The following is a 60,948-nucleotide window of genomic DNA, read 5'->3' on the forward strand; positions in this document are numbered from 1 at the left end:
TGGCATTTTTCCTTTTTTTTTGTTTCGGAGCAGATTGTTTTGTCTGTTTTTTAATGAGTCTTTCTTGCTTCCGTTTTGCTATTGCTTCAATTTTGTCTTTCTTTTCCTTTGCTTTTTTCGCTTCAATTTCTCGCCATTCAGTAGATAAAATTGCAAAAGGTGCTTTTACGCCTTTTCTTAATTTGCTTTTTTTTATTTGAAAAAAGTTAACTTCGGATAAAACGTATAGGCAGATATGGAAGGTCTTGAAGTTGGCGTATTTTCGATACCAGATGGTCTTGGAGATACAATTGCTGAAGTGCTCGGTGTAACCGTGGATTCCATCAAATTATCAATTTCCGTAAGATGTGTTCCGGACAAAATTTCAGGGGGTTTATTCGAATTTTCTTGTTGCGGGGTATTTGTCGGTACAGGCTCGGGTTCAATTGTGCTTAAGCCCTCCGCTTCTGAAGTTTATTTTTCTAGAATACCCTCTTCATTGAGATTATACGCTCCAACGCTTAGGTCCCCTAATCCTCCAGGGATGCCTAAGGTATCTGGGTCGATGATTATATCCTCCGGTGAATCATTTTGTGCAATTTTTGATTTTGCAGTTTCAAAACTATGTTTTGATTTTGCAGTTTCAAAACTATGTGCAGTTTCAAAACTATCTCCTGAAGCATTATTGAGGGATGAAATATCTAAAGGTTGGTCTTCGTCTGACAGTTGAGGAACTTGAGCAATTAACAAGTTTTCAGTGTTGTTTTTAAAACATTTTGTGAAGTCAACTGCTTGCGGATTTAATGGAAATAATCCACATTTTCTAAAGCCGTTTTTAATAGTGTCCACCATGTTTTTATTCCTCATTATTGCTTCATTCAAAAGAGGACAGAAGTTTTGTTTGGTGAGTTGCTGCCCTAAATTTGTTGACTGCCAATCGCGGACTCTTATTTTCCAGTCTGATTTTAGTGGTTTAAAGACACTTACGTCGGCTGGTTGCATGATATGTGTGGCGTTGGGTGGTAACTTACTTACTTACTTAAGGTGGCGCTACAGTCCTGTGTGAACTAGGGCCTCACCCAACAAACTTCTCCATCTAGCTCGGTCCCTAGCTAGATGTCTCCAGTTTCGCGCTCCAAGTTGGGTGAGGTCACCTTCCACTTGTGCGCGCCACCTGATCCGCGGTCTTCCTCTACTCCGCTGTCCTGTGGGTGCGGATTCGAAGACTTTCCGGGCCGGAGCATTGGTTTCCATGCGCTCTACGTGACCCAGCCATCTTAGTCGTTGGACTTTTACTCTTCTTGCTAAGTCTACGTCGCTGTACAGCCCGTACAGTTCGTCGTTCCATCTTCTCCTCCACTCCCCTTCGATGCATACGGGACCGTAGATCACACGAAGAACTTTTCTCTCGAAGCGACCCAAGGTGCTTTCATCCGCTTTTGTCATGGTCCATGCTTCTGCACCGTATAGCAGGACGGGGATGATAAGGGTCTTATATAGCAACACTTTGGTCCCTCGAGAGAGGACATTACTACTCAATTGCTTTCTTAGTCCAAAGAAACAGCGGTTAGCAAGAGTTATTCTGCGTTTGATCTCAGCGCTGGTGTTGTTTTCTGCGTTTACAGCGGAGCCTAGGTAGACGAAGTCCTTGACTACCTCAAAGGTACGTCTTACGATTGTGACGTTTTGACCAAAACGTCGGTGTTGTATGTCCTTTCTAGACGACAGCATGTACTTTGTTTTGCCCTCATTAACCGTTAAACCCATTTTTGCCGCCTCTGCCTCAATACTCACAAAAGCCCCATTGACATCACGCTGAGTTCTTCCGATTATGTCAATGTCATCAGCATATGCCAGTAATTGGACAGACTTTTGAAAGATAGTGCCTCTAGTGTTGACGTGTGAGCTCTGCACTATTCTTTCAAGCACGATGTTAAAAAAATCGCATGACAGCGCATCACCTTGTCTAAAACCTTTTTTGACATCAAAAGGTTCTGTTAAGTTGTTTCCAACCTTTATGGAGCAGCGTGAATTCTCCATGGTCATCCTGCACAAACGGACGAGTTTGGCAGGGATGCCAAAACTAGACATGGCTCTATACAGCTCGTCCCTGTAGATGCTGTCATATGCGGCCTTGAAATCGATGAAAAGATGGTGGGTGTCAATTTGGTGCTCTTGAGTTTTTTCCAGGATCTGCCGTAATGTGAATATTTGATCGACTGTGGACTTTCCTGGTCTAAAACCACACTGATAAGGACCTATCAGGTTGTTGACGATGGGCTTTAGACGTTCACATATTATGGCAGAGAAGATTTTATAGCAGTTCTTCGTCGCCGTTATACAGTCTGCAGAAGTGGTCCTTCCATATCCTCAGCATTGACTGCGGTTCCACTATGATGTTTCCACTTTCGTCTTTGCAGCCTTCGGTTCTAGGTTTATGTAACTGTGAATTTCGTTTCACCTGTTCATAAAACTTTCGAACCTCATTCCTGCTTTTATACCTCTCAACATCTTCGACCGCACGCTTCTCATGCCCTCTCTTTTTCCTTCTGAAAAGTCGGCGTTCCTCTCGCCTCTTCTGCTCATAGAGATCACGAGCAGCTCTCGTCCTTTTATGCAGCGCCGCTTTGCGTGCCTGTTGTTTGGCTGCATTTGCCTGCCGACATTCCTCATCAAACCAGGGGTTCTTTGTTGGTGGCTGTTTGAAACCCAGCACATCAGAGGCGGCTTCTCTGATTGCATCTTGGCAATGTTGCCACTGGTTTTCGATACATTGTGTTGGCGGCAGAGAACTTTCGAGAGAGGTTACTTGTCACTCGGTCGGAAAAGGATTTGGGGATCTCTGGCGATTGTAGCCGTTCGACGTTGTATCTTCTCCCAGCACCTCCCTGTTTTGCCTTGGGTCTGGAAATCCGAAGTGCTACCCTGGCTACAACGAGGTAGTGGTCCGAGTCGATGTTAGCTCCTCGGAAAGTTCGTACATCCATAATGCTGGAAGCGTGTCTGGCGTCGATCGCAATATGGTCAATCTGGTTGACGGTAGATTGATCTGGAGAAGTCCAAGTTCCTTTGTGGATGTTGAGGTGTGGAAAACGCGTACTGGCTACCATGACGTTTCGCCCCGCAGCAAAATCTATGAGCCTGAATCCATTGTCGGAAGTGTTGTCGTGCAGGCTGTTCTTCCCGATTATTCCACCAAAGATGTCTTCCCTTCCTAGCTTGGCATTAAAATCGCCCAGGACTATTTTAATATCGTAGCTAGGGCACTGCTCATATGTTTTGTCTAAGAGCTCGAAGAACATATCTTTGGTGTTGTCGTCTTCCTCTTCTGTGGGGGCGTGCGCGCATATCAGGCTAATGTTGCCGAATTTAGCCTTGATGCGTATGGTCATGAGGCGCTCATTGATGCACCTATAGCTCAAGACTTCTTGCCTAAGTCTGGCTCCAATGACGAATCCGCATCCAAATAAGCGCTGTTGGTTTTCGTGGTAGCAGTCACCATAGTAAATATCGCAGTTTTTCATCCTCTTTTTGCCCGGCCCATCCCATCGTATTTCCTGGATGGCGGTGATATCTGCTTTATATCGTTCTAGGGCCTCCGCTAATTCTTCGGCCGCACGTGGTCTGTTAAGGGACCTAACATTCCACGTGCATATCCGAAGTTCGTTGTCCTTTATTCGTTTGCGTTGGTTGTCAACAGTAAATCCGTCCGTATCCGAGGCTTGTTGGTGCTTCGCAACTTTGAAAGCTTTTACGTGGCCAGGAAGTCACCCCGACGCACAACCCCCAACCTGGAGGGCCAGATCCTAAGTATAACTCCAAGGATGGAAAGCCGGATAAAACCGCTCCTTACAGGCCTGGGCTCCGAATAAGTCGAAGAAGCCCTCTCCCCACCTCTCTCGTTTGCTGCCCCCAACAACTTTCCACTGGGGTTGGAACCCAATCTCCAGTTGAGGTACTAGGCACCCGATGTTCACCACGTGGAGGTGAGAGTAGGAGTTGATAGACAGAGGTTGGTTTTAAGAAAAAAAACCTGTGGACGCTTGTGTCCTCTTGAATGCACATGTCTACCATTTGAACATCGTTGGGTGGTAACGCATACAAAATTATTCCATTCTGGCTGCAGAACTCACTGAGCTCTTAAGTCAAATACGATTTGTGCCCATCTACAAACAATACAACGGGTAGCTCGACGCTGCACTGTTGGCAAGTAATCGTTTGTGGACACAGTTGGCAACATATTCAAAAAAGGTTTCGCTCCTCATCCATCCACTCTCATTTCTTCCTAAAAACCAAGATTCTGGCATACTTTCGACGATATCTTTCGGTGGGCGCAAATATGGAAACACGACCATGAGCTCAAAAAGGGTTCCATCAGCAGAAAAAACGATCACCACAGTCAGTGCTTCTTTTTCTTTTCCAGCTGAAATTTGGTATTTATCTTTATAGCCTTTTGGAGCAATAACTTTACCAGTTTTTGAACAGAGGCAAAGGCTACTCTCATTTCCATTGAAAATTCTTCTTGGGTGTTCCATAATTTGTGCTTGCCCAATGCTTTCCAGGTAATCTTCAAATTGTCTGAACCATTTAAAATAGCCTCTTTGGTAACTACGGCTCTACCCTTACTGATGGTCTTCCTTTTAAAAAAGGCTAGCATCCATGCCTTTCCTGGACGATCGTTTTTGAACGGAGTTTTTCTCTTCGAGTCTGTTATAATTTTCTGGACCGTGTTCAATAAATCATCCATTTTTAAGGGGAAGCCACACTTGCACAAATCCGCACCATTGCGCTATTTTTTCCTCTTCGTCGGCTTTCAAATATGGTTCTGGGCCCATTTTTGTAGCCCTTTCGACGATTAGTCTCTTTCCCTTTAATTGGTCGTGCAAAGTTGAGCGGCATATTCCGTACTTGATCTCTGCTTGCCTTGTGCTGGGGTTGTTCGTCCTTATATCATTTAAGGCTTGGGCTAAATTGTCTGCATTCATCCTATAAAAAAATAAGGCTGGTAGGTTAACTACTTAAATGAATGAAAATATGTACCTCTAACTTCTAACTTAACTGAGACTATTTTTTCAGTTCCCGGACAAATATACTCTTCCCGAGTAAACCCTGTCCGAATACTGAAAATCTGTATGAAAATGACATTTCTCTTTCTTTATATTATAAATAATATAGCAAACTACCACATAAAAACATAAGAGAGAGGATTTGGGTTTTTTCTCATTTTTTCAGTATCCGGTCCGGACACTCTGTTCGGAAACTAAAAACATTCTTTAATTTTGGTTCCAGTATCCGGAAACTGAAAACTGCGGCAAAAAATAAGTAAATTTACTTTTTTTTTGATTTATTGAAGTTTATTCAATTTTAATAAAAGCTAAAGCTTAGTGTACACGATTGCCAGGTCTGACAATCATTGCCAGATCTGCAAACGTCTGACAATGAGATGACAATGAGCTGAAAATTTTAATTTGTGTGTACACGGTTTGCATATATCTACAAACATCTGCAAATCTATTGCCAAATATTTGTCTGACAATCTCGACAAACTAATTTGGCCAAATAGCTACCAATAGATCTGCAAACATTTGTAGATTTTCTTCCAACCGTGTACACACCAAATCAAATTTTGGATCTGCAAATTTATTTTCAGCTCATTGTCACTAGGGATTCAAACGATACATCGATGTTTTGATGGCGACCTCTTGCCATAACAAGTTTTCAGGCGACGGTGACCGTGTAAATGCCTCAACCGTAATGGGCTGTACATGTTCAGCACTCTCATTTTCAATATAAGCATCCATATCTGAAAATAAATGTTAACGTTTTTATACATTTTCTTTGAAATGAAAAAAAAAAACTTAAAATTTACCTTGTAGTTTTCTCCAAATTTGTCTGCCAATGAATAAATTTGCAAATGTTCCTCTAACGGCATCTGCAAATTTATTCATTGTCAGACGTTTGCAAAAACGTCAGAAAATGAAAAAAATTTGGTGGTCTCCCAATGAATTTTGTGTACACACGATTGCCACATCGTCAAATTCATTTGTCTTCAAAATGATTGATGAACAAATTTTTCTGCAAATCAATTTGGTGTGTACACGGTTGTCAGCTTGCGTGTACACGATTGCCAGAAATCTACAAATTAATTGGCAGATATTTGTCTGCAAATTAGGAGCCAAACCATTTGTCTGCAAATTAATTTGGTGTGTTCACGATTGTCAGCCATTCGAGACAAATTTTTCAGTGGCAGATCTGGCAATCGTGTACACTAAGCTTTAGTAATTCTTATAACAATAAAATTATAAATTCTTCTTTAATTACTTACGTTTCGCAAATGCTCTCACTATTTTTTTTTACACAAAACGAAAACACAACCGCACTTGCAGACTTGTAACTCTTTCAGTATCCCGCCGATCGACTTTAAACTTTGGATGTATGTGTGAGACATATAACGGATCATATTTTCGATGGTATTTTGCGATATTTATGGATGGTTTGCTTATTATTCTCGAAAAAATGAATGTGTGTCCGGAGTCCGGACACTAAGACCAGAGAGAAAAAAACTAAACGAGAGAACCAACTTCGACGGTTGCTCTCTTTTTGCCTACAAGCTGCAATTTGCACATAAACTTGCATATGTATTAACTCCATATAAAGAAAATGTGGGGAACGAATACTTATGCAAGAAGATGTGCATACTCCCCACATTAAAAAAAAATGGCGTCCACCTTCGAAAAATGGCGGATGCCATGCTGTTCAGAGGTGTTCAAAGAAAATTCAAAATTGTGGATGAACAATTTTTTGGTATTCTCATTGTGTTACTTTGGGAGTAATATCATTCGAATATGAAGTGAAATTAATTACTCTTGTTAGGTGCCAGAACAATGAAGATTTAGCAACAATTGTTAATTACGCATTTAGAGAAATATTAGTTACTTATTTGAAGCCAGTTTTAATTATTAAGTAAGTAAAATAAATTAGGTGGTGCAACGGTGCAATGAGAATTAGGACCTAGAAACATAAAACTCTGAAAGCACTACAACTATTATTTGTTTTATTATTAGCTGCGTTTAATTTTCGCTTAAACCGTTGAAAAATGCAAAAAAAAAAACTCAGATTTAGTTCAATTTTCAGAGTTCATCGACTTAATTTTGGCTGCGAGAGTTGCTGGAACATTGACAACGAGAGTTAAAGAATGTAAACATGGATCATTAAAATTAAACAACGCAGAAACATTGAAAACATTTTTATATACTCATCTCTTTTTTACATTCCTATTGTATTTGTGTGTACTCGTTGTTTATTTTCTTTATGTTACCGACATTTCCAAAATGCTGAAAATAAGTGATTTAAGTAGAGACTAAATAAAAACCGTAAACTTCTGTTCATAACAAATAAAGTCTAGTCTAAAAACCTTAACCTTGTTATACACTCTTTCTGAACACATCTTTTCTGGTTTTGGTTGCTAATGCCATCTATCTGTAACTCAAAGAAAGAGAAACGAAAAACAAATTCACCACAATCTTCCGTTTTAACGTTTACCGTAATTCATTGACAAGCGAAAATTGTTTGCTAGAATTTATTTGTGAAAACCAGAGAGAGAAAGAAATATTAAATGTCTCGATTCTCTCTGCTCTTCGAGGTGAAAACATGTATACACCGATACGAATTCAACGCGCTATAAAAAATGAGAGTAAGAGGTTCCAAAGGGACGGAGACGAGGAAATTTGGCTCTCTCATTTAGTTTTTTCTCTCTGACTAAGACTGTCCGGATACTGGTGCATTTATTAATATAATAATTCTTTTACAAACTAAAACAAGTACAAGCATGTTAATATTATATTTATTTATGAAATTTAATGAGCTTTAATTTTGTAGAAGATTTTTTTTTGATACGACAAATAGTTTTGAAGATAAACCCGAAAAAACCTTGTGTTTCTCTTCACTGCCGCTAGAGTTATTTTATAAACTATAACAGATACGAAAAAAATCATAAAAGCTTTTCTTATAAAATTTAATGAGCTTTAATTTTGTGGACCAACATTTTTTGATATGACAAATAGTTTTCAAGATAAACGTGAAAAACTGAAACAATCTCCAGTTTCTCTTAACTGCCGCTAGAGCTAACGTCGGATTCTTGGGGACTTCTTTTTGGGTTATCACTAGACATCCCTTAGTGTGTCATCCAGTTTCAAAACTGTTGGATTTTTTTTTTGAGGTGAAAACCTTTATTAACTGGACAAATGATTTCATTTTTACTATGATTTCAAAAATCACAAATTGGTCGGGCATTCGTTCAGCTACTGTCAAACGAGCTGCACGCGTTTTCATAGTGTTTACCAAAAATTAATCTCAAACGTGTACGAAGTGTTGCGGAGGATGAGGATTTCATCCTCCACAAAAATCATAAACCATCCAAGACTCTTAAAATGTCCAATATGGACAGTAAAACTATAAACAATATAAACTATTACCAGCCCCTACAGGCATTGTGCCCAGATGAGTGCATGGATAGTGGAGATAGTGAACCTGGTGAAATTGTGAATGCAAAAGTGTCCATTCCCCCAATCATTGTCTTAAAAACTAAGAGTGAAATTCTCCGAGGCTTAATTGAAAACCTTAAAATTAGTGACTATGTTATTAAAAACATTTCCTTGGGTCAAAAGGTTATGTGCTCAAGCATGGCATCCTACGAACTTATTGCAAAAGCTTTAAAAGCAGAATCATGTGAGTTTTATTCCCACGAAAGGAAATCATCTAGACCTTTCAAAGTTGTATTATCCGGCTTAGATCTCTATGATAATACAAAACTAAAGAACGAATTATGTACTCTAGGTATAAAATGTATTGAAGTTAAGTCTATAACAATTAAAACCAAATCGCAGCATTTGCATTATAAATATATTGTATTGATCGAACGTGGTTCAATCAAAATGAACGAACTTCGTGCCAATTATAGAACTGTGTTTAAAACTCTTATTAGATGGGACTACAAAAAACACCAACCCAATAAAATAACACAGTGCTATAACTGCCAAATGTATGGTCACGGCGACATGCATTGTCAAGTCAACAGCTTCTGCTCTTCTTGCGCTGGGCCCCACAAAACATCTGAGTGCAAGGAACTCCCTACATCAGTAAAATGTGCAAATTGCAATGGGCCGCACAAATCAAACGATCCAACCTGTATCAGTCGTAAACAATATATTGAAATACGACAAAGAATCTCTTCACGCATGCGCGGTAACAACAATTCAACCACAAAACCGGTTTTTGCAAACCAACTGAGAGCCAAAGTTAATCATGTTAACTTCACCATGGAAGATTTTCCCCAGCTGCCTCACTCCAATAAGAAGAGCCAGACTGCTCACCAACACGCTACGTCATCATCTTCTGCAAGCACGAGTTTCAACTACAACCATGTGCATCCCGCCAGTGTTCGCTCTGATAATACCCGCTCTGATAATGTTGTAACTGAAAAAAATAAAAACTCTCTATTCTCTTTTGATGAAATTTCTAATCTTCTCACAGATGTTATGTCTAAATTACGCTCTTGTCGAACAAGAGAAGAGCAATTTACTATTATTACCACTCTTGCAGTGAAATATGTTTATGCAATATGACGAACATAAACCCAAAAATTATTACTTGGAATGCTTCAAGCATTCAAAATAAAAAAATTGAATTTTTTAATTTTATGAAATATAATAAATTTGACATTGCTTTACTAACGGAGACATGGTTGACCAACGAAAGTAGTTTTTCCAATCCAAATTATGTATGCCATAGACTTGATAGACGACATTCAAAAGGGGGTGGCGTAGCTCTAGTAGTTAATAAAAATCTGAGACATAGGGTGCTTCCAATTGTTCGTTTAGAGGTTGTGGAAGCTATTGGTATAGATATCACGCTCCAAGACTCAACAGATTTAAGTATTTTTTCTCTTTATTTCCCTGGTGGAAATGCTAGTTACGAGAAAAAAACTAAATTCAAAAGAGACATACTGAAGATTATAAGGACAAGGCCTAATTTCATTATAGGAGGTGATTTTAATTGTAGGCACCAATTATGGGGTTGCTTGAGAGCTAACTGTTTTGGAAATATACTTCACGATATTATTGCATATAACAGGTCGCTTTCAATTTTATATCCACTTACACCAACATATATACCGAGTTCCTCGTCAAAAAATCCTTCAACGCTTGACATATTTATCACAAATAACCCTGCGCGCTTCACTCAACCCTTAACTATTCATGCTCTGAGCTCAAACCATTTGCCTGTGTGCACAGAGTTATTAGCGAACTGTTTATTAAACAATACACATGTTCGTTTCAAATTTTCTGCTGCAAACTGGGTAAGATATCAATCCTACATATCCAGCAACATGTACAACGGAAGATTGTCGATTGAAGATGTTCAATCTCCTGAAGATGTTGACCGCGCTATTGAAAAGTTTGAGCAAACCATCAATAACGCTGCTCAAATATCTATACCAAAAACCAGAAATCCTAGTTCCATTTCAAACCTTCAACCTTTGCCGGGTAACATATTGTCTTTGATCCGTTTACGAAACACTGAAAGAAGAAAGTGGATTCGTTACAAATTAGACTCTTTTAAAACTAATGTTAACATCCTAAATCGTAAAATTCAAAACGAAATTTTAGTGTTTCGTAATCAAAAGTGGAACAACTTACTATCGAGTTTTGATAAGGGTTCAAAACCTTTTTGGAATGCAACGAAAATATCTAAGAAGAAAGGTTCAGCTATTCCTCCTCTTAGGGAACAAAATAATGTTTATATTACGCAGGAAGAAAAGGCAAATATTTTCGCTCAAACTTTCAACCGCAATCACTCAGTGTCCGCTCATTTAAGTGATAACGTAACCGAAAATATTGTTCGCGAAAAACTCTTAGAGTTCGAAGATTCTGTAATTTTTCAACCCAGTACACTTATTCCTAACAACAGTTTAGTAAAAGGCTTGCTTAAAGATCTGAAAATAAAGAAATCTCCGGGAGATGATAGAATTAGCAACCAATTATTAAAAGCACTGCCTAAAAAAGGTATAACTTTTTTAACATTTATCTTCAATGTTTGTATCAAACACTGTTATTTTCCTGAAAAATGGAAAGTAGCAAAGGTTATACCTATTGCCAAGGCTGGAAAACCTAAAGATAGACCATCAAGTTATAGGCCTATAAGTCTTTTAAGCAATATTAGTAAACTTTTTGAAAAGGTGTTAAAGGACCGGCTCCTGCAACATATTGATGAAAGAAGCATATATCCAATTGAACAATTCGGATTTAGAGCAGGTCACTCGACCTCCCACCAAGTCCTTAGAATTAAAAAATATGTCCAAAACAATCTTGTTTTAAAAAATTCGACGGGTCTAGTTTTGCTAGACATAGAAAAAGCCTTTGACACTGTTTGGCACGATGGACTCATCTTTAAGCTAATTTTGTTGAATTTTCCACGATATCTTATCCAAATTATTAGGAATTTTTTGAAAAACCGAATGTTTTTTGTTAGTACTGGACTTGCGAAATCTTCTTTATTTAATATTCCATTTGGTGTTCCTCAAGGATCTGTTTTGGGTCCCATTCTCTTTAACGTTTTCTTATCCGATCTTCCTAGGCTTGAAAATACTGAAATTGCCATGTTCGCTGACGACACTGCCCTTTTTGCATCAAGTGTTTTTGCTCAAGACGCGCTTAACAACTTACAGTGTTCCCTTGATAAAGTTCTTAGTTACTTAAATAAGTGGAAAATTAAAGTTAACGCCGAAAAATGCCAGGCCATTTGGTTCACACGGCGCAGAAAACAATGTTTTCTTCCACAAACCACACTCAATATTAATGCAACTAATATAGTATGGTCCGAACATTGTAAATATCTTGGCATTATACTTGATAAAAAACTCACTTTTCAAGGTCACATATCAAACTCAATCCATAAAACGAATTTATTAATTAAAATCCTGTATCCGTTTATCAATAGGAAGTCTCGTCTAAGCATACATAATAAAATACTAATTTATAAAAGTATATTTCAGCCAGTCCTCACTTATGGAGCACCAGCGTGGTTCGATTGTGCTGAGGCTCACATTAAAAAATTACAGATATGTCAAAATAAAGTCCTTAAACTAATACTTAATTTGCCTCGTTGCTATTCTACTATAAGACTCCACAAAAGAGCTAATGTCAACCTTATTAAATCCACTCTTTACAAATTACAAGACAATTTTTTCAAGAGATGTTCTTTTTCAGATAATGATCTCATTCAAAACTTACAATAAAAAGTGATTTCCTAATTTTTTGGGTTTATGTGCAATACTAGTTTTCTAAGTTTAATATGAGGGTTTTTTTTCTTGTAGTGTTTTCCCTTAAATTAATTTATTTATCATTTTTTCTTATCTTAAAATCTTGTTATAAATTTGTTATTTATGTTAAAGTTGTAAAGAAATTTTGTTTTTCTAAATCTCTTAAATTGTTTGTTAAATTTAAAATAATGTAAAAATTGTGCTACAAAATAAAACGAAACTAACTAAACTAACAAATTGGTCGGGCAACTAATCTTTACAAGCTTAGAGATTCTTTTAAGTCGAAAAACCACAAAAAAAATAATATCTTGAGATAAGAAATTATCGTTGAGGAAAAGTTTTAGAGATACTATTATTTTGTCTTTAAAAATAATTAACAAAACAAAAAATTAATATACAAATAGTGTACATTTTAATTAAATTCAAATAAAATTCTGAAACAAAAGTACACTTTCTATTTTTTCTTTTTTTGTCTGCTGAGTTCATTGAGCTCTCCTTGTTGAACTGAAGCTTCCATGTATATCCGTTTAACCTTCTCCTTTCGCTCGCGATCACTAAAACATGTATGTTTGTAAAAAAACCATTTCAGATTAGTATAATTATATTATTTACCTTTGTATCTGTTGATTGATACGTATTGTTTGCAAGAACTCAGTATCTCGGCGAATTTCTCGTACTGCACCTTTAGTTTCCCGCCGAATTTTATGTATTAATTTCACCTTTTCTTCCTTTGCTTTAGATATTTTCGGTCGACGCTTATCGTCGTAGACCTTTTCTATGCGAGGTTCAAGTAGACGAAGAGCTTTAGGTTTCTTCTCAGGCGGCATAAGTTTTTTCAATGGTTTACCAGCCACGGCTGAAAGAGTGCCCATTGTTTTTTCAAAACTAGATTTGATGTATTGTGGATACGAGTCTAGATTTATTCGTTCCATCATGGGAACAAATGTCTCAGCTAAATAGTTTGAACCAATATTTTCTGAAACTCCTTCGATCGCATCTTTGGTTAGTATTAGAGCTGCGTTAAGTGCACGAATTTTAAAATCTAGAGAAATTGTTACCGTTACGAAATCTTCTGCTTTAAGGAGACTTTCATCTTCCGCTTCCATCAATTTCTCGTTCGTGTCATTATTCATAGCCAAGATTTTATTGAAAGGTCCCGTCGACATAAAAGGTGGTACTGTTTTTAACTTTTCAATTGCTCTCTTTGGAATGGACAGATATATAACACCTAGGAGAAAATTTAAGGCTGCTGGAAGAAAGCGTTGTGATGAATGAGAATATTCTAACACCAACGTCACTAAGAACAGCCCCATTGCAATATCCTGCCTTGTTCGTACTCGAGCTTTGGACAATATGTGGCTCATAAAAATGTAGCAAGGAGTTACTACATAATGCCGATAGTCAGAAGTTGTGTACATATTTGATACAATTTTGAAAAATACCAGGGTGTCCAAAGATGGGTATAGTTTTTCGTGCTTTTTATACTCTGAGTATTTTTGCTGAATGACATCAACTATGCAAGTTGAAGTCATTTCTGGATCCAAGTGCATTAAGTCGTATAAAAAAGGATTAAGTTTATTTATGACTAGAAATGAGTTGTTTACGTCCTTAATGGATGCACTGGCAAAAAGATCATGTACATATTGAAGAAGGAACGAAAAAAGTTTACTTATTTTGTCCTTATTTTTGGGTTCTATTTTGGGATGGTTGTACTTTATAATACGTTCGACTAAAATACCTTGTTCGTCGGCACTGTATTTGCTAAGAAGTTTTTTAAGCTCTTCGTAACTTGAAGGCATTTCTATTGTAAAGGGAAGTTTAATTACTTTGTTGCGTGGTTCGGAACCGACTGCATTGCTCACTGTTTTAGCTTGTTGACATTCATTTGAGGAAAGTTCTTCACTTTCAGATTCGATATCTGGATCTTTAAGATCACTTAAATCATCTTCGTCATCATCATTTTCAGTTTCAGAATCATTTTCACTTATTTCCTCATCACTTTCTCTATTGTCCAGTGCATCAGTTTTGTTTTCATCTTCAGGAGTAGGTTCGCTGTGATTATTTGTTAGTGATTCACCTATGAAAACGTGTTTTGAGTTTTTAATAACTTGATTCTAATAGCACAAAACTTAAAGTTAAAGACCAACCGTTTAAATCGTAAGCTAGTATCCCATTTTCCTCGCCATCAGATCCCACTAAGTATCCGTCATCCAGATCATCTGCAGACCGATGATTCTGTTTCTCGTTCGTGTTTTCAACTCCCCGCATTCTCGCTAGCCTTGCATTTTCCAGTTTAATTAAACGTTCTTTTTCGAGCTTTGCTAGTTCTTCTTCAGATACCAGCCTATCACTCACTGCACCCCTGGGTTCGAAAACCATTTCACGCAGAGCTCTATCGTAGTCATCAGGTTTGTTTTTTACAATATCTTCGGATTTATTAAATTTACCGACAAGTGGAATAAGATCCTTGTAATTACTATCAAGTTTTTTAGTCAATTCAAAGATTTCATCTTTTTCCTTAGCAGATTGGGCTTTGCGAAGTTTGGTTTCCGCAATCATTTCTTCTATGGCTGCTTTGCGATCTTGCTGCGAATCTTCGCCACCGAAATGGGCAGCTTTTGTGAAGTTTGCTGAAATTTAAGATACTTAGTTTTTCAGTTTAAACGATAAAATCTGGGACATACCATCTAAAACATCTTCATCCTCCATATCATCATCAGATCTGTTGTCATGGAACTGTTCGATTTCCTCCAAAGTCTGGCCACGATGGGTTAGAACTTCATCGTCGTTTAAATTGAATCGACTTGATTTCTTAAACATTGACATCTTCTCGGCAACGAAACGAGCATTAAGTAGCTCATCGTTTATGACTTCTGAATTGCTTCCAATGCGTCTGTCTTTAAATTCATTACTTTTATTTTTTTGCATAAATTCTTCGCCAAGTGTTCGTTTTCTCTTCTGCACCGCCTTGGCTCTTGATATTCCTGGTAAGCCTTTGTCATGCTTGCAAGTTCGGCCTAGGATATTAAACTTTTCTTTATTTATGTGCACCTCGAAAGGATTTATCTTCTTTGCAGGTCGGGATGAAGAGAAGGCATTGAATTTTGCCTTTTTGGAATATACATTTTCAGAATTTCCTTTTCTTTCTTTTTTAGCTTTGGCCATTTTTTGAGTGGTATCGAAGTGTATTCGGTTAATTGATTGCAAAAATAACAAATAAGTCTACAAGGAACTTTCTAAGGCAATAAAAACATTGCTTCAAAGTCTCACGTGGGATAGAATACAACCCGATGATACATAATTATAAAGATATTAAGGCTCGGCTGTCAGTCGCATTCCGATGAGCCTACTAAAACAAAATACACAATTACCCAGCTGCTCAGACAGCCATTTCAGTTTGAAGGATGAATAAATGTGAGAAAGTGTGCGTAAAATAGTGAAAGAATCCAAACTTTAATACTAAGCCCAATCAAATTGCTTCATTTTGAGAGTTTCTGTGGAGCGTTCGAAAACAAAGTAAACAATAGAATCTTAAGTGTTGACGTGGTCTTAAATTGAAAGATTTCTAGGCTGAAAATGTTAATGACGGGCCTTAGGTCAATGAAAAAACAATAGGGGTATTCACGATCCGATGAAACAAAAAATGTTAAATTGCGAAATTTGTGTTTTTTTTTTACATCGTGAACACACCTTTTCTAAACATAGCAATACCATAGTAAAAACGTCAAATCATGACGTTTCTCATGACAAAAAAAGAACTTTTGCTAATAAGAAATAAACACAAAATTGTTAGGAACGTACACAAAATTGTATCTAAATCTCAATTGTTGTCTCACCTTGAACAGTACCAAGTCCCTTTTCTGTTTCCATGAGACCAGCACCAGTTGATTTTTGCCACTCTGTAGCTTTAGAAAATGAAGTTTTCAGGCTTCTCATTTTCCACCTGATCAACTCCCAAGTGGCATCTAATGGCTTCTGTTCTAACAGTTTTCTGTAAAATATTTGTGCTGTTGGCTTCTAAAATAAAATGTTTTTTGAGCAAAAAACATTTTGATTATATCTTGCCTCGAAGTTTCCAGGTTCTTGAATGTAATCTAATATAATTAAAATTTCTTTTTCCGTCCATTTTTTTACCGCTTTGTCACGTCGACGGCACTTCTTTATATTCCTTAGATCTGATTCTTTTTTTTCCATTCTTTTTTCTGATTTTTGTCGTTGGCATAAATGCGGCAATAACTTCAAATTCAATTTAAACTTAAAGCCCACCAAAATTTCTGATAAAATGACAGCTGCCAAACTGTCAACTACAACAGACAAATTTTGCACCGTTGTATTTTTGTGTTGCAATAGGGTTCGGGTATAGCAAAAGTGCAAAAGTGTAACAAAATTGTAGTCTCTATATTTTGTTGTTTTAGTGCAAGAAAATGTTACACTTTTGCACTTTCGCAACGATACAAGACCACTTGCATCGAATCGTGAATACCCCTAATTATTTATGTTGTCTAGGCTGGACAAACTCGATCGAGCCAATTGGCTCAGAGCTATTTGGATACTTTTCAATTGGACACGTTTCAAATTTGCTGGGCCTATAGGGCTGATACAGAGTTAATTTTACCGATTGAAAATGTTTTATACATATATATTTGGATAATAAACAAAAAAGAAACACTTTTTTTCAAATAAATACTAAATTTCCAGACTTTTGTTTAGAAAAATATTTGGAAATAACGGGGTGACATTCTGTATCGCACGTACGAATGCAGCTTAGTCATATAGAAATTGAAAACACGACATGTGAACCACACCTAAACGTCAATTTTCGTTTGCATTTCATTTGACAGAGAATAATTCAATTTGATCCATGGAAAGATACTCGTACAAGTGTGTTCAATAGTCAAAAGAGGGGCAAAAAATGGCGAATGATAATTCAAGTATGTTGACTGTTTGGTGCGATTTAGTGATGTTTAGATTGTAGGCTATATATTATGTTTTTATAGCTATGTAAATATTGAATTTCAATACAATGCATTGATTTTGTACAATCAATAAGTTTATGTAGGCTTGTCGGCGTTCTGTACGTATACAATTGGACAGGAGTTCTTTTATCAGTACTCTTTGGAGAAACAAGTTGTTTATGGGTGCAGTCAATAGCTCCAATAGTCAACTTGATGTTGAATTTGTTATTAAAAAAACAATACTTTGCATTGCACTCCCAATCTTTATGGCAACACATTCTGCATTCCTTTTTTTAGAGCAAACTTTGTTTCATTTCACCTTTATCGGCTGCTCTTAAAAAACTTAAAATCTCAACACGCTGTGGTAAGTTGTATTTTAATTGGTGATTTGTTGTGGAATAACAAAATGTCATCGGAATAGTCACGCAGTAGCTACCCAATAATGTGAGAATCGTATTGCTACATGTGCAAAATTTAGAAAAGTTAAATTAGTTAAACATATATCTAAGCCTGTAAGTGAGATCGAATACACCAGTGGTGACTATTTTTTTGCATCCTATAAACTCCTATAACTCATTTTTTTTATAGGAATATGAATCAAAAGGCAGCCTAGATCTAGTATGTCTATTGCAGATATATGTTAGTTTTGTAAATAAAATCTATAGTATAATTATGGATCGTGACATTAAAAGTTTTGGATAAAAACGTTTAACTAAACTAACTTAAAACAAATTTGAACTAAAATTTGTACTAGCTAAAGTCGCCGTAGCCACTAGGTGCCGCCCTCGTATAATTATGATGATAGTACTACAGAATTTATGTAACAAAGATATAATAAATTCCATCTTAATGGCTGAATCACAAACACGCTTCAGCTTCGGCTTCATCTAACATTTACGAGTTCAACCATTGGAATTCAATGCATGCTATCACAATGAATCTTCGACATCACGATTGATTTGACAATCGTAAGGAAATAACGTAAAGTAACGTAATGTGACTCCAAACGGAAGCTCTAGTTCAATTATCTAAACATTTGGTTTGTCTGACAGCTCAACAGCTGTAAAAAAATGTCAACAAACAGAATATTTGCTCTTTAGAGGGATGGAATAATAGAAAAGTCATTCAAAGCAACTTAGAAGAAGGCCCAACGCAACTCAGACGAATTCGAAGTTGAAGCGTGTATATGATTCAGCATGAAATGATAATTGATATAAAACAGGAAGCTAAAACCCAATCCTCATCTAACTCGATTTTTCTTATAAACATATGAACGCTGTGTATGTGTTCACGTACTAGAACACAAGTTCTGAATGCATTCATTTCGTCTTTCCAATAACATTTTCAAATTCTGAACGCAGTCATCGAATAATTTATGTCAAATTTCTGTAATTTGAAGACATTTCATCTTTTCAGTCAGCCATTTTCTTAAGAAAAAAAAAATTGAATTTTGTAGAACTGCAGAAAGTTCCAAAGAGTTGCTTAAGATATTTAACAAAAGTTATTAGAAATTATTGTTAAACTTAAAAATGAGTGATACAAAAGACGTAGATTACGAACCTAAGGCAAATATAAAATCGACTTCACGCTCGAAATCTAAAGACCGTGAAAGAGAACGAGGAAGAGATAAAGACAAAAAGAATAGGTTAGTGGTAAATATTATGTGAAATAATAAACAAATTAATATAAAAATTAAATTTTCTTAGAGAGCGGAGCCGTAGTCGTGATAAGGAACGGGAACGGGATCGTGATAGGGATCTTGATCGTGATCGACATCGCAGTGGTGATGCAGCGCGTGAGCGCCACCGGGAAAGCCGGGACCGTGATGGTGATCGTGAACGGCGAAGGAAACAAGAAAAAGACAAAGAAAGAGAAAGGGAACGTCATCATAATCGTGATCGCGATAGGGATCGAAGCGAACGTGATCGGGATAGGGAGCGAGAAAGGGAACGTGATCGCGAACGGGAAAAGGAACGTGAACAAGAACGCGAGCGCGAGCGCGAAAGGCGAAGAAGTCGATCTCGAACATACGACCGTGAATATGGTCGTAAGAGAAGTCGCAGTCGTAACCAAAGACGCTCTACCAAGTCAAGGAGTCGTAGTCGTGATCGGGGAAGCAGTAGACGTTTTGACATAGAGCGCGATGATAGAAGTCACCGTGATCGTCGTGATCGTGGCAGTACTGCGGATAGAGACCGTGAACGCTATGAAAGAGGCTCTAAAATGAGTACCATAAAAGAGGAAACCAGAGACTCTAAGTTTGACTTAACTCAGACTATTCAAGATTTAATGAATAGCACAACTTCAACCAAACATTTTGCAGCTTTATTCAGTTGCACAAATAGTAATGACTCTTTGAGTAATGGGCCTTCTGAAAGTTCGTCAAGTAAGTACCTAGACGCCAAAACATTTAAAACACTTAAACTTATTTAAAAACCTCGTAGAAATTATACTAATTATGATATATAAAGTTTTATTAATGCAGTTAATGAATACTGAATTGTTTCCACAGTGCGAAGCTTTACTGCTTGAACAGAATGGTGTAGCTGTAGCTGTAGCCTGTAGCACTGTCAAAGTTAAAAGATACGAAAATAGTATGCATCGACACAATGAGAAGCTGTAGCTGTAGCAGTAGCTGCAGCGCAAGTTGACTCAACTTTAACTTTTGGCGACGCTGCAAGCTACATTTGAGATGACAGATGGGGGAAACCCATTTCATTCTTTGACTTTTCACTTTTTTTTGGGAGCGTTCAATGCATTTGAGAATTTTTTCTGGTTTTGTAACTTTTTTATAGTATGCTACCATACAAATTCAGTTCAAATATAAATTTCATATGCGTTGAACATGCCCGAATAAATTTCCTGCGCTACACCATTGTGGGCGACCTTTGCTACATTAGTGAGCGTTTTTATTGACAGCTTATACTACAGCGATTTTCTTAGCTACAGCTGCATCTCATTCTGTTCAAGCAGTTAGTGTTTTTGAAGCATAAAAGACTGCAATAAATATTTTATTATTTTATTATTCGGTACTCAAACATAAATCGAAACATTTTACTGGCCAACCTAGCATTGACCCCTCTTACTATAATAATTTCTTTGATTTTACTTTTGACTACAAATTTGAAAGCAATATCCTTAGTGGCATCCTAGCAAGGTGTCTCAAGTTTCACGCTCCACTCGTAGTTCGAGACCGTATATCACACTAAGAATTTTTTTCTTTCATCCGCTGTTGTCATATTTCAAGTTTCTGCACCGTATAGCAGGACAGGGATGATGAGGGTCTTAGTTTAGTTTAGTTTATTTTATTCATCAAACAAAGTTACAATAGGTACTTTAGTGATTACTAGATAATATAATACATACAATTTAAAATTTTAAACATTAGCACCAGCAAAGTTATTTAGAATTAACAATAAATTTGATGTAAATAAAAATCTACTAACATTAAAATCAATCATGTTGCAAACAGTATTTGTTTCTCTTAAACACCTGGATATTGGTTCATTTGAAGCATACACAGTTCTATGACATGGAACATTAAAAAATGGTTGGTTTCGAAGCAATCTCGCAGGAACATTAATCCCAATTAGAGCTAAAATTTTTGAACAATCAATATGATTTTTTTACCATGTCACGAATGAACATAACCTCTGTATACTTTCTACGAATGTTAAGAGGCAAAATACCGAGTAGTTTACACCTCGTTTCATAGGTAGGAAACTCTATGTCCCATTGAAGTCTTTTCACTACAACTCTCGTAAATCGTTTTTGGATCTTTTCGATTCTAAATGTATGAAGGATTCCAGATTACACTGCAGTATTCAAGATAAGACCTTACAAACTCAAAATTTAAACACTTTAAGGTGTGTGGATCGGAAAACTCCTTTGAGTTTCGCAATATGAAACCTAACATTGAACTGCCTTTAGCAACTAAAAAATCTATATGCTTTACAAAGTCAAGTTTTTTTATTAAAAATCACACCAAGAATTTTTTTAAAGGTTATAACGGACAATGACATAAGATTGATTTTATAGATAAAATTAATTGGACGATGCTTTCGAGAAAACGTTAGACTTTGGCATTTGGAAATGTTCAAATGTGAAACAGTTAGCTAAACACCAGTCCGATAAAACATCAAGATCTTGTTGCAAAGAAAACAATCATGTTCAGATTTTATACAACGAAATACCTTAAGATCATCTGCGTACATCAAGCACTTTGAATTTAAAAACAAATTAGGTATGTCGTTTATAAACAACAAAAAAAGAAGAGGACCAAGATGGCTTCCTTGTGGGACACCCGACGTAGCATATACCGGTGCAGAAATAATGTTATTTATACGAACGTACTGAATACGATCCCTTAAGTATGAATTTAGCCATTTTAAAAAGTTTGAGTGAAAACCTACTTTATTTATCTTCATAAGTAAAGCATCATGATTGACTCTGTCAAAAGCTTTAGAAAGGTCAGTATAGATAACATCATACTGATAACCTTTCTCAAGTGCATTCAACACTAAATTACTAAAAATAGTGAGGTTAGTTGCAGTGGATCTACCATCTTCAAAACCATGTTGGTATGGTGAAATCATTGCTACTTTTTCAAAAAATTTGGGTATCGTAGCAATTTTACAAATTGGACGATAGTTTGAAACATCTTGCCTACCACCTGATTTGTAAATAGGTGTCAATATCACGTCGCTTATCACCCTTAATCTTAGACAACTCAAACTCAATTTCAGAAGTGGAAAAACTTAAACTGCTTTTATTAATAGGAGTATTTGAAGAGTTTATGTTTGTAGCATTAGGTAAATTAGGACAACTGTCTAAGTAAACCGACTGAAAATGTTTAGCAACAAAGTTACATACAACAGAGATGTTAGATGATGTAATGCCGTCATGGCACATACGGTTGGGAATGCCATTTGATTGTTTTTTATTATTTATAAATCTCCAAAAACTTTGTTTTTAAATCACACTCAACACAAAACAGATATTGATTGTAAAGAAATTTATTTAAAGTATCGAATTCTTTTTGTAAAATTCGATATTGTTTATAAATATAATTCACGATCATTATTAGACTTGCGAAATAGCTTGTAAAGCTTATTTTTTAAGTTATTAAGATTTATGATTCTTTTATTGAACCACACAGGTTTTTGGTTATTGATTTTCTTAATTTTGGGTATATATAAGTCCATCGCAATATTAAGATATTTATGAATAAATTATAGCACTCAATTAAATCTATATTGGTGAACAATGTTTGCCAATTTGTACCATGCAAAAAATCATATATTGCATTCAAATTAGCTTCAGCAAAATTGTAATTAAAATTTAAGTCTGAAGTCTCAGGTGAGAAAAAATTATAAAATTCTAAATGTAAGCTGAGTGCAACATGATGTATTGTATTGTTGAAAAGGGGAACAATAGAGTCGTTTATGCCTACGCACAAATCAGCATCAACGAAACATAAAAAGAGAAGAAAAGAGAAGAACTTGTTGGAGTTTGGTACGAAGTCCACCGGTGTTTTGATAGTACATCAGAAAGTCATTTGAAGAAGAGCGAGCTGAAGAGAGATTTTGTGGTTGATTTAAGTTATTATGTTGTTGTTTTGAGAGTCTTGGTTTTTTAGATGTGAAACAAAGAATTAAATCTGTTCGAAGCAAAGCCACACTGAAGCGTTCATAACGCTGTCAACTTTGTTAGACTTTTTCATACACAGGCAATAAGTTAATAGGCCTAAATTCTTCACACTTTACAGTTTTTGTTTTAATTTTTTCAATAGGTGTCACAGTTGAATTTCTCCATGTGGATGGAAACTGACCGTCTGTTAACAATGTATTGTACAAATACAATTCAATACATAGCTTGTTTTTCTATATTATGAATTTCAAGGTTGTATCCTTCTGCCAAAAATTGTCTTATAAGAATACTTGTATTTCTATATTTTGCGGAAATACAGCACAAAATATTAATTCTATTAAATTGTATCCTTGCAGTGGACGGAAATAAAAAACCAAAACGAAAATCACGTTGGGGAGGAACGGAAAATGACAAAACGTTCATTCCAGGAATGCCAACAATTTTGCCATCAACATTGGATCCTACACAACAGGAAGCATATTTAGGTAAGATAAATATCTTATATTCAACTTATATTCTAGATGCGTTTTTATATACATACATAAGTTTTAAAGTTTACGTATATGTAAGCATAAACAATAAATTAAAAACAACAAATTGAAATAAATTCATCTAAGGTCCTGCTTACCAAAAGGAAACCATCCAGAGAAATTCAGGGAAGAATCACAAAAACATACAAATATCAGAAAGGGGACAAAAGTTCCATAATTTTCTAGTTTAATTGATTTTATATAATCTAAATCAACTGCTAATCAAAATCAATTTTTTCATAGGAATGATCCGATTAAAGCCCCAAAAGTAAGGCAGTCAGATGTCCAGATTCTTTAATCTTGTGATACTTTATCTTAATCAAAAAAAAAAAAAATAACGAAACATTCTTTCTCTAGTTTATATTCAAAATTGTATTGTAAATTAATAAATATAAAATTTATTCCTCTTCCTCCTCCACTCAGATTCATAGTAGAGGTCCGCCCGAAAAAAAAAAACAAAAAAAAAAAAAACAATTTAATTAATTTCTATTAAGTTTAACTAATGACAAATATTTTCAGCGTATGTAGAGGGCACTACAATAAATTCTGCACTTGCGTTTGAGTAAATTTATCTAATTATAATTTTTTTCAATTGTTAACTATTTTTGTTGTGTTTATTTGTTTTGAAGTGAAGTATGTAAGTATGTATAATGTAGTAAAATTTGTTTTATTCTCAAACTTTGAGTCGAAATAATTTAATAATAATAGTAATCTCCAATCCCAGTTTTGAATAAATCGAAATAATAAATTTATCAAATATATTAATAAATAATAACCTAATAATAAATTGATTTGCTTCTAGAAAATAGTACTCCACTAACATCGAGGCTTGCCTCGATTTCTTTCTTTTTAATCCAAATTTCTTACAGTTCAACTTCAAATCGAGGAAATAAGTCGAAAGCTAAGGACCGGAGAATTGGGAATTCCACAAACTCCAGAAGAAAGGTTTGAATAATTTTTCATTTATTTTTCTTATTCGCAGTTGATGTGTACTTTGATTATGTGGAAGACATAGTGAAATACGGACCACTATACTTTTAACAGGAGCAAAGTTTTTGATACAGAGAAGCAAACGCCATATGTCGTAATGTTATGAAAAAAAGTATTTTTAAAGTTTCATTTTAATGTTCGTATAATTTTCTTTCAGCAAGGACTTTGAAAAGCTTGTTCATGGTTTGGACTTTACTATTTGCTAAGAATTTTATGGGGAAAACAATTTTAAATCTTTTTAATCGATCAATGTCAGAAATACTTACGAGCATTTTTTCTTTACTTTTTGCTGGGAAAGAGGTCGATATGCATCAGTCGGAAGTGATAACATTTGTTGCTTTGTGTTCTGTGCTGAAGAAATTACATAGGATCCATTCCAAATGCAAACGTCTATGATTCGTTAAAATTAATTTTTTGCCTTTTTTGACTCTTTTTTTCTTAACTTTGTGGAAATCATCCTTAGGGTTTCTTAAAATTGAACCCAGCTCGCGCTAATGCCCTGTTTTATTTATTTTTAACTTCCCATAGGAAGTTATTGTAATCGGTCAGATTTGTCAAATTGACCATTTTCGAGATAAAAGATTTTTAGATAGATGTCTGTGCTTGCGGTAGTACCCGTGGCATGATGGTTATTGCGTTGGACTGTCATGCAAGGGGTCTTGGGTTCAATCCCTGCCTGTGCCAGCTTAATTTAAAAAAAAAAAAAATTTTCGCGGGTACTGCCTCTTGCGAGGAATTGATAAATCCTTCAAGAGTAATTCTTGTCATGAAAAGTGCTTTCTCAAACTAGTCGTTCGGATTCGGCCTTAAATTGTAGGTCCCTTCCATTCCTGACAACAGTACTCGCACACAGGAATGGTTGAGAGTTGTAAGTCACTAGGCCCTGGTTCACAACGGACTGTTGCGCCACCCCATTTGATTTGTCTGTGCGTGCGTGTGTATCTTCGTACGTTTCTAAATTCGCGACGTTTTTTTCGTCGTCCATAGCTCAAGAACCAGAAGAGATATCGACTTCAAATAAATTTTGGTATACAGATAATAATGCATAAAGGGCACTCAAGAAAATTGAGTGGGTAGTCTTTTACCATAGCAATTTAAAAAACAGGCGAACATTTTGGTTTACCCAAAATATCTCAGGTACCAATAATGCTATCGACTTGGAACAAATTTTATATTATAAAGTAACTCTCAAAATTGAGCGTTCACCAGCAAAAAAAAAAATGATTGCTGTTTTAAATTATTCAAATGTTATTTTCTTGGAATTTTGTTTTCAATTTTCTTTTTTTTTTTTTAATATTTTATGTTAAATAAATTGGGTTACAACTCTGCAACCTTCGCATTTTTTCCCACAAATGCTCGATGGGATTGAGGTCCGATGACTGAGATGGGTCTTGTGCTGTTTTCTGGCATTATAAAGTAACCATTCCTTCACAACAAATGATGTGTGTTTTGGATCGTTTTCTTGTTGGAAGTGAAAGGTTGCTGATAAATTCAGTTTTTCTGCAGCTAACGCATATTTCTTCTAAGAACGTCCAAAAATGTCCACTTGTTTATGATTGTGTCAATAAATTCAAAGTTCCCAGTCTCAATTTGCTGCCGTTAACCCCCCAAAAAACATAATATTTCCTCCCCTGTGCTTAACAATGGCAAACAAATTCTCTGTCTTGAACTGAGTATTGGGCTTTCTCCAAACAATTCGCTTTCCGTCAGACCAAAATAAGTTAATTTTGGTCTCGTCCGAGAACAAAACATCGTTTCAGAAACTTTGGGATTTGTTGAGGTGCTTTTTAGCGAACTCAAGACGTTTTCGCTTATTAACTTTTTAAATAAGAGGTTTTTTCCGAGCAAATCTGCCGTTAAAATCATTCATCCGAATAACGCGATGATTCGGTTGAAACTGGTCTTTTAATAAGTGTCGCCATTTCGGCCGCCAAGTTTGGTACACTCGTTTTTGGATTTACGTTGAATTTTCTTAAAATTATTCGCTAGTCTTGTTAAGAAAAGATTTATTTTCATCTTCATGCCGATATTTGTTAAGTATTTTTTTGGACCGTTGAATGTGTTCGCCCGACGATTTCGCCAATTTCACGTAAAGATTAATTGTTTAAATGTAGTTTCAAATTGGATTCAATTTAATTTAAAAAACAAGTAAATAGCAGTAAATTTTTTGAATACTTGATTAAGAAGTCAAAAATAGAAAGTGTACGCTTAATTTTGTGCGATGAAATGTTGAGATAATGAAGTTTTCTTTTTTAAATATTACCTTTTGTTTATTGTTTTAGTAATGTTTTACTATGTATTCCTAAGAAAAAAATAAGAAACAATAGAAATTAAAAAGAATGTTCCAAAAATAATGCATGGAAAAGTAACAAATAAGTAATTCTCAATTGAGTGAACGCTCAATGTTGGGAGCAACTGTACAGTCCCTGGCCATATTATTACACGCACTTTAGATTTTATGCAAAATCTTAACTTCCAGCTATATTAATCAGGTTTTCGAATATTGTAATGCATTTAAATTACTCATATTTTGTATGCAGAATATAAACTATTTCCTAGAAATAAAGCAACAGATTTAAAGATTTAAATTAATATTTTCAGTTTTGTAATTTTGTTCAATATTTTGTTGAACCTCCTTTGGCTTTAATAAGAGCATCAATTATGCGCGGCATACTATCAATGAATGATTTGATTGTTTCCTGTATTTGTGGGTGGTGATTCCACACGTGACTTACTCTTCCAATAAGTGACCGCATCTTTAGTTACTTCCCTCTTCATCAGCTCCCACACGTTTTCAATTGGGTTCATATCAGGGCTGTTTCCCGTCGAGTCCAAAAGAGGGATGTTTTTATGGACCGGGCAGTGTTGCATGGAGCTCCATCTTGCATACAAATGTAACCATCATCCATTTTGCGTATAATCTAATAATTATAAGAATTCTGCATTGCGTTTATTATGACGTGATACCAAAAAAGTATATTGGAAAAAAATTCCATCTTACGGTTTTTCTTAAAAATAAAAAAAAACTAAATACAAATATTTGTCACCTCGAATATTTTATGAACAAAAAATGATTTTATCTCAAAAAAAAATCTTGTGCAATAAATTAAAACGTTTTTGACATCTGGAGAAAAAACAAATTGACAGTTTTTTTTACAAAAAATGAAAAAAAAATCCTACTAAAAGTTGATAATAATTGATTTTCGACTCAAATATCTTTTCAAAAAATAAAACTGTTGGTTTCAAATTAATTTTATCTCACAGAAAATATTGTTTTCGATATTCAGTAAATTTTTTATAAAAATCCAACAGGCCGTTTTTTCATAAAAAATAAAATCTAAGTTATAAAAAATAAAAATGATGTTCTTTGACATCGAATTAATTTCATTCATCCAATTTGTATTTCTTTCTATAAGATATAAAAACTTTTAAGAAATGCTACTAAAATTGGTAAAAATGGGTTTTCGACTAAGAATCTCATTAACAAAAATAAATTTTAAAATCTAACTATTTCATCCTATTGGTAATATTGTTGGTAATTTAATTTTTTTTTTTGAATAATTCAACTGACAATTTTTCTAACCAAACATGAAAACCTACAAACCATTTAAGCAAGACAATCGACATACGGGATGAGAATTTATCGGTGTGAGTGGCATCCCAGCCTCTTTTTTAAAATTTTTAATGTGAACGGTGTTATTTTTCAAAACAAATTAAAATTAAAAGCAAACAGTATCAAACGTGGTGCTGAAATTGAAAGTAAATAACATACTTTTTTCTCGTGATATTGAACTCGCTGAAACTTCCCGGCCGTAAGATGTAAAGAAGTCATATTAAAAATCACTCTTTTAAGGTTCATGATTTTGAAAAAAACGCAATGTGGCAACATGAAATACGAATTTTAAACTTTTAAGTTATTTTTACCCCTTTCTATTTATACATAGTTTTGAAGATTTATAAAAAATAAATTTATGGAAATATCCAGCTCGCAACGCTATCTCAATTTTTGAAACTTTAAGCTCTATGGACATTCTAACCACGGACATTATGACGTCATTCTTAAAAGCAAAAATTAAAAAAAAAACACCCAAATAAAAATAAGTTCAAATCGCAAATTCATCAGGCATATTACGAATTCCATCGTAATCGGAAACTTTTCCTGAGTCCACAAAACCGTATTCCGAAATCCGTTTTTAATACAAAGTTGTTAAATTGAGTAAACCCAGAGTTATTGGATCGAGTTTTAAAATAATTTTAGAACTTGATCAAGAGACTGGCACTAGGGATTATTTCCACAAAGTTTGAAACAAATCTAAAATGTGTGGACTTTTCAATGAGACGTTTTCATATGACATGACCCAAAGACTGTTTTAAATTAAAAGCCATTTTACAATGTGTAGCTACATATATTTCCATAGTTAAAGTTAAGTTTTAAACTTGATTTTTTATAAGTATTTATTTCTTATTGATTTAAATAATGTTTGTAGTTGTCCTAACACGAAATTCAAATCTAATGTTTTATACTTTGAGTATTTTAAACCTTTCTTCATATTCAAATGTAAATTGTTCTTTTGAGTTACCAGTATATTCACTTTTTCAGAGTGACTTGTTTATCTCAAACTTAAAAACTGGTTCCAATACTCAAACAAATAAAAATCAGGGACCATAAAATCTGTCTAAATGTACCCGTGACGAAATTGGAAAAAGTTTACGGAGAGGTTTACGCAAAGGTGTGAAAAAACCGACCGTTATGGTTTATTGCCAAAGTTTGTACCAATGTAGTAACAGAAGTCACCAAAGGTGTTAAAAAAATAACCCAAACCAAATCAAATCATTTGCAAAACATTAATTCTACTGCTATTCGTTTTACTTGTCTCAATTTCAAAAGACGAAAGTTTATTTCTTTATGAACTCCTGAACAAAAGACCTTAAACTTTTAACTAAAGCTGCCAAAAATTATTTTTAAAAACGAAACATTTTAGTAAAAGTATCACGTTCTGATTCTTAAACGTTTTAATAATTATAATTATAACAGTTCCTATATGAGTATTCTTCCAATTTTAAAATAGGTCTGTCGGAGTGCACTTTGGAGAATATCTGTTTATTCTTTTGCAATGTTAGTTTTTTAATGAAACTACAAAATATAGACAAATAACGTGGTCATTATATTTTGAGACCTTTATTTAAAACCCTTTACAAAACGCTAGAATTAAGTTTCTGCAAATATTCTTTTTCCATTGTCTAAACCTTACACTTTTGATGTCTTCTGTTACAACTTAAGTACAGTGATATTATGTCTGTTAGATCTTGGCATAAGCTTAAAGCGTCGATTTTTTCGCACCTTTGAGACAAATGTTTGCCATCTTCGTCACGGATACATGTAGCCAGTCTTGGTGGTTTTTGCTCTACACCCCCAGACGCATTCTTTGATATACCTTAGAAAATTTTGCAAATAACTTTTCCGCTCTCAGTCAGTGAGGTATCTAATGAAAAGCAAACTGTTCCAAAGCTTTGCCATTTTTTTGACGCAAAATCTGACACCGTAAGGTTTTTCAATGCAAGAACTTCATATGTGGTGCCTTTGTGTTATATTACTTAAAAAGCCATAACTTATGATAGATGAGTAAATTACTGTTCACTTAAGGAAAAAATCATATCGATTTAGTAAATGCAAAATTAATTTTTTAATCCATGCTAAATCTTTATAAGATTGTAATTTGCAGAGGAAAAATTGTTAGTGAAGTTTTAAATGTCTTTTCTGCATATCGTGATATATTTATTTCTTTCTGTTCTTTCCTAATTCGGCACAAAGTACAAAATTGTATATAAATTGTCATTTTAACAAGACTCAGATTTTCTGAAACCGGTATTAGCAAATCGGTCTCTTAAATAACCGATAAGCAAGATAATCAGGTCTATCATCGTATCCATGTTTGAGTCACGTGAAGAATATGGACAATTTTCGTTTTTAAATTAGCGGAAGCTTGCCCAGATTGTCTAAAGCTTAATGTTTGAAATAGCTGCAAGGATTTAGGTTGCTTAAGTTGGCCTCCTGAAGTGTTATGCTAATAAACACAGACAAAAAGTTGATATCAAAAAATAATCCTTTTCGAAGATATTTTTTGATTTCCAACAAACATCAATTCGATTCATTTGGAAAACTACACTAATTTTAATTTTTTCTTTAAAGAAACGCATCCCGCAAAACGGAAAATTTCACCCCAAATAACAAACACGAGTTCAACTGCCTCGATCGGCGCCAGATTAGTGTACACAATCCTATAAGAGTATTTTCAACAAATCTGAATACTTATGATATAATTTTTCTACAAAGCTAATACATAATTAATACAATAATTCTTTCAGTAAATCTTTATTATTAATACACAGAGCTTATGGTGTAGAAATGTGAATAAATTATTTAGATTTAAGAAGATAGAAAATTTCATATCAGTTGCCACAAATATTGGTGTTATGGGCAGATTTGACATGAAGTTTGAGAGCGTGTTAACTCGAAATTTGTTTTTTTGTTTCGTTCATAGATCTCCATCGCCCGAGCCTATATACAGTTCTGATGGGAAACGCTTGAATACCAGAGAATTTCGTTTTCGTAAACGTTTGGAAGAACAGCGTCATCAGCTTATTATGCGTATGCAAAGCGTCAATCCAGATTTTAAGCCACCAGCTGATTATAAGTATGTTTAACTTTAACAACAAAGTTCTCTTTGAAAAATAAATATTTGTTGCTTATTCTTTTTTACTTTCCAAGACCGCCAGTTATTCGTGTGAGTGACAAAGTTCTTATACCACAAGAGCAACACCCTGATATAAATTTCGTTGGCCTTTTGATTGGACCACGTGGTAATACTCTGAAAGCTATGGAAAAGGAAACAGGCGCCAAGATCATCATACGAGGAAAAGGTTCAGTTAAAGAAGGAAAAGTCGGTAGAAAGGACGGTCAACCATTGCCTGGTGAAGATGAGCCCTTGCATGCATTTATTACTGCTTCTAATCCAGAGGCAGTGAAAAGAGCAGTTGATAAAATAAAAGACGTTATTCGCCAAGGAATCGAAGTTCCAGAAGGACACAACGATTTACGTAGAATGCAATTACGTGAGTTGGCACAGCTTAATGGTACACTACGTGAAACTGATTGTCCTCGGTGCACAAACTGTGGGTCAACCGAACATAAAAGTTGGCTTTGTCCTGACAAACCGAACGTAACAAATAGCATTGTGTGTTCCTCATGCGGAGGTGCTGGTCATATTTCCAAAGATTGTCGAAGTAAGCGTCCAGGACAAGGAGGACCACCAACAGATGATTCGCAAGCGAAAATCGATGAAGAATATATGAGCCTCATGGCCGAGCTTGGTGAGGGCCCCACACCACAGAAAACAGCGTCAGACCCACTGGCACAAGCACATTTAAATCGTGGTTATAGTCTTTTCGATACTAAGGCATCACAACCAAAAGCAATTGCTGCACCTCCTTCAATGACTCAGCCACCAATGCAGTCAACACCAATGAATCCACCATCATGGATGTCAAACGGTGCAATGCCCCTTCCACCATTAATGCAGCCTCCTCCAGTTGCTCAACCACTTCCTCCAGCTCCGCCACCACCTCCACCCATGATGCCATGGATACCGCCAATACAACCTCCACCACCAGGTGGGGAATCTGGAAATCCTCCAATTCCTGGCAGCACACCACTTCCTCCACCTCCAGGTACCGGTCCAATGCCATCTCTTTTGCCTCCTCCACCTGGCACATCAAATACCCCGCTTCCATCTTGGACCGCACCACCTCCTCCTGGACTCCTACCACCATTTGGATGGGGTCAAAACGTAGGCGGTGGCTACCTGCCTCCACCACCTCCAGGCGTCGCACCCCCTCCACCACCATGTGGTCTGCTTCCAGCCTTGCCCCCAGGAGTTCCCGGAATAGTGCACCCTCCTCCACCGCCACCTCCTTCGAATTAATATTGCATTCTACAATAAATTGTCAAGAAAATTCACAGATTAAGTTAATTTAATTTGAACTACTTATGTTAGTAAAGAAAATCAAATTACAAATAAATTATTTCATTTAAAAATGTTACGTTTAAAAGTGAATAAATTGTAATTTAAACTATTTTCTTGATCGCAAAAGATTGGTTTTCGGTATTCTTATTTTCATTGTACAGTTTCAGGTGAATTAAGGGACATCATATACAGAAACTGTATTCTTTGAAGTCAATAGTAGACCAAGGCACCAAGTTAGGCTATCACTCCTGCCACTAGTTCAATATTTATTATTTGAGTTCAAAATTTCAGTTGGTCGAATATGAAGTCCTTACCAAGTAGTTAAAAGTATGTCGAAATAAGTTTTTTAGAAGATCTAGATCAAACGGTTCAACCTAAACTACATAAGAGATATATCTATACTATACTATAGGTTATCTATGAACTGATAGGTGAGTTTTAAGATAGCTTATTAAACGAGATGGATAGCTTATGGCGTTGAAAAGCTAAATTGAGCTGGCAAAAAAAAACAACTTTTAGCTGTTTAAAAAAAGCTGGCAAACATGTAGATTTCGAGGTCCATAATTATTGTAAAACAAAATTTTTAATGTGTAATTTTGATAAGTCACCTGATTTTTACCAATAACATACATTTGAAATCAATTTCCGGCTCCGTTCAAATTTAACCATGTGTTGGATCAGTTTTTTTTTTCAGACGCCCACAAATACCAGACATTGTTGGATATCTTTTGCTGTTCTTTTACTCGTTAGACGCTAATAAAATGGTATCGGGATTGGATAACCTATCCGGGGTCCTACTATGTAACTCGATTCTACAATAATATTGCTCGAATTGAAAAAATTGTTACCAAGTATCTATTTGACTGCTTTCGAACCAACGAGAATAGAATAGTTCTTACTGTCAAATAAACGAGGAACTTTGTAACTCGAAAGTGGAATTTAAGAAAATCCAAAAAATGAAATCATGATAGAATTCATGTCAAATCATCGGGACATGATTAACATAGGAGCCAGTTATAGCTATACTTGGTTTTCTTTATTGAAAATCAACATTGGAATTTTTTTGGCAGGTCTTTTATAGCCATCATTAAAAATTTCTGTCATTGAAAATAATTTCCTGATTGAAATCCACCGACAAATTTTTACTGAAATCTGTCATTGGAATTGTGTGAAATTGAAACTGTCAAACAACTCGATACTCATTCGAAAGTACAAATTTTTTTGAAAACAAGTTGGTATAAGCGGCATTCGATTCCACTTTCATGCGTAGTATGATTTGAGAGTAGAATCAGAAATGAGTTTCCAATAGAATCAAAAGTTGAATCGAGTTGCCAATGATAATGTGGAAACCAAAAACACAGATGGCCAAATGACCATTATTTATGTTTTGAAATAATAATAATTTATAACAATAATAATTTAATTAATAATTTATAACAATCAGCACTGAACAACAACCTATGGAATTCAATTCGGAAGATTGTATTAATGGTATTTTTGAAAAACTAAGGGCGAGTGCACAATTTATTAACCCTAAATGAAATGTTAGGTGAGTTTTAAAGGTTTTTAGGTGAGTAAAAAAACGCATTCCTAAATTACCACGAACATTAATGAGGTTTATAAAAACGAATAGGATTTTTTTCATATTTTGCAAATTGTGTACATATATGTATACATACAAATGTATATATATGTGTATATGAATATCCTCATATAGCTTTTAAAAGCTACCCTTAATAGAATAAGAAGAAGATTACATAATTGTTGTGGGTACAATCAAATGTCAATTTTGACATCTCTACCATAGTTAAAATGTGAAAAAATCGCTCTAAATTTATCCTCAACATGTTCATTTCTGTAATTAGGCAGGTTCAGGCACCAAAAGGAACTTCATTTGCAGCCAACTTCATTCTTTGAACGTAAATTTTGACCAAGGCAAAAGTTTTTCAAGTGTCATGAATTTCAAATCCAGAATTTTACTTCACAAACCTCAACTTTAAGTTCATAGTACAAAAAGTACCAACAAAATTATTGTCTACAAAATACTCCTCAGCCTCAGGCAAGCTTCAAGTGCATCACGATTTGTATTTTGAATTGTAATTATTTCTTTTCCAAATTGACAAGAAATCCTTTTACAGAAAGCATAAAATAAAGTTGTGCAGAAAATAAATAAATCGTAGAGTAATAAAGTTCAGCTTTTAGTTAAATAAAAAAACATGATCAACTGTCATTTTGATAAAAGCAGACTTGACTTTATAGTTAGGAAGATTTTTATTGACTAACTTTTCAGTCAACTTTCTATTTAAATTGCCTTAATGGAATGTAATTTATTGGCAGCTAGCCAATCGGATACTAAAAACTTGCCTAAATTTCAATTTCCTTGTTTCGCCTGAACCTGACCATTGATCGGTATGCATGTTAATTCATTTAAAAAAATAGGCTGGAATGAGACTAAGCAAATTACAAGTGGTGACAGAAGCTCTTCCCACTTCTCAAAAGATTCAAAGTTTTATATTGAAATTATAGATGTGAAACGTACGTTATATTAACGAAAGTGTCACTTTCGCTGTTTTTGGGACATGTATGTACATATATTCTTAAAATTCATGTTTAAGTCACATTCAAAGCACCCAAAGCAAATTCACTTCAAAAAGCTGATTTCTTCAATCTCTTAAGATCTTCAAATAGGTAATTAGTTTTGAAAAAAAAAACACTGAGACTTACACTCTATCAACGTGAAAGAAAATAAAATGGGATTAAAGACTATTTTCAGAAAATTTCAGTTTATGCTAAGAAAATAAAAATTATGGTTTCTTAGAATATAATATTAAATTGATTAAATTAAATTATTCAAGGTTTCTTCGTAGAAACTGGGGGTCATTCCGTAAAACGATTATCGTCAAACGATAGCGTCTTGACGATAGTCTCACTTCACGTAAGACGATTATCGACAAAGTGATATCGTCAAAAAGCGTTATCGTCGTTATTGATAGGTATCGTCTGTTATTGATTTCCAAATACTAACTAAGTAAATTAAAATAAAAATGTTTTGACGTAATTGAGTTTTGTTATAAAGTAAAAATGAAAACTCAGAAAATAAAAACAAAATGAATACCTACGGTTATAAAGACAATCAAGAGACTTCTATCTTTTCCGCTGACAGAGGTAAACTGGCGGTGGTAAACTGGTAGAGGTTTACCGGTGGTGGTGAACTGTCCTGCTTTGATCTTTTCCAACCCACTCGTATATGTAAGCATTTTTGTTCTTGTTTTCTCACTTTTTGTAAAATAATGTAAACCATTATAGTTTTGTTCAAAGTTTTTCAAAAGATGCCTATATAATTTCAAAAACCCCAAAACAAAATTCCCAAACCATAATCCCCAAATCTAAAATCTCCGAAACCAAAATCCCCAAAACCATAATCCCCAAATCCAGAATTCCCAAAATCAAAATCCTTAAGCACAGATTCACCATATTTTGAGCATATCTAAGAAATTATGTTTGGCGCCAATTGAATCTGGGAATAATTCAAAACAAAGTTAAGTTGTGTTTATCTTTTTATTCAACAAAAACATAAGAAATTAATACTATCTATGTTTTTCAAAAATAAGAAATACATTTTGAATTCAAGTGATGACAGTACTGAACAAAAAACAGGGAATAAATGTCAAAACCAACCATTTTGCGTATGTTGTATGTGAAAAAGTGAACTTTGAAAATTAATTTAAAATGGGAATAAATGTTTCCTCGCTCTAAAATTGCTATAATTATTATTTATTTGCACATACATATCTATAAAAAAACGCGTGTGGAAATTCGTGCTGCGCTATAGGAAAATTGAACCAACAACTTTATTGGGACACTAATTTTTTGGAAAACAAAATGGAAAAATAAACTTGTTTGAAGCCATTGATTTTGAGAAAATGATTTGGGAAACTTGACCCCCTACGATCATTTCCCTTGATAAATCTCTTATTAGTGCATTTATCCCTACAATGCACTTGAGGCGGCGATGCTAAGCTTCAACTAAAATTTATGTGCGAGGATAATTATGTTTATACAATCGGCAACTGACTTTAACTCGGGTTCATGCTTTCTTTTTGAAGCATCCAGAAAATTGGTTTTGAACCAGAAGTAAAGTTTTGAAAAGTTGTAATCTTTTGAACTTTTGCTTACCTCCGAAAAGTAAACTCAAATGATGAAAACAAACATGCATTGACGGATTTTCCAAAAAATTAGATGTGGGGATTTCGTTTCTGGATTATCGGCATGTGGATTTTGTTTTTTAGAGATTTTGTTCTTGGGGATAATGATGTTGTGGATTTTTAAAAGTGTGGGGATTTTGTTTTTGGAAATTTGAACTTGGGCATTAAGTCGGTATCCCAATTTCAATAATATTAGACACAAATAACTTAGGTGTTGAAATTATGGTGACAAAGTTACGAGCAGCAAATTATTGACGATATCGTTAATAATAATCGTTTTGACGATTAACGTTTTGAAAATTACGGAATGACTACCCTGCTCTTGCTCTTGCTTTCAGAAAAGATCTTATCAAATTTTGTTTAAAAGAATTATTAAAGTTTTTTTTCCAAATTTTAAATTTTGTGAATACCTTTAAGATTATCACAAAGATTTTTTTTGTTTTTGCTTAAACTAAAATGTATTCGCGTTTTATGACCAATATGATCCTCTATTGGTTAAAAATTGATGAATTTGTTCGGCGCTTGTAATAAGTTTCGATTTCCAATTCATATTGTTTTTTGATCCTGTCCTTAGTTAAATTCAGCACAAATTTAATTTGTATACATTATAAATATTCTTTTATTATTACTTACATATTTCCTTTTTGAAACCATTTTCCTTATTTTTCGAATCTATGAATTTACTTTTGTTTTGTTTGTTTTCAAACTTATATAGGTATACTCAATACAATTAAAATGTTATAAGTTGGCAACACAAACAAATAATAATAACAAACGATCAAAATTTTTCATTCTTGGAATACCATTATTCAAAACCTATTTTATTTGATATGCATTATTGTGGCCTCATAGGATATAATGAATTTGAAAATATTCGAAAAGCGTTTACGTTCAATGCAATGGTGACATTTCTCTTATGATATATTTACTTGCCTGTAAAAATACATTCTACATGCACAAAACTATATACATACTCATGTATGTACATATGTGTTGTTTACAGTTTAATTATATTTAATTTTTGAATAAGAAATTGATAACAATTTTTAGATTAAATTTTTATTAAAAATAAACATGTGTAGATGTATATATAAGGGTGGTCATAATTATAGAATGTTTAAAATTTCTATACCTACTGGAATACAGAATATGTTCGAAGTCTCAAGCCTCTTAAGTTGTTGACATTAAATCTTTTTTTTGTAAAATTTTTACAAAGTTCTAAATTCTGAAAGTAAGATATATTTTTAGACCATTTTTCAAGTTTTAGCAGATTTTCATTAAATAATTTAATAAAAAACCTGAAAATATCAAACAAGTGTTTGATGTGGGAAAAATACTTTTCATTCCTTTAGAATCTAAATTCCTATTTTGCGGGACAGGTTAGTTTTTCGAATATTAAGTTCTAAAATTTGAAGACTTTTTTCGGTTATTTATTTTGGACCCAATGAACCTATAGGACCATATAAACCTTTTTTTTCAGCAAATTAAACACCCCTATAAATCGTGTGATGTAGTTAATCAGTAAACAAAGATAGCATTCATATCAACAAAAAGACCAACAACTGATAATTCAACACTCGTACATATGTATGTGCGCATGTAGAGCTTGATAAGGTTGAAATAAATATTATTATTATTAATCGTATCAAGAAATACAACCGACCGACTGTTGACCGCGAAAGTAAGAAAATTCATCTCGAAATATAGTAACAAACAAAAAAGTTTTATACAAAAGATGTCATCTATTTTAAAAATTGGTTTTTTGGGAGGCGGTAAAATTGCCCAAGCAATGGCCAAAGGGTTTATATCAGCTGGTAAGTTGAAACCATGGCTTGTTCCTCAGTCGTTATTATTGTTTCGAGTGACTTTCTTTCAAATAATTGTATAAAATAATGTGTGTCAACTCACTTAAATGAGAAGTACCTATCAAAAATGTGTTAAATTAATAATTTGCTGTGAATTATTTGTGACAGTTTTAAACTTTTCGAACTGTTTTTTCATAATTCATTGTATTGGACGGTATACTGTATCTTTTTTTTCATCGGATTATGTATGAGAAATGTTTGTATGAATCTATTAGGTACGCTTTTGATTTATATAAAAAAAAAGTTTTGAGTGACAAAATGAGTTTTTTTTAATCATACGTCCAATACTTACAAAACAACATAATTGATAAACTATTAATTTAACTTTGTTATGTGGTTCAACTGTTTGATATCGCTTTTCTCATACTTTTTTCTAAGCTAAAAAAATGAGTTTAAGATGAAAAGAATTTGAAAAAATTAAAAAAGTCCAAACTAAAATTTGGATAATTAATTTCTTACATTTGCTTTTGTTGCATGTACCATTTTTTGATCTGTAGTTAGAGGAATAAAGTTTAATGTTTTTTTTTAAGTATGCTCTTCAAAGTACCAATTTTATTTTAATAGTTAATTGTTTTTCCTAAAAATATATAATTTTAAAATTTTTAAAATTTATTACAGAAGTCTATGGATATCGTTGGATTTTTCGCTGTTTTAATTTGTTTTTGTTAGATCTAGAATATATAAACTATCCATTTAAGAAAAGTGTCAAACACTTCTAAGTGATTTTCGTCAAATACTAAATATTTGGGTAGAGATTGTTTGGTTAAGTCTTGGTTGTAATTAAACTCTTTGATCATCAAATATTATTAAGACAGTATAAGAACTTGTGTAGAAAAAAAAATATTAAAATCGATTAATTTGTTCTTGAGACAACTTAAAAACAAAACCCTCCTGGAGCAAAAAATATTTTTGTTTAGTTGAAAGAAGTCAACTCAAGGAAAAACTTTTCAGAGAAAATTTAATACAAATCTATCGGTGCGTTTATGGGAAAATTTGTTATTTTATTGTTTTTGGTTTTAAAAAAATGAAAAAATTGCCTAACGCGAATCGGATTCAAACCTTAATTTACAAGTTTGAACTCAATCGACCTGATGGTTTTGACTGTAGGGGCAAGGACAGACATAATTAGACAGATAGACGGAATCGGGGACCTTCTATTTTTAACTTCTCTACTATCGTAATGTCATGTGTAAATAAAATCTTGATTTCGATGTTGAACCGCAACGACAAAATATGGTAAGCTTATTAAATTTTGAACTAAACAGCCTTGAACAATGGGAATACAAAACCGTGTGGAATTTAATGCTTCGAAAACCCAATGCTGTTTCTTGCGATATATTACCCCTTGCCATTATTCACGGATGACACTTGGATCAATGAGACTGAACATCTCAATACTCGATGTTCTCGGTATATGTGTCACCACCCACCTCTTGTGGAACGATCACATACGCGATGTCGCCAAAAATTCTGCAAGGAGATTGGGTTTCCTTTGGCGATGCAAGCAATTGCTCATTTCTTCTGATATGGCTGTTATCTACAAGACTTATATACATATGTACGCCCAAAGCTTGAGCATAACTCCCATCTCTAGGCTGCTGCTCCTGCAACTTACTTAAGAGTATTGGATAGTATTGAACGTAGAGCATTTAAATTTGTGATGATATCAGCATTAGTTCATTTACTTTGCTTGAACATCGTCGTAAGGTTTCTTGTCTAACCCTTTTTTATCAATATTTTAACGGTTTATGTTTATAAAATAGACAGCTGCATTCCTCCCCTTAAACAGTGTAACCGTAATATTGGCATTTCTAGGAATGTTTATCAGTATACCCTCGAACCCGACTTTAGTAGTACTAAGCGAATGTGGAATGCCTTTACACACACTGTATTTTCTAGTCCTTGTAATATTCAGGAATTCAAAAGCAAAGTTCACCGACATCTCCTTTTAAATCCTCTCTCCTTTTCCTAGTGCTTACACTGTGTATAATAAGGGTTGTAATATACCTTTAAGTATGCGCTTATTATAAAAAAAGGAAAAAAGTATAAACAACTGTTTTTGATCATTGACATCATACCTCAAACAAATAAGATATCTCATGTGTTCTTACAAAAGCAATTACAATGTGCTGTGAAAAAAAAATCTTTTAATGCAATCGGAAAAGTGTAAAAAATTGAATTATAAGAAGAAGAGCTTCTAGTTTTCAATATATGGTAGAAATCTATGGTAGAAATTGATTATCTTACAAAATTGTCTCTTATTTTGTTTTATTTAATTCTTGCCATTTCCGAGATAAAAAGCAGAAATACAAGATTTGTGTGAACAAAATTAGGTTAAGTTAAACTGGTTACTGCCTCTTTAACTAGAGCTAAATATTATAAACAATAGCTGGCACTTTTGTAGAGCTTAACATTCTGAGAAAAAATCCTTTACTAATAGTACCATAAAAGTCAACTGAACTGTAGGCATTTAAAATATAATGATCAAAGTTTACTTGTATTACAAAAAGAAATAAATTTCAGTATTTTTGTTATTGATGGCAGCTCTAAACTGGCGTTGGATAGAGTCTACCAAACACTCACAATGCTCGTTTGGTATGTTCTGCCAAGCATCCGTCACTACGGCCCACAGTTCTCGGTTATTAGAAGGCTTTGCCTTTTTAACTTCCCTCTAAACATCACGCAGACATTAGCTCAATTCCATTGACCTGAAACCACTCTTTATCCGCCTCACTTGTGTACATCGGATCGCTGTCTTGTTGGAAGACCCATTTCAGCGGCATATCATATTCAGCAAATTGCAGCATTGTATTTTGTAGGATTTCGACTTAGAGCCGCTGATCCATAATGCCTTCAATACATTTTATGGGCCCTAGAGGAGGAAAAACAGGCCCAAATTAAAATTATAGATCCCCCACGTTTTACCGTCTTCGTGATGAATTTGGGTACATATTGTTTGTTGGGTGAACGATGGACGTTTTGGCGGGATCTTGTACCACCAAAGAGAACAATTCTACTCTCATCTGTCCACAACACGTTAGGCCAGTTTATGTGCTCATTAGCAGATTGGAGTCGAGATTTAATGCGCTTCTTGGTCAACAATGGGACTTTGCGAGGACTGCTGGCATTCAAATTTCCAAAAATAGCCTCCGAATCGTAAGTGCACTTACCTCCAAGTTCAAGGCTTCTGTATTTCAACTGACGACGCAGAGGGCTCGGCTTTTCTCATCCGGACAATGCGCCTGTCCTCCATTACTGTCGTTTATCTGTTTCTGCTCGGGTTTTGGGTTTCTTCTTGAATTTAATGGCATGGGCTATCATTGTGGGTGAGCATTCCAACAGATTTTGAATTTCCAAATAAGTTTCCCCTTCCCCTCGCAGCTTCAGTTTTAGGCATCGCTTATCCACATTGCAATGTTTATAATATAATTTAAATGAAACAACTTTTTTTTAATTTATCAAAATTAAATTAATAATTCCTTTTCAAGACAAATAAAAATAGTTTTAATTATGTATCGCTTACAAATAAAATAAAATCAGCTCCACTGCTATTATTTTGAACAGCTCTAAGCAAACATTTCAAAGCTGACTAATGACTTTTGTTGTTAATTCATGTTCAATACTAGTCTACAGTGTATTTGTTTATAATTGGCCGTTAGAAACTGTAAGGATGGCGTTATTGTCAAGAATGATATTTGACTTATTTTTCTACGAGTATAGATAAATACGTGCTAGTATGACCTAAGTTTAGAAAATAAAAAACTTCCTTTGGAGCTATTTCCTAAGCTTTTTAACAGCCTTAGTTTGTAACGACTAAATGTAAATAAAAATCACTATAATTTTTAAATTGTCAGATTAAGGAAATATCTCCGAATAATCTCTGATTATTTTCCAGTACGTCTAGGAGATTAAGATGAACCATATACATATGAACAGTGCATCGCAAAAGCCATGAAAAGTCAATCTAATTAAAATAAAGATAAAAGCAAACACTATTAGTAAAAGATTGACTGCTAAGTCGTAGCCAATCAAAAAAAATTAACGATTAATTAACTAATAAAAATAGAAAACATGTCTTGGGACATAATTCATGTGAAAAAATATTTTCCATTTTGACGGGTAGGCATTTGAAATGTAAACAAAGAACTGAAGAGATATCTGTATGTAAGATTAATGTCTTGTATCTACAAAATACAAAATCCGAGTTGAAAGGAAAGGCTAAATCATTTTTGCTAAAATGGGTTTCAACAGAAATAGTAAAAAGGGTTGAAAAGTAAGTAAGTGTTGGAAATATATTAAAAGTTATAAAATTACTGTTTAAAACGGGTATAAAAACTTAAGCAAATAGTTAAGAATAGAGTTTTGATTGCATTTTCCAAAACTATTAAATTATCAAATACAAGTTTTCTCAAAAATTCATATAGATTCAAATAAAGCTCATATTTAATAAGAAACTAGGTAAGATACTAAAATGTATCATACAATTTATTGAACGCGTACGGAATTATTTTGAGTTTTAACTTGGACTGAAAAAACCCGTTTTTGGTTATTTTAACTATTTTTATAGGGGAATATTTGATTTGATAGAAAAATTTAAAGGTGAGATTTGAAATAAGGACAGGAATACGGAACATATCAATGCCACTTTTTGACAGACGATCTGTCAATATCGCGAACAGAGTTTTCGGCGAATATACAGGAACATGTTGATTTATAGGTTTGTGTTTATTATATTATTACTAGCTGACCCGACTTACTTTGTTTCGTAATATAAATTATTTCTAGAGAATATTTTGCTAGAAATAAATAATTTATTGTAATTGTGTAAGGACTGTAAACGGTGACAAAATATTAAAATAACAAATCGCCAACAGATTTTTTCAAATTTATTAAAATTAAGTGCTCGAATATAAGCCGCAGGCAGACATCGTTTGGCCTTGAGACTTATTGATAGTCATTGCAAATACGAATCTAATTGGAAATTGAAGGCTTTTGAATTGAATTGGCACACCTGTGGGTATAATAGGGATTCGCGGTAATAATATATTTTCACCTCTGAATTTGCCATTTAGAATTATGGCTTAGATAACATTTTTCATTCTTTTTGTAATAACTAATCGCGTGCCGTTGCATATCCGTGGTGGGTTCAAATTACGAAACAAAATTACCGGAGATCCAACCTTCAGTTGTAAATTATCCTTGTAAATCCAATTAATTGAATAATTTACAGCTTCGGTAGCATCAAAAACTGTATAAATAGGTTTGTATGACACCTGGTAACAAATGTTGTATCTTGAGATTTAATTCGATGACATCCACATTTGTTGCTGCTAAATTTGTTCTATCTGTCAGTCACACATGCTTTGTATATTGTCTGTGTACATCAGGAAATATCTGGTCAATGAGAGCAACTTGTGAATCAATAATTGTGCAGAAATCGACCGGTAATATTATGCATCCAGTTTCATCTATAGAAACTTTTCCGTCGCCTTTATCCAACAAATGTTTTAAGAATGTTTCAGCGGATGGATCTTGAAGCATTTGAACTCGCATTTTTACTACCAGTTATACTTTTTCAACATTATCGCACAATGGCGATGATTTTTAGCACACCATAGCACGATGTTATCAGCGTGCGTTGAACGCATATTAATGGGAAGTGTTTGTCTGAAATCATCTGAAAGGAGTAACAGAGTGTCGCTAGTCTGTCGTTATATTTTAAATCTTTTAATGTCCTGTTCAACGCCTCAAGCAAATGTGTGTGTGCCATAGTGCAATCATCCCAGATGACAATTTTGCATTGTTTGAGAACTGTGGCCATGAATGATTTCTTTTTTTATACTGCGCACCGCGTCTGGGTTATTTGAATATTAAGTAGGAGTTTAAATACTGAATGAGCTGTTCTGTCTCCATAAAACAAACTTGCCGTAATGCCTGAAGACGCAACAACCAATGCGATACCATTAATTGATCCTATTTTAGCAAGAATTAGCGAAATAAGGAATAGTTTGCCAGTTTCACCTAGTTGCAATGCAGCAACAATCGCTGCCAATTCTACAGTTGTAGTTCACGATTCAATTCAGTGCCTATTAAATAAGATATTTTTCGATTTGGTGAATGAATACCGAAATGACTGAGTGGTAAAATTGCAATGATAATGCAAAGTTCCCCAATAGCAATCAATGCTTCATTGTACATAGCGTCACTGAATACTATCGTAAGATCGTTGCATCGTGTACGAAGTTAATGCAATTAAACCATAGTACTTAGGAATATAAAAAATAGATAAAAACCTATTCTCAGACCTACTGAATGTATGTATTACAAAATTTCATAGAAATTGGTTATGCCGTTTCGGAGGAGTATGGCAAGTAACACTGTGACAGAAGAATTATATATTTGAGTTTAAAATATATTCAATTAGAAAAGAACTGTCAAAAACTGCTTGACTAGCCAGATGTCATGTTTATAGGAATGTTGATTTAGGGGTTTGTATAATAGTATTATTTTTTATTGGTAGTTCCTACCGTACATTGTTGTATATATGCCTTTTTAAGGTTTTAAATCATTGGGATACGTATGATTACGTCAAGATAAGTCTATTTTGTATTCGATACAAAAAAAACTGTCAAAAAGTGCTTGAGTCCTTTTCTGTAAAATAAACCCTTATTCAACATAACCCGTTTTGGACCTTAAGCTAGCATACTCGTAGAACTACCTAAGCGTCATCAGAGCTATTTTTTTTTATTGTTTTATCCGACCTCTCACCAATACACTCATTTCTATTTTCTAATCTATTGTATAGATTGTGCCCAGGGCATGATGGTTTGTGCGTTATTCTGTCATGCTAGAGGTCTTGGGTTCGATCCCTGCCTGTGCCATCTAAAGTTTCTTTCACGGGTACTACCTCTTGCGAGGAATTGACAAATCCTCCAAGAGTAATTCTTGCCATGAAAAGTGCTTTCTCAAATTTGACGTTCGGATTCGGCTTTAAACTGTAGGTCCCCTCCTTTCCTGAAACATTACTCGCAACACATAAATGGTTGAGAGTTGTAAGTCACTAGGCCCAGCCAACGGACTATTGTGCCTCCTAATTTATTTATTTTAATCTATTGTATAGTTATAATTATTTGTTAGTAATATTTTTCTTTCTTCTAAGATATATGTATGTATATGTTTTAAGGGGGCTGATCGTATGTAGTTACATTTTTTATAGGCTTTACTAAAAAAGTAATTTACCTTTTTTTAGTTTTTGCCTATCCGGTCGACGTAAGTAAGCGTGTTCATAATGTCTCGATTGTGTGGTAATTAGGATACGCGAGACATGAGGGCTTCACTGCTCCAATTTTAATAATCCTATATAAATACATTTTTGATTTGTTTTCCTTCCGCAGCTAATTAAAAAAAAAACTACAATTAATTTCAAAGTTAAACCTTCTAAAAACCTTGTTTTATGCCTGGACCCACGATGTCAAGTCATCACAATATACATACAAAAAATTCTAGGCAAACAAAAATTCCAAGAAGTGTTGTGCTAACTTGATATTAACCTAGCACTCCATTGTACTTTTTTTCTAAAAATTTGAACTACAATTTGTTTTCCGCAAATAATTTACAATAAAAAAGCTATAAATAAGTTTTTTTTTTAAATTCGGAAAATGTAGTGCTAACTGAACAGTCCTTTTAATTTCGAATATAACGCTTACAAATATTTACAATCAAGACCACCGCTTTTCTTTTTATCTTAAAAATAATAATTTATAATTTTGATTTGATTTTTAGGTTTGACTAAGCCACAGTTTATCACAGCAAGTGTTCACCCTGACGACTCAGCAAGCTATGAATCGTTTAGTGTAAGGCTTATTAGTAGTTACATTTTGAAAATAAACTCGTATCAATCGTATCTGATTCTTGTATTATATTTTAGAAACTCGGTGCGACTACGCTTACAGAGAATATTCCAGTTGTAAAAAATTCGGATGCTATATTTGTTGCAGTGAAGCCGTATGTAGTATCAGATGTTCTAAATGAAATAAAGGCTGAAAGTGAAGGAAAACTTTTCCTTTCTGTTGCAATGGGTATAACAATTGATGCTATCGAAAAGGTAATAAAAGAACCCTGTTTGGATTTTAACATGAAAACATTTGTATTTTATATATTCTTAGAGTCTATCCTCAAAGTCACGTGTTGTCAGAGTTATGCCCAATACTCCAGCCTTAGTTCAGTGTGGTTGTTCCGTTTTTGTTCGGGGATCAAAGGCAACACAAGAAGATCTAGAAGTTACATCAAAACTATTATCAGCAATTGGAACATGCGAAGAAGTAAATGAAAATCTTTTGGACCCAATTACTGCACTTTCTTCAAGTGGACCAGCCTTCGTTTTTGTAATGATCGAATCTCTTGCTGATGGAGCAGTACGAATGGGATTGCCTAGAGATCTTGCTTACCGTCTGGCATCTCAAACAGTACTTGGATCTGGAAAACTAGTAAGAGACTCAAAGATACATCCTGGTCAACTTAAAGATGATGTAACAAGTCCGGCTGGATGCACAGCTGCTGGATTAAATCATTTAGAATTATCAGGTTAATATTAATTTAATTAAGGTTCTATAATCTACGCACATATTATTTGCTTCAACTAAATACGTACAAATTTTTTTGACAAAACTTTGCAAATTTTTTCCAAACATTGATGGTTATTCTGACATCTGTATTCCATTGATGCCAACTAATCTCTTGAGTTTTAAAGATTAATAAATAATAATGAAAAGATTTAAAGAAAACTCTCAATATGTGAGAAAATTGCAAAAAGGACTTTTAAAAAATGTTTGTGTGTATTCAGCTGAAGCGGTGTTTATATTTATTCTTAGTTAAAACACATCTCTTTTTGTTTAGGTTTTCGATCAGCAGTTGCGGGAGCAGTTGAGGCTGCTACAAAGAGATGTAATGAAATATCCGGGATGTGATATCAGAAATCAATGGCAATTTATCTAGCATTAATAAGGTTAAGACATGATAGGGTATACACATCATTTATATTAGTTTTCAAAACAATATTAAATAAGAGTCTAAATAAACGCGGACAACCAACATTTTCACAATGTTACAATTTTTACAAAAGTTTTTCAATTCTCTTCAATTACTAGGTTACTTTTTAACTTATATATTTATAAGTTATTTAACATTTTGAATTTAATTTAAAATTTGTTTCATTTGCATACTTCAAGGAACAAATTCTCGCCCTAGCAGAAAAGCAATAACAATTTTAGCGGTAGAATTTTAGCCTACAGATTCGTTAAGTGTAATAATTATGTATGTACGAGTATGTATACTTAACAAGAGACTGATCTTTATTTCATAGGATGAGCTTAAGACTAGTTTGTGCGTAAGCATATTAATATTAATAATACAAAATTATGTGCTTTCATACAATACATAATAATTCACCCTTTTCTTATTTTAAAGCATTGTTTTGTTTATAATATTTTAAAAATTAATAGTTGTATTGAAATTGAATTAGGTACTTCATTTTATATAATTATTCATATATTTTATTTGTTTGTTAAGTTTACTTAACATTTATAATTTATTTTCCTTTTATTCAAAATTTGCTTTACTTTTTCAGATGATCGTTTTGGATATAAATTCTTTGTGTATGATCGTCTTTTGTTTAATATTGTATTGGTAGCGCCGCGTTCGTTTGACAAATCTCCTTGTATGTATAAATGTTCAGGAGCAAACGCAACTTAACTGAGCTTTTTTTTATTTGGTTAACATGCGCTTGTCGTAAATTGTCCTTGAACTTAATAAGATATACATATGAAGAAATTCGTTTGATGATCACAGCTGGATACCATTTAAAGTATTTTTCGATTTTCCCTTTATAATATATTTCTTCCCCTTTTTATATTTGCATAAATTTCTTTATTTTTTGTATGTTTTTCTTCTTTCAAAATGTCTACTTTAGTTCTAGGTTTAAAATTAAATATTAAACTAGCTGGAGTTTCGAGCGTTGTCGTACGAAAGTCGTTTTGTAGCGAAAGTCGTTTTGTCTTTTTGTCAATATATGACTTTTAAAAACTATTTTTTACCACTTGGACTAACCTTTCGGCTCGTCCATTGGATTGTGGGTGGTAGGGCGATGATTTTAAATCCTCAATACAATGTAGTTCACAAAAATGTTTGTAATCATAAGAACTAAATGGCGGACCATTGTCTGTAACGCATTTTAATGGAAGGCCATAAGTTGCATAATTTGTTCTTAACTTTTCAATTAGTGAATTTGCATTAGTGTTTCTCATGATACAAACATCGACAAACTTTCTTACTCAGCAAACCATATACCTTATGGAGCTCCGAAGATAAATTTGGTAAAAAAATTAATAATAATTAACGAGGCCTGAATAAGAACGCAGCTGTGAAACATCTATTGGCCTTGGAGCTTAAAAAATAGCATCAATTTTATCTGAGCACGTAACTCTGCACTAATTATAAATCCCAAATACTTGACTTAAATTTCAAAAAATTTACATTTATCTGTTCGGTGTAAGAATTATATTAAAAGGAAAGGAAAAGCTTTACAAAAAATGACAGGTTAAGTTATATGTGTCTAAGACCTTTGGAGAGTACAGTACAACAAAATTTTTAATATTATACATTAAGAGCAAAAAATTAAACGATTATTTCAACACTCCCTATCGTTTTTTTTTTCAATTTAATATTTCAATGTAAACAAAAATTAGCAAATTCCATAAGGTTCTCTTAGTTTAACAAATTTCTCTTTAGCCAACGGTTTCGTCAACGTGTCAGCTAGTTGTTCATTTGTAGAAACGAACTGCACATTTATCTCTCCTCTGTTTTGTTGATCGCATGTGTGGAAGAACTGTGTATCAATATGTTTAGTTCTCTTCGATGATTCTGGATTTTTAACAATTGTTATCGCCCTCTGATTGTCGGAAAACATTTGTTTTGGATTAGTCTGCCTGCATCCGAAATCTGTTAAAATTCGTCTCAGACATATGGTTGCCTTTGTTGCTGAACATAAAGCCACAAATTCTGCCTTGGTGGTCGATGTTGCTATAACACTTTGTTTTCTGGAACTCTAAGCTACAGGTCCGCCGTTGAGAAAACAAACCCATCCAGTTGTACTGCATCTGGTGTCAACATCACCTGCTCAGTCAGCATCAGAATAAACAGTCAGCTTTGCCTCGTTCGAGCCCACTCCATAGGTTATTCCATTTGACAAAGTTCCCTTGAGAACTCGCATTTGTTTTGGGTCCTCCATGTAGCGACTTAGAACTCCAAGGATGATAGCTAAATCTGGCATAGTAGAAAACATTAAATACATCAAAGAACCGATAGCTTCTCGATAAGGAAATAATTTAGTTTCTTTACCATCTGAATCATTCCCTGTTTTTGTAAACTTCATACCTAGATCGGCAGGAATTGAGACAGGTATACTATCGTTATGGTGAAAACGTTCTAGTACCCTCATCGCATAAGCACTTTGGTGTATTTTGATTTTACCTCTTTTTATATTTCTCGATCTGCATTCCAACAAAGAATTCGGCTTCTTTATACGGTATCTTCAATTTGTTATGTAACTGCTTTAAAAGTTCTCTAATAACAGTCATATCATCACCGCAGACAAGTCCATCGCCCACATATAATGCAAGATAAAAACGCCTTGATTCATTGTCGAAAACGCATGAATCCATATTTGATTGTTGTAGTCCAAGCTTCAATAAAAATTGCACCACCTTCTTGTTCCACTGGCGTAATGCCTGCTTCAATCCATATAGGCTTCTTTTCAACAGACATACACGATCATCCTCTGAAAAACCATATGGCTGTTCCATAAAAATTTCATTCTCGATATCTCCATGCAAAAACGCAGTCTTCAAGTCAAACTGGTAAATGTTTAGATCAAAAGCGGCTGCAACTGCTATGAGACTTCGTGCTGATTCATATCTGACAACAGGTGCAAAAGTTTCCTCATAATCGACTCCACGCTTTTGTGAGCACCCCCTTGCTACCAGCCGAGCCTTGTATTTATCAATCTGTTCATCAGCCCTATACTTCTTCTTGAAAATCCAACGATTCGCGATAATATTTCTATCAACTGGTCTAGGAACTAACACCCAAGTATTGTTCTATTTTAGTGCCTCCAACTCATCATTGATTGCTTGCAACCATTTCTCTGAATCTTCAGCCTCCATGGCTTCTTCCAGATCAAATGAATCTAACTGCACCTCGCACAACTCAGCAATCGTTACTTCCGTGTCAGATAACTTTTTATTTCGCTTTGGATATGGGTCGCTTGGAAGTGGTAACCTTGGATTTTTCCGTTTAGGTTTGTCCCTTCATCTTTCTAACCTTCTTCTGCACCCCTTAGCCGTTCGTCATTACTACGATCTTCGCAGCAGGTTTTTACTGAATTGGACCCTTTCTCAATCACAACGTGAGGCATTATAGACATTTCATTAAATATAACATCTCTTCTATTTGTTCTTTAAGAAGTACACAAAACAGAATCTGGAACAGTCATCCTTCAAGAGCATGAAATAACTGGCTCCATCAATAGAAGCGACACTTATTTTTCATTTTTCCACATAAATCGGCATGAAAAATGTCACCAGGAGTTGTAGCACGTCTTGCACCATCTTTTGGAAAACTTGAACGATGTAATTTGCCGTATGCACATCTTTCGCAAAACGGCTCTTACTCGGTATTGTGTTTGATATTCAAACCTTCGACGACGTCATTTCTATACATCTCCTTCAAATTGTTGAAGCTCGCATGTCCAAAACACTCGTGACACAGCATCATGGGTGATTCAGAATACAAGGAATTAACTTCCATTTTCTTGATTGGCTTTAGATTCATTTTATAAAGCTTTCGATCTCTGAAACCATCCACAACCAGCTGACCACTCTTTGCAAAAGTCACTCGGTTGGCGCCTTCCTGAAAGATGACTCTGAAACCTTTCTCTGTTGTCTTATGCACAGATATAAAGTTCTTGTCCAATTGTGGTACATAAATTACGTCTTTAATGGTATATATTGGAGATGACCTTTCATGATTGATTACCTGTACATCTACATCACCCATACCTTCTGCATTCAATGAGGAGGCATCACCAACTCGAACATGAAAATTCTTGTTGTCAAATGTTACGAAATTCTTAAACCACTCCCTCTGAAAAGACATGTGGTCTGTGGCTCCTGAGACCGCAAACCAAACATCTTGCATTTTATTAGAAGCTTTCGATGTACCCAATGTAAATAGCTGTACTCGATCGGTAAAAGATGAGGATGTTTTAACCTTTGGACCAGATTCGACTATAAAGTACTGAGCATTGTTTCTCCCCTGCTGATCTCGCTGTTTCTTGAGACACTCTCTAGCCCAATGACCTTCTTTGGAACAATAATTGCATTTACCTCTGCGCTTTGAACTACTACCCAAGTTTTTATTATTTCTATTTAATTTCTTCCAGCTACTACTTTCCATGTATGCAGCTTCGGATGAACTAGCACGTTCACTTTCGTTTGACCTTGACTTGAGAAGAGCCTCTTCGTTAACCAAATGGTCAGTTAGCTTGTCGATCGTTTCAGCTGTCCGTGGCACAGCATACCACGCGGTTCTTACACTGTCGAATTTTGATGGTAGACTACCTAAAATTCTCGCTATTACAACTTGCTCCTTCTGCTCCAGGTCCATGTCCTTCAAACGCTGAGCAAGCGATATAACCCTAGCGACATAATCGGCCATGCTTTCTTCTTCTTCCATCCTGCAGTTGATGAACCTATCCAAAAGCACCTGTACAGATTGATCATTCGTCTCTGCATGCACTGTTCTAAATCTAGACCACATTTGAGCAGACGTTGTGCAGTCAGACAAATATTTTAACTGGCCCAATTCCAGAACACGCATTAGAAAAGCTTGCGCCTCTGCGTCCTTTTCATCCCAAGTCACAAAGTCGGAATTCGGACTAGTCAGGGTTCCTAAAATATATTGCTTAAGTTTGTTCTCGTTCATATAAATTTCCATCTGCCTTCGCCATAGATGATAATCCTGTTCATTAAATCGATGAATGTGATATACCTTGTGATCAGACATAGTCACGTGTGTTTCAGTTGGAATTTCAGGAACAATATCATCTTCAGCCCAATTCTAAATGAAAATTCCCAGGGAAATATTTCCCTTTTCCCTTCTCTCATATTCTAAACGAAAAATTCCCGGGGATTTTGTTCCCTTTTCTCTTTTCCCTTATTATAAACTAACTTCGAATGTGGGAACAAATACTCCGAGAAAAAAGTAGGCATTCTAAATGTCAAAAGAAGGGAATTAAAAAATGTATTTGGCGCGAGTTTCTTCCCGATAAATTTGGTGGGGAGTTTGACCAAAATGTAAGATTTTATTTATTTTTTAAAACAATAAATGTTAAAATTTGAGTTTTTTTAGGTCTAAAGCAACAAACAAGTGCCAGCTTCAAATTCTGTTGAGTTTGATGGAAGCCCAACGCGATATTGCTTGTGGCTTCCAGAAAGGAAGCAAGGAGGAGGTGTTACTGTTTTGGCATGCGGCTGAAAATGCTTTAAATGCATCTGGGCCACCAAGCAAAAACATATCGGAATGGAAAAAGGTAATTTTTTTAAACGAAAATTCGATAATTTATTATTAAGAAGTGCGTGTTATTATTTTAGGTGTGGTGTGACCAGAAAAAATATGTTAGAGCTAAGGCTGCTACAAACCTTAAGGCCAGAAATGGTACTGGCGGTGGGCCAAACAAAGAACAAAAACTTTCCGACTATGAACAGGCTGTCTACGACTTAATTGGGATGAAAGAGTCAATAGAAGGTGTAACAGCAAAAACTTTTGGCCTGGAAACAAAAAAGGTAAACAAAGAAAATGTTCAACCTCCGGAAAACGAACCTGTAGTTGAAGGATACCTCCAGGAATTAGTTATTGAAGCCCTATATGACGAACCAGAATCAACACCAGTAAATACAACGCAAAGGGGTTACCCTCGTCCGAGTACAAGTAGTACAAAGAAAAGGACTGCCTCAGAAGCTTTTGATGAGGAACTTAAGACTCAAAGGGAGTTATGTGAGGCTGTCAAGGGTGTAGTTGAGGAAATTAAAGAAAATAGAAGAAACACCACAAAAGTTTACCGAGCTCTTGACAAAATTTATGAATTTAAAAAAAAAAGTTATGAAGATTATTTGGCGATAAAAAAAGAAAAACTTGAGGAAGTTAAACGACACAACCAACGCATGGAGCAATTAAGAGTTCAAGAAATCGAAGATAAAATTGAAAGTAACCGTCGGCTTCTTGAAATAAAAGAACTAAAAGCTCAAGTTTTCCAGTTGTCGAAAGATTGAACAGTTATCCTTCGAAATATTTATTTTTAAGTTTCATTACCTTCTGTGATTTTTTTATTTTTATGATTTTTAAGTTTTTACAATAGTTGCTTAGTGTGTATGCATATGAATTCCGTTATTTTTTTGTTGTTAATTGATTTAAAAACGTGTGATATTAAATAAATAAATGAATTACTTTTGAATAAATTAATTAATGTTTTATTGATGTATTACATACATTATGTTTAAAGGTTGATGCCTATATTTTGTCGTATTCTCTGCGCCGCTGTGGTATACTCAGATCTTTCTTGTGATGCGATTTCAAGAGGAATTTCAGAAATTTCAGGTGTTACAGAAATCAATTCATCGTCCATAGAATCGGCTTTATAATAAATGCATATCTTATGCAATGCGCAGCACACATTTATAATTTTCGCTGCATTCGCCGGGCAGTAGTGCAGCTCTCTTGCGCCAAGAAGGCATCTCCACCTGTTTTTTAGGACTCCATTCGTACGTTCAATTATATTACGAGAGCTTGTGTGGACCTCATTAAACTTACTTTCAAAAAGCCATGGTTCCAAGGGGTATCCCGCGTCACCTATGAAGTTAACAATAATATAAGAAATTAATAATTGACAAAATTGTTTAGTATTTTTGGATTTTCAGAATGCGAATCTATTGAAAAATCAGAAAAACTCTCAGCAGCTAAATCTTTCTCAGACATAAAAAAAAGAAAATTAATTAACTAATTATAATTAATTATTTAAAAAGACAGAGAACCCTGGGCCCTGTTCGGTGTAAGAATTTTATAAAAAGGAAAGAAAAAGCTTTAAAAAAATGACAGGTTAAGTTATATGAGTCCAAGACCTTTGGAGACCTGTCAATGTTAGAGTACAGTATAAAAAAAGTTTTAATATTATACATTAAGAGCAAAAAATTAAACGATTATTTCAACATTATCAATGTTAATTTTGACGTTATGCTGTTGTAACTTATCCAAAACAACTTTTGTTTTCTTAACGCAATCTAAAAAACTTGTACCTTTAACAATTATGTCATCTATGTACCCTTACGCATAAACTAAATCTTTTAAAATTGTATCGATGACTTCCTGAAAAATTGAGCTAGATGCTTTTGCTCCATAAACAAGTCTTGCATATCTTAGCAGCCCTAAAAGCGTATTCACAGTGAAGTACTCTCTACAAGAGTCTGTCAACTTAATTGCTGAAAAGCACCCGTCAAATCAAGAATTGTGAAGTGAGTATAACCACTTAGATTCAAAAATATATTCTCGGGATGAGGAAGCGGATAGTGCTCGGTCTTCATATATTTATTTATGGAGATTTTGCAGTCCATACACAACCTAACTTCACCATCCTTCTTCATGACGCCTATTAATGGACTTGCCTATTCACTGTACCTGACTTTTTCCAAAATACCAATACCTATGTGTTGGGGGGATTCCAATATAAATCCCAGGGTCAAATAATGATAAGCTGTAATATAAAATCTTTGCAGTACCAATAAAAATAAAAAACACAATAACTAGTTTTTTTACCTTTTAAACTATTATGTAATAAATGTCTTTATTCTTCAAATATAAATTAAGAACTAACTTACAAAAGAAATTAAAATAAGAACTTAGCTTAGTCAAAGCGACTATCACTGTGGTGAATACACAAACTTAGTTTACGGAGAGGTGAATAACAAAAAAAGTTTACAGATTACTCAACTTCATTAAGAACATATGATAACTTAATTAGCGTTACGTTATTTTTTGAATTTGAATATAAATAATTTGAATTTAATAAAACTGACCTCAACACTATGAGTCTCTCAACCTCTGCAACATTTTTTCAGTTCAACCGAACGGAACTGAGTATGCCTTATATACCATTGCTCTAGTCTTTTCATCTATAATCACATCGGCCTCAAAACCCACAATCGGCTTTTCCAAATTCTTATCAAAAACGCTCACGTAATTTTGTTTTTACTTGTTAATAAAATCATCACAATTTTCAGAAATATCGGAAACCTTGCATATATTTTCAGGACTTACTTTTATTTCCTTGCAAGAAACATTCTCCACTTAGGTTACAAACCGTCCAACCAATTTCGCCCCAGCAAATAGACGAGTCAAATTAAGGATGAACCTAGAACTAATTGCAATACAATTTGTGTGAAAGAGGTCTTATTGTAAATTTTCCGTAGAACACGATGCCGAAAAGTCTACCTCTGTACACGGCGCGGATTTCCAAATATGGCGTTTTTTTTCAAAATGGCGTCCCATTATTCTACTTTATAGTGTATTCCTTCTTACATGCCCATATGGGGTATAATTTTATATGTTTTTAAGTACGGGGAATTCAAAATTTGTAGTTTAAACAGCTTATTTGTTTTCTATTACTAAACTATTATTATTGAGGTATCCAATAAATAATAAAAAAGCTAAAATCCATTAATTTAAAAATTCAACGGAGAATATCATAAAAAAAAATGTTTTTCTTAGAAAAAAGTGCTTTTGTTATATAGAATTTGTATTTTGTTTAATTTATACAAATTGTAAAATTTTTTTCTGAATGTAAAACTGAAATTATGATTTTCTTACAGCAAACGACGAAGGAAATCCAATTTATTTATTTGTATTCCACTTCATTTTGGATATTATTGAAGCATTACAACTTATATGGGTTGTTATGCTTAGAACTCATCTACCATACGCATGTTCCTGCATGCTCATGAACCAAAAGTGCGCCATTTCTATTCATTAAAACCCCCTTACTCGAAAACTGAACGTTCTGAAAGGTCATGACTTGATCTATCGAAATATTCAGTTTCGACCATTTTTTACTGGAATAAAGATGCAAATACAAGTCAAAAACTTTAACGTTTTCTATGCTTTCTTAATATACATAGGTTTGTACTAATAGAGAAACAATATAATATAAATGTTCAATGAGGATAATTATTTTTAAACTGGGCTAATATGCGACTCACACTTATAATATCCAAAATTCCTGTCTGTCGATTCATATTCATATTCATATCCATATGTTTTTTGTTTTCATAATAGTTGAGTCGAAAACCATTTTTATCAGTGTTTTTGTGAGTTTTATTATTTTGTAAATACATTTGTCTGTTGAATTTTTCTATGATAAAATAAATTTTTGTTCCCCACATTTTCAGTCGGAAACCAATTTTCATCAGTTTTAGTACCTAACATTTTTGTATAGTTTTTATTTCCTACGTTAACAACAAAATTTTGCGTGAAGTGCAACAACTTTGAAGTCAATAACTTTATCTATTCTGGAAATACATATCCGCATCGAACATCAGTTTTTACCAATTTCGTTTAGTATTTTTTTAGATTTTTATTTTTTGTTTAAAAATAAATTACTAAGTGTTGAAACAAATATTTTTTAAAAGAAATTTTGCAAAAATGTTTGAGTCAAAAATGAATTTTCAATTTTACTGTGGTTCGTGAGATATTTGGGTTCAACTAAAATGTCGCGACCTCTCAATTTGTTTTTAAATTCCTTTATGCATCTTTCAATGTTATTATCTGTTAAACAAAAGTAATTTAAAGTCTATAAATTAACTTGTTCTTGAGATATGGATGATCCGGAAGACAAGTACGTGCGGACTCACAGACGTACGAATGTGTGTACACACGCGTGCACATATATTTCTCTAAAAATCTATGATTTAGATTAGAGAAATGTAAATTTTCAAAAAAGAAATAAGACCGATTCCAATCACATTTTATGAGAAGTTTGAAATAAAAATTTTCAATTATAATTATGTCATATGTAGGAAAAGATTGAGAGAATTACTTAAATAAATTATAAAATACAATTCATGTTATTTCCCTTGTACATTTCAAATTCAAGAATTGTGGACAAAGGAACCGCAGTATCTAAAGGTATATTTTTGCCCTAACTTTTTACCTGAAATGCCTACGACAAAAAGCTGCTTCACGTAATTAAATTCACTTTGTTAGCATAATTATTCCCGTAAGGCCTTCATTATGATATAACAATTGAAGTAGGCTTCTATAGGGGTTTCTGGCATAGCACTCAAAAATATACTCCAGTTCAAGTACATAATGACGATGACGGTGGCGATGATGACGAGAATGACGATGATGATGGCTACGAGTCCTTAATGTATTCCCACTTTTCATCATTATCCTTTTTGTAGCAATCAAAATCATCATCATCATCATCATTATCATCATCATCATCATCTGCTTCAACTCGGAATGTAATCATCCCAAGCATTAAGTACATCTTCGCAAGCCCACATGCCTGGCGCAAGCAGGCATAGCTGTGCATAGCTTTCTCCTCCTCATTATTCAAGTATAAATCATGCTGGAAATCAAGAAGAGCACTTTATCTTTTTAGTTTAAATAGATATTTCGCTTAGAGTTTTTTTTGTATTTAACGGTACTTTGCAGACAAAAATAAAATAAAAGCAGGAAGTACCTATCTTGAACTAAGGCTGTGTTATTCTGTTTCGATGGTTGGGTGTCTTCGGCGGTTTTGTGCTTAGTGTTTGATTCCGTTCTTTGGGGAACTTTCGACTGTATGTCCCCCAACTCCAGCAAGCTTTCTTTCCATTGAGTTTATCTATTATCCTGTGAACCGAATTTGAATATCTTAAGTGCAGACGGTACTTCTCATGAATAAATGATAAGTGAAACACTAGCGTTCTTCCTTTTTATTTTCATCATAATCTTCATCACTTTACTTTGGGTTTATATTCATATCGTTTTGCCTGTTTTCTTATTCATTAGTTCAGTTCCATTCCCAACCTTCTTATTGCCCTGTTCTATAATGTTGCTAAAATTGTTATGGACTCTGGAGGCTGAAAAAAAGGTCTCTGAGTTGTTTTAAGAAAAACGCATGTCGAAATGAAGCAAACCTTTAAACATTTTCCTTATTTTTATTAACTTATCTATTACAGTTCAGGGCGAATAATGAGAAAAAAGAGAAGAAGTATCTAATGGACAGCATAGTTAAGAACGGATACTGAAACCAGCAAGCGCCAGTGGATGAAAAAGTAAATTATTTCGAATTTAAAGTTATTGTACAAACCTATACATACATAATACTAAAATTAAATGAATGTTTTTCCAATTTTAAAACAACATGTCGGTATAAATAATTTTTATTAGTGCAAGGAATTTGATATTCATTGCCATTTAGTTTAAATTGATGAATGCTTTAAGAGTTAAATCGGATCCAATTTTGAACTTCAATCCTTAAAGTAGGATGCAGTATGCAGACAACAAATTTTATTACTTAACGTTTTATTTGTTTTAAAATGTTGTTAAATGTGAATTTATAGCTTCGCTATGCATTAAATGAAACTTCTAATTCTTTTTGTAAATAATGGAATCCTTTTTTGAAGATTAACCCCATTTTAACTGGCTCATGCCTAGAACATAAGTAGGGTTTGAATACGACAACAACAACAACTTGATGGCTGGAATTACATATGAATTCTATTACAAAACTTCAAGACCTTGCTACTCAAAAATTCCATTTGATATAAATGCTTATGTATCTTGCTTTTCTAAAAGTTTACATTATTAAGCAATGAATAAATTTCAATTTGGTTTCAGTTTCGATTCTGTAACCATGGTTAGCTAGAGCAAATGTAATCGCAATAATTGCATAGCATAGGTTACGTCTTCAAGAATAGATGACACAAAGTAGTTATCCGTGCGCTGCCCACATATGTATGCTTATGGAAGCAGTAATTGGATATATTCATCAGATCTATTTTATTGCTATTTAGGGAGCATCTTCACATAAAGAGCTATTGACGCTCTACAGTCTACATATAATTTGTTAATGCTTCCATTATAAAAAGTTATTGTGGAAAGATTCAAAGGGCTTTTACTGTAAAATGTATAGGAATTGCCATCCATTAATTTTTTTTTTGGAATCAAAATATTTTATCTTTAAAAAAGTTTATAACTAACTAACTGTTGTTCTAAGGTCAAAAATAATCATCACAATGCTTGATTTTCCATAGAGATATGGTAGAGGGCTTGGTAAAGCGTTCAACAAAGACCCTTTTCAATGAAGATAACTGGATTCTTGAACATTAAACTAATATTTTGGCAAAATAAATGAAACGACAAATAATACAATATATTAAATAGTTCTTGTATGTTTGTAACAGGACTTATGACACGATTGAACACATAATTATTGGTTCGAGCTTATAAAACTACTAGAAGGTCATTGAAATTTATAAACATAAAAACTTGCGTTGGGAGGACCTTATTCAGGTGGTGTGATACGAATAGCAAAGCGGTTCCGTAAGCTTCTTGGTCAAAGTTCCATTCTCAGCAGGGCTGGCCCCAGACAAACTTGCGCCCTGTGCAAGATTTGTAAAAGCGCCCTTTTTTATATTTTCACACATAAACTGATACACAAGCATACGACTTTCCCACATTACCCAGGAGGCAGACTTTCAGTGCGTTTTTTGTTATTGAGGTATCCCAAGTAACCCTAAACCATAAACTAAAACGCACCTATGAAATGAGTAAAGGGGAAACGTTTAAACTTGGAAACTTAGTTTTATGGGCTTACATTTTGCAAATTCAGAAATGAGATCATCAAAGTCTAAAGAATTTAATAATTCCTTTTCAATTGACATTATAGATAAACCTACTAATCTGTCTTGAGTCATGGTTGTCCTAGGATAATTTTTAATAATTTTAAGTTTAGAAAAACTACGTGCTCCTCAAGCTACCGTGGCCGGTATTGTATTAAGGGTTTGGAGAGCAAATAATAAATTCGGAGTAAAATCTTCAAGGTTTGAACTAAAAATACAATTTAACACATCAAAACTTGGGCATTTGTGGTGTAACATGCAGGGATGTTACGGTTAACTCTTGAAACAATTCTTCTTCATCTAAATCTTTAAATCTAACTTATGTTATAAAATTCTGCAAATTAAGGCATGAAGCACGTACATTTTTATTTATTAAACATTTGCTTGTGTTGTATCAAGCTGTTCAAACATTTCTGTAATTGATTGAATGACTTGATACG

General features: G+C 34.1%; 5 protein-coding genes across 6 annotated transcripts; 3 read left to right on the plus strand and 2 right to left on the minus strand.

Annotated features, from left to right (window-relative positions):
* Positions 1–12,687: 12,687 nt before the first annotated feature.
* Positions 12,688–15,596, minus strand: LOC129941254 (nucleolar protein 14 homolog). Its single transcript, XM_056049839.1, has 4 exons — positions 14,983–15,596; positions 14,446–14,928; positions 12,911–14,375; positions 12,688–12,852 (listed from the first exon to the last, which is right to left on the minus strand). Exons 1-4 carry the CDS (start codon positions 15,461–15,463, stop codon positions 12,753–12,755), a joined length of 2,529 nt encoding a protein of 842 aa, XP_055905814.1. The 5' UTR covers positions 15,464–15,596; the 3' UTR covers positions 12,688–12,752.
* A 3,049-nt stretch (positions 15,597–18,645) lies between these two features.
* On the plus strand, positions 18,646–32,574 carry LOC129952856 (splicing factor 1). Its single transcript, XM_056065738.1, has 6 exons — positions 18,646–18,898; positions 18,960–19,639; positions 23,259–23,387; positions 24,302–24,377; positions 30,965–31,117; positions 31,192–32,574. The coding sequence occupies exons 1-6, from the start codon at positions 18,783–18,785 to the stop codon at positions 32,402–32,404; spliced, it is 2,367 nt and encodes a 788-aa protein (XP_055921713.1). The 5' UTR covers positions 18,646–18,782; the 3' UTR covers positions 32,405–32,574.
* A 5,722-nt stretch (positions 32,575–38,296) lies between these two features.
* On the plus strand, positions 38,297–47,636 carry LOC129942670 (pyrroline-5-carboxylate reductase 1, mitochondrial). Of its 2 annotated transcripts, none has more exons than XM_056051709.1 (5): positions 38,297–38,465; positions 46,299–46,369; positions 46,444–46,620; positions 46,682–47,099; positions 47,412–47,636. In XM_056051709.1, exons 1-5 carry the CDS (start codon positions 38,387–38,389, stop codon positions 47,480–47,482), a joined length of 816 nt encoding a protein of 271 aa, XP_055907684.1. In that variant the 5' UTR covers positions 38,297–38,386; the 3' UTR covers positions 47,483–47,636. The 2 variants fall into 2 exon arrangements, with proteins under 2 accessions (XP_055907684.1, XP_055907685.1); XM_056051710.1 differs by lacking the exon at positions 38,297–38,465 and adding an exon at positions 38,568–38,731.
* Positions 47,637–51,236: 3,600 nt separating this feature from the next.
* Positions 51,237–52,634, minus strand: LOC129943070 (uncharacterized). The gene has a single exon (XM_056052284.1). It carries the CDS (start codon positions 52,632–52,634, stop codon positions 51,237–51,239), a length of 1,398 nt encoding a protein of 465 aa, XP_055908259.1.
* A 345-nt stretch (positions 52,635–52,979) lies between these two features.
* Positions 52,980–54,053, plus strand: LOC129941285 (uncharacterized). Its single transcript, XM_056049875.1, has 2 exons — positions 52,980–53,160; positions 53,222–54,053. Exons 1-2 carry the CDS (start codon positions 53,026–53,028, stop codon positions 53,897–53,899), a joined length of 813 nt encoding a protein of 270 aa, XP_055905850.1. The 5' UTR covers positions 52,980–53,025; the 3' UTR covers positions 53,900–54,053.
* Positions 54,054–60,948: the final 6,895 nt, after the last annotated feature.

This window comes from Eupeodes corollae, chromosome 1 (genome assembly GCF_945859685.1).
Source record: "Eupeodes corollae chromosome 1, idEupCoro1.1, whole genome shotgun sequence".
NCBI lineage: Eukaryota > Metazoa > Arthropoda > Insecta > Diptera > Syrphidae > Eupeodes > Eupeodes corollae.

Excerpts from the sequence above, each read along its gene's own strand:
- LOC129942670 (XM_056051709.1), top strand. The coding sequence starts at position 38,387 with ATGTCATCTATTTTAAAAATTGGTTTTTTGGGAGGCGGTAAAATTGCC. Across the intron at positions 46,370-46,443 it reads CAAGCTATGAATCGTTTAGT|AAACTCGGTGCGACTACGCT; the intron begins GTAAGGCTTATT and ends ATTATATTTTAG. Across the intron at positions 47,100-47,411 it reads AAATCATTTAGAATTATCAG|GTTTTCGATCAGCAGTTGCG; the intron begins GTTAATATTAAT and ends CTTTTTGTTTAG.
- LOC129943070 (XM_056052284.1), bottom strand. The coding sequence starts at position 52,634 with ATGTCTGATCACAAGGTATATCACATTCATCGATTTAATGAACAGGAT.
- LOC129941254 (XM_056049839.1), bottom strand. The coding sequence starts at position 15,463 with ATGGCCAAAGCTAAAAAAGAAAGAAAAGGAAATTCTGAAAATGTATAT. Across the intron at positions 14,929-14,982 it reads GGATGAAGATGTTTTAGATG|CAAACTTCACAAAAGCTGCC; the intron begins GTATGTCCCAGA and ends CTTAAATTTCAG. Across the intron at positions 12,853-12,910 it reads ATCAATCAACAGATACAAAG|TGATCGCGAGCGAAAGGAGA; the intron begins GTAAATAATATA and ends TACATGTTTTAG.
- LOC129941285 (XM_056049875.1), top strand. The coding sequence starts at position 53,026 with ATGGAAGCCCAACGCGATATTGCTTGTGGCTTCCAGAAAGGAAGCAAG. Across the intron at positions 53,161-53,221 it reads ACATATCGGAATGGAAAAAG|GTGTGGTGTGACCAGAAAAA; the intron begins GTAATTTTTTTA and ends TTATTATTTTAG.
- LOC129952856 (XM_056065738.1), top strand. The coding sequence starts at position 18,783 with ATGAGTGATACAAAAGACGTAGATTACGAACCTAAGGCAAATATAAAA. Across the intron at positions 18,899-18,959 it reads GATAAAGACAAAAAGAATAG|AGAGCGGAGCCGTAGTCGTG; the intron begins GTTAGTGGTAAA and ends AAATTTTCTTAG. Across the intron at positions 23,388-24,301 it reads ACAACAGGAAGCATATTTAG|TTCAACTTCAAATCGAGGAA; the intron begins GTAAGATAAATA and ends AATTTCTTACAG.